Consider the following 72,089-nt stretch of genomic DNA (forward strand, 5'->3'; position numbering starts at 1 on the left):
GATCAATTTGAAATAAGGTCTGGGTTGCAAACAGCACAAGTGGCCTGCAGTCCTTTAGAATAACATGTGGAGAAAAACATTTCCAGCACGATTATTAAACATGACTGACAGCTTGTTCATGAGGTCGATTCAGTCTGTCTGTTTGTAAAACGACTTTGTCAGCGAGATGGCTTCATCCATTGTTTTCTGTGGGATTAATTAAGATGTATTACCTCACTGGATGGTCAGCAGTTATTTTACCACTCAGAGGAACCAGTCAGGCTGAAAAATCATTTGTTTCAGTGAGCTGAATTAACCGGGTTGCACTGTAATATGATTCTACTGCTGAAGTACACACAGGTACAAGGATTAATAAGGACATCAAGGTTTGTGTGTGTTGTGTGTATGTTGTGTGCGCAAATATGCAGCTCCATATTCGTATTCTTGGACTCTGCTAGAATAGCTTTGTATGATTCCCAGTTATCAACTGAAACAAGCTCCTCACCTTTTTAGCAGCGGCATCCTGTCAGGGCAAGTAAGGCAAGCAGTGTTTGCCAAGCAAAATCTAAAATCAGACATCATTAAAATCTACCAAAGTGGAAGCGATCTCTCTCTTTTCATCTTAACTAGCTTTCTGTCATAACATTTTTAAATTCATCCTTAAGTTACTGTAATTTTGGAAGCAAGGTTAAAGAAACAATAATATTGTTAACTTCTTTATGATCCAAACAACCTAAAAGTAGAAATACTTTCTCTTTTCACATACTGTAATTTACCGGCAGTGCTGGGATCCGGACAGCAGGAATTTCAGTGCATTTTAATGATAAAAGTGGATTAATTACATATTCAACAACCTTGCAGCCTTTGACTCACAGGGATTACTTGTACAAATACTGACCTCATAATTGTAAACTTTGGCATGTTAAATGTGAACATCTGTCATTGAAATGAGATCTATCTATCTATCTATCTATATATTTTTTTGCAAGAAACAAGGTTCCTCATTGTTTTGTATTATATTAAACACAACCCACAATTTGTTAGTGGCAACTATGAGTTTGAGCAGCTCAGCTGTGTTAATGTTAGAGCTATCACCTCACAACTCACAAAAAGGTCCCTGGTTTGAGTCTCTTCATCACCTGTGGTCTTCTTGTGTGGCCTTTGCATGTTCTCAGGGACTGGTCGAGTCTAAGCTAAAAAAAAATCAAACCATACATTTAAGGGTAAAAGCAGAAATCTGGCCTCAAAAAGATAGAAACCTTCCCACCGTGACGCCACAAACACACACATATAGTTTTCATCTTTCAACACGTTCGTCACTCACCGATATAATAAATGAGGAGTGAAGAGCAGCCTGAATGCTGATGGTTTAAAATCTGAAATTGGTTCTGGCTCCTGTTTCTGTACTCTCCTCCCTCCTCCTCCTTGTCTTCTACCCACTTTTCCTCCTCTGCAGCCTTTATCAAAACACATTTCTCCTCCTCTTCCTCTTCTCATTCTCTAATTTTCCTTCCCTGGTGTCCCTCCTTTCTTCTTTCCCCTATCTCCTCCGTCTACCCCTCTTGCCTTTGTCTTCCTTATCCTTTAAATTCCCTTTAAATCTCATTCCCTCCTCTCATCATTCTTAATCCCGTTTCTTTGGTCTTCTTTTGTTTCTGCCTCTCTCACCCCTCTGTCTTCATCAGAGAAACACAATTAAATCGAAAATAAAAAATAAGATCATTACAACAAATTATAAAGTAAAATAAAAGAATATGAAAAATAAAGATAAGAAAATGAATTAATGAAGAAGTCTATTAACCTAACCCTTTTAAATGATTAACTAAAATGCGAATAATTTAAAAAAAAATACAGAATTCCATTATTTAGTTTAAATGATTTAAAATTGCTATAAAAAATTGGCAAAATAGAATTTGTAAAGTATTTCTTCTTAAATCTGGCAGCAGTCTGAACCCTTTGTGGTCTGATTGTGGAACTGAAACTGAAATGTTATCTCTCTAGTGGGGAGGGAGCGTGAGCTCGTGTGTGAGGTCAACAGTTATGTGGTGGAGATATCACTCAAAAAAACGCTAATTGTATTACACATTACTCTTACTTTTCTTTATAGTAATGCAGATGAAGTTGATCTACATTCCTACACTCATCTGTCATCACAGTTGTGATGATACAAGTGGCAGACATGTGCTTGCCCTGAAGGGGGCTCAGCCTTTGCAGTTACAGTAAGGAGCTCAGTTATTCTCAGTCATAAGAGCCTCAGAGTGACCACAGCTCCTCATTAGTAAAAGAAGATAAGGCAGTTCAGAATGCCACCTGGATACGTTTTTTGCATATGCCGCAGTGAGAAAACCCTTGAGCCCAGGCCACAGTGGAGCAGCTATGATCTGGGATCACCTTTTTCTGTGCCCACGTTTGAAGAACTGGAAGTGGAGGGTGAGGAAAGGGAGATCTAAGCATCTAAGCCACAGAAATTCAATGGATGGATGAATAAAATGAAAATTAACTCCTCCCTCACATAGCTTCCAGCACCTCCATAGCCCCCCCCCACACACGCCCCGTTGTCTCTTCCCCCCCTCCCCCAGTCTTCACCACCTTGTCTATCCTCCCTCCCCACGTTCTTCTCTCGCCCCCCCTCTTAAAAACGAGAAGCCCTCCTCCTATGACCCTCCACTCCTTTTTACGCGCCGTGCGTAAAGCTTTTCAGTCCGTGTCCAGAGCGCACAGTCCAGCAGAAGAGAGAGCAGGAGAAGAACATATGTGCATGTTTTAAACACCGATGTAGAGTGTGTACGTTTACATTTGGCTCTCCGTGCAGGAGGTGACTCCGTCTTTAAAAGTGTCCTCGGCTCCTTGGAGGCTCGTTTGGGGGCCGAACTTACCGGCGGGTTCCGCTGATCCAAAGTGACAGAGGCGCGGATGTCAGCGCTGCCTCAGACAGCAGCCGAGCGATTGTTTCCTAAAATAGGGCAAAGGACAACCGAGACCTCGCTTCCCGCTCCAGGTTGGGTAAATTCAAAAAGACATTGGAGAGAGAAAGAGGCGGGCAGAGGAGAGAGACTTGTAAGCGGGACTTACACACGAGGATCCAGAGGATGGGGATTTAAACTCTCAACCAACGTCAGACACCCGCCCCTTTCTTCCTTTCTTTTTGTTAATTTTTTCCCCTTTTAAATTAGATTTCAAGTTTTTGTTTTATTTATTTATGTTGATGGCAGCCGGGAGCCGCGTGACTCTTCCCGGGGTTTTCCGCTCGGGCTGCCAGGGAAAGAGAGAGGAGAGATCCGAGATACGAGAGCGGTGCCGGGACCCGAGCTAAGCGCTGAGCGCCTGAGAGGAGAGACTCGGAGCAGGTCAGTGTGTCAGGAACGCACGCACACCACGCGCTCACACATGCACCTGCTGTGTCAGTACAGGAAGCATGCTTGTACTGTAAGCGAGCACACGCGCACGCTGATTTACAATGAATACAAAATGCGCGCGAGAAAAAAGAGCGAGCCTTCAGATGTGGGGCTAATTTACTTTTCGCACTTTTATTTTTTATTAATAGGACGGCCTTATTTTCTTTTCACGGTTCATTTCCGTTAATCCAATTTCACATTGTTATTTAATTTATTTGATTTTCATGTAAAAAAAAAAATTACAAGTAATTTAATACTTATTTTTAATATTTTAGTTCATCCTATTTCATTTCATGAATTAAATTTTTATATTTTCTAATATTTTCCTTTTTTTGATTTTTATAAATTTATTTTATAAATTTACATTTTATGTACTTTTTCACTTCATTACACACACACACACACACACACACACACACACACACACACACACACACACACACACAATCAAAATATATATTAATTTCATTTAAAATTATTTTGGAGTTGTTATGTATGCAGTATTGTGTGTGCCTCACTGGTCTCACTTAGACTCTGGTGATTATAAAGAAGACACCCAAGAGTATGTCTACTTTATATTGTGACTGTGAATGTACACACCAGAAGTAGGTACTGTGTTCAGAAAGTTTTGGCTCTAAAAGTTCTAGTTCAAGCTTTAGTTTTAGTGTTATTTTGGTTTCAATGGTCTCCACGTTGAAAATGTGTCCTTTAAAAGCAAATGTTGGTTTCGCACGCAGCGCTGATATGCTGTTAAATGAGAGAGAAACAACAGCGCCGTGATTGCACATGTTCACTGCTTGTCTTATCCTCCCTGCGATAAGGAGCGCAGCTGTTTAAATATTAAACCATCATTTCCAGCAGAAATCTGTCCTGCACACTTCTCCTCCAACGATTCGCCCACAAACACTCACTTTAATGTGTGCGTCTGAGTGTCAGTGTGGCTTCTGAGACGACAGAAAGGTGCAGGCTTAAGAAAAGTCCTAATGTTGGTTGTTTCTGTCGGAGGTCTTAAAAAGAATCAGAGGCTTAGTGAGGTTTCCTCTCTGAGCTGATAGCTGGTGACTTGGGATGGGTACCGCACCGGTTCTGACATAAATGGTAGTAACCAGATCGAAAAGCAGCGCACATTTCGGTGTTTTATTTCCTGAGATGTCATACACTTTGGATTCTAGCCAATCATTTTACCTTTGCAAGCATAGTAGGCGGGCCCAGGTACGTACATTCTTTTAGAGCAGAGCTACAGATTAAAAATGCCCAAGGCGAAGTGGTCAAAAGTCTGGCTGTACTTCATAGCAAAAGATGTAAACTCAGCAGCCTGCAACAAGTGCTTTAAGCTGATACTGTGCAAAGGAGGTAACTCCTCAAATCTGATGAAACACCTGGCAATGTATAGCATTTTTTAAAAGCTGAGAAATGCACCGTATTTGATAGCTTGCTGCGAGACCTCACATCGAGCACATCTACTGCGGGTGTGGTGCCTGTTATCGGATCCGGAGTTAGCAACATCCCCCAAGAACCCGAAGATGAGAGTCCTGGCCCCTAGCCCTGCCAGTGTAGCAGAAATGATGAGGATGATGATGGCAGCAGCAGCCGTTCTTCTCTGCGTGAGTAGCTTAATGTTGTTCGTTTGTAATTTACGCTGAGCACAAGTGTAATTTACGTTGAGTAGGCTAACCACGTTATTAAATTAATGCATGTAAGGTGAACTAGCAAACACCGTCGTAGTTACATGCGGCTGTCTTCTTGTTTGATGGCAGATACTCCCTTCACCCTGGCCAAAAAGGCTAAAATGACCAAAGAAAAAGTGGAAAACAGTTAAACATGAGAGGTTTAGGACAAAGTTTGTGTTTTTTCCATTGTTTAAGCACTGCTTCCAGCTAAGAGTGATACCATAAATCCCCTATAGCTGCAGAAAAGGCTAATATTGTTATCTTTTTACAAAAAAACAGCTAAACATAAGAGGTTTTTGGAGTTTTGAAGTTTCGTTCTTCATTCTTTAAGCACCGGTTCGAGAACTGTTTAAGCACCGGCACCGTTTCAAAAGTACCGGTTTGGTACTGGTATCGGATAAAACCTAAACGATCCCATCCCTACTGATGACCTGCTTCCAATAATTCATCCGTCTGACCACATTTTAATGTGGCCACCTTTTAAATGGTACACACTGTTCCTGGATGTTGAAGTTCTAACATAGATGTTGTTCATTAGATGAACGGATAGTAAATCCAGCTTGAGGAAAACAAGCTTTTCATTTCTGTGTACCATCTGATTCAGAAGTCAGCAAATTACTTAATGGACCTTTGAAGTCCTATGTGACAACATTTAGTCCCATTGACATAAAACCTGAGACCAGCTCACAATATCAGCTGTGGGAAATTAATTATTAGCTATCGATGACCAAATTGGTGCTCCGCTCGGCATGTGTGTCCAGCGGCCTTAATCAAACACGCCTACGCTGCCGCCTGGTCCAGAGATGCACATTGGATCCTGAATCATGTGCAGCTCCTTCCTGTTTGCCATTTGTGAGTCTGTAGAGCAGCAACAGCTCTCTGAAAGCTCTCAGTGGAATGGAAGCTGAGTGATCAGGGAGAGTTTGTGCTGCACAGGTGAGTTCACGAGCACCTTCCTGCTCCTGGAGGAGCTCCCGTTTAGCTTTACAGTATTCATGCTACAGGTGCTTGTTGACTCCAATATATCTGGTTAATGTTTACTGTGAGAACGCCTGGGTGTCAAGTATATTCAGGTGCGTATTAATGTTTGGAATGACCGCTGAGTCAATTTTACTTTTGTGTTTGGTCAGTTTTGTCCTGTTTTCTGATACTAGGAAGGCAACAGTATGACAGTTTGAATTGAGGCATTAGTGCTTTGAGCACATTGTTTGGAAGCATTGCCAGCAGAGACGCAGCTCTTCTGTTCTGTTCATAGAGTTCTTTAGATAAGTGTACTTTTTCAACCCAGTCTCGTGCCAAACAGGAAGGTATCATTTCCCAAACTTAACCAAGTAGCTTTTTGTGCATAGTGCGACAGTCACGTTAGGGAAAACAGTGGCTGGAACAGCAAAGGTTATGGTGAATATATGTAATGAACTTGCAATCTAGATGCATTTAGAATGGCTTTGATGATGGAGATCTGGTCTATAATTGATCTATATGAGTTGCTGTTTCAGAGCAACTTTGCTGCATCAAGTTGGCAATAAAACAGCAATAGGATAATAATTTTGCAATTGAATGAGGTCAAGTTGCCAATTACATTCAATCTCTATCCATTTTTTTCTCTTGCTTTTCAGGGTTACAGAGCTGGAGTCTATCTCAGCTCATGCAGGGTGAGATGCAGGGTAAACCCCTGGACAAGTAGCCTATTTATTGCAGAAAGAGTTATAACCATTCCTAGTCAATTTAAAATCACCAATTAACCTAGCATACATGCTTTTAGGATGTGGGAGGAGTCCGGTGTACCTGAGAGAACACACATAGACATGGGGGGGAAATTAGCAAAGTCCACCTAGAAGGGTGCTAGCCGAACAGTAGATTCAAACTGAGGACTTTCTTCCTGTGAGGGGATGGCGCTAACCACCACATTACCATGCCACTCCTACATGATTATCTGTTTGTGATAATACAGCAATTAAGTTAGACGTCTAAGTTAGACTGCATAACAGTGATAGCAAACAGTCCAAGTTGGGTTTGGAGACAAACTGCCGCCCACAAGAAGACCTATGCGATGACCTTGTGAAGTTGAATGTGCAACACCTTCAACATCTGGGGGACTATTTGGTCTCCACAAATTTGCAAAAAAAAAAAAAAAAAAAAAAAAACCCCTAACCTAAAATCAAAATTATATTAGTACAGGTTTAGTCTAGTTTTTACTCTCGACTGAGCAATGGACATAAATCAGTAGCTTTCACTACCTTAAGGTTCTTTTCAAGAAGAAAATTCACAAAAAGCTTTGCAATACAGAATAAGATGCATCAATTGAAACAGTATAAAGATATAAAACCGAATACAGGGAAGTCTGTACAAGTGAGTCTTGAGTTAGTTTTTAAAAGTATCAATAGTATTCACAGTCCTTAGGTCCAGTGGAAAGGAGTTTCTATCCAGTCTTAAAGACTAGTTTTCAGTGGCTAAACCTAACCAAGTAGCTTTTGAGAAAATGTCCAGAATCACAAATTAATAGATTAAATGATGCAAGTGTTTTAGTGTTTGATGAACTGACAAGAAAATGTGTTCCTTTTGCAACCAGAGTCGCCCCCTGCTGGTCATTTGAGAGAATGCAGGTTTAAAGCACATCTGTATCAGCTTCAACTTTTAGACCCATGTTCTTCATACATATATGGTCTATAGTTGCAGTTCTACACTTTCATGGATATTTTCATGTGCACTGAACTTTATGTTTGGCAGCTTTACAGTGAACTTTGAGCTTTCTGAGTCCAACACAGAGTCATAACGGGTGCATTCAGAATTTGTTTTTTTTTTTTTTTTTTTTTTTTTTTTTTTTTTTTTTTTTAAACTGTGCAGGTATATTAACAAGGAGAGGAAGACTTACTTCACATACACTCACTCCATCTTGACTGCAGTAGCAGATTGTGACTGACAGAGCTGGTTTACAGTCACTCGATGTTCCAGGCTCTTTAATCTCCTCCTCTGTTGGATATGCCACTTTTGATTGATTACAGTGAATCAGACTTTGATGTGTCAGTCTGACCGGTCAATCGATCAGTCACTGTCACTCACCGAGCTTGTTCTGACAGTGGCATCACTCATACTGCTAGTTTCCTCCAGCTGCTTGCGCTTTCTCAGGCTCATTTAATCTCATTGAGTCTTGTCAAGAAGTAACGGCGTCTGCTTGGATTGACCGTTATAAACTGAGACTGATATGTGTTTTGAAAGAGTGCTAATGGACATATCAGAAAAATCAAAACATGAATACTGAATAGAAATTGATTCACGCATGAATGATATAGCGCTTTAAATCTGTCAAACTGCAGCTCTGAGTTGAAGTTTTGTCTGCTTTTGCTTGTAGGGTCTAAATCGCTTTCTGTGAAATACAGTTGTTGGGCTTTCAGATCTCTTGTTCAGGTTATTTAGCTTCGGTGTTCTTGTTTTCAAGGGAGATGAATGTTGAGATGTCTTTTGAATGGGAGAATATATTGTTCTAAAACCTGCATATATGTTTAACCATTGACGAGCAAGCTGCTGATTCCATATAAGACATTGAAGCACTTCCATACCATCAGTGATGCAGGTCTTTGAACTGAACACTGATAAAAAGCCTGGGTGGTCCCTCGCCTCTTTACTCCAGGGACACAGCATCTGTGGTTTCCATTTTAGTTCATTCCACTTTAAATGAGCTCTGGTTTAGAGGCAACAGCAGTGTTTCTGGATCATGGCCATTCAGGTTGTGTCTTTTTTGCATGATAGAGCTTTGACTTGCATTCGTGAATGGCATATTCCTGAGCCAGCGCTGTAAATTCCATATCAGAGTCATTCCTGTTTTTAATGTAGAGCCACCTGAGTGCCTGAAGACCACCAGATGAGCATCCAGTACTGATTTTTGTCCTTGTCCCATGTGCTGAGATATTTCTCTTTCTTGATTTTATTATGTGCAGGAGATGATATTAAAAGTCTTTAGAATTTGACCCTGAGGAACATTATTTTGAATATGCTTCACTTTTTTTTTGTGAACCACTGCCTGTCTTTACTTCTGAGAAACTGCCTCTGTAAGATCCCCTTTTTGTACCCAGTCCAGCTGTTTCTTTTTAGCACCAGTTATTTTTCTAGCTTTTTGTTTTGTTGTGTTTCCTCACAACATTTCTGAGATGCATTCATTCCATCAAACTCAAACTAATAATAGTTTTCTCATGTATTTAATATCTTATATGTTTTCTATTTGCTGTTGTGAATAAAAAAGGTGTTTATGATATTTTCAGTTACTGCATTCTATTTTTATTTGCATTTTGCACAACATCCCAACTTTTTTTTGTCATTGTTGTTGTACTTAATAATAATAATAAAAAAAAGCAGTAGCTAATTCACCTTCGACACAGTTTCCATGGTGTCAGCACCATCATTTGAGCTGCATATGTGCCACCACAATGCTTAACCTGAATGAAAGGGCATAATATTGTGGTATCTATCTTTTCTGCAGGGGACTGCATCCATACCATTCAACCAAATATTGGTCCTAATTGACTCTCCTTTATCAGTGTTACCATGGCACTGGCATCTAATAGGAACCCACAATGTGCCACCACAGTGCACTCACAAATGTGACCAACAGAAAATGGGAATGATCCCGGCATGTACAACCAGCGCTTCTCTCAGTGTGTCTGTTCACATGGTTACATAATCACAAAAAGCCCCACACTCGCGCACTCAGGCCTCACCGCCAATCACCCCGCTGCTCGTGTGTGTTGTCTGATTTCAGGGCACACACATAACACACACCAGGACTGAGGATGTCGAGGTGTGATTCCCTCAGTGTGTTTTCCCCATTGTTTCACTGTTTCTCCTGTCTAATGAGCACACCATGGCTACAGATGTTGGGCAATTAAAGTTACAGGAAGCCGTGTGAGAGATTATCAACAGCCACACACACACACACACACACACACACGGAGGGTGATCTAATGGCTGCTGGCAGCTGAGCTTCAACACGCAGCTTTGCAGCTTTTCCCCCTGAGGCAGCAAATGTTCTGTTTTAACCCCGCCCTCCATCTCGCTATATCACCTTTCAATCATTCTGATGGTCAGCCTCCTATCCTGAAGGTTGTAACCTGCCATCATCTCCTGAAATATATTTTCTCTCTTGTCTACCAGAGATGGAAGTGACTTCTGTCTTACAAATCAAGGTCAAATATCCAAAAAGTTGATTGATGGAAAACTGTAACAGAGACCAGTAAGTCTCAAGCTGTGGTTCCTAGTGTGAGTGGTATAGTAATTTACTCCACCACCAACCCCTCCAGCCTCTAGCTTTGGACTTTGAAGAGGAAAAGTCATGATGTTGTGATTTAAAAACAAGAAAATAATGGTGGGAAATTCAACAGCCACTTTATTTGGTATGTCTTGCTAGTACCAGGTCAAGACACCCATTGACCTTCACTACTGCTTTAATTCTTCATGGCATCGATTCAACAACGTGCTGGAAACATTTCTTTGAGATTTTTGTCCTTATCTACACAAACAAATCTGCAGCAAATTTGTCAGCTGCATATCCATGATGAGAATCTGCTGTTCCACCACATCCCAGAGGTGCTCTACTGGATTGAGACCTGCTGACTACTGAGGCCATTGGGATACAGTGAACTCTTTTTCATATTCAACAAACAAGTTTGTGATGAAGTTTTGTGAAATGGTGCGTTATTCTGCTGGAAGCAGCCATCAGAAGATGAATACAGATTGGTCACAAAGGGATGCACGTAGTCAGCAACAACACTCAGGTACACCGAGGGCTGTAAATTTGAAAGTGCTCCATCCAAGCAGGATAAATCTGTGCGTTCATGCCACGTTCTGACGCTACCATCCAAATGTAGCAGCAGAGATTGAGACTCATCAGACCGGCCAACCTTTATCTAAGCGTCTGTTGTGCAGTTTTGGTGAGTCAGTGTGAATTGTAGTTTTGGTTTTCTGTTTTTCCTTGCACCTGGTGTGATCTTCTGCTGGTTTTACTTTAGCCCATCTGCTTTAAGGTTTGACGTGTCATGCCTTCAGAGATGCTCTTCTGTATTCCTTGGTTGAGTTGTTATTCGAGTTACTGTTGCCTTTCTATAAGCATGAATCAGTCTGGCCGTTCTCCTGTGTCCTCTAGGATCAACAAGGCATTTTCACTGGATGTTTTCTCTTTATTTGAAACATTCTCAGTAAACCCAAGAGATGGCTGTGTGGGAAGATCCCAGTAAATACTTAGATCACCCTGTCTGGCATCAACAACCATGCTGTGTTCAAAGTCAGTTAAATCACCTTTCTCCCCATTCTGATTCTTAGTTTTAAAATGCAGCATGATGTTGACCACATCTACATGGATGCATGTACAGTGTTAATGCCATGCAATGTGACCATATATACCAGGTGTACCTAATAAAGTGTCTGGTGAGTGTCTATAAGTGATCCATTTGTTTTTAAACGGTTAGCAATTGTTGAATTTGCTGCTGTAACATGAACTTTTGGGTTGAATCAAATCTATCTTTTTAATCTGAAAGATAGCTGTGACATGAATTTAAGCCTCTTTTCTAATTTTGCCTTTTGCAAAGTGTTAACCATGAATCTTATCATATCTGTGCACGTAAATCTGTTGTGGGATGAGTTTTTCATCATTCCGTGTCTTAAATATGATGCTTGATGTGCAGCTCTGATCATTTGCATCTCATTTGCATTATTACAGAACGTTCAATATGATTTGTGCTCTCAGACATTATTTGCTGATGATGTGCTCGTGCCCGTCGGAGCATCTTGTTAGTCTGAATGAGCAGAGAAAACAAAATGAGCTAGGCGGGTTAATTAAGAGGTCTCATTTAAAACTGTACATGTCAGCAATCAGATAATCGAAGAGCATGGTTGCACATGGCTTCATTTGTTCATTTCTCTAATATTCTTTCTTCCTCATCACTTCCTGTCTGTTTTTTTTCTCCATTCTTCTGTATGCAACACATAACTCAAAGTATGTGAACGATATCTAAAAAGAATAAAAAGAGCAGCAAGCCATTTACATTGGAGAATTTCCAACTCGATGTTGGAAGTTGGAGTTGATTAAATTATTGTTTTTATCACACCAGATTGCTTCATTCATTGTTCAGAGTTGTAAAAATGTTTGTGTAGCTGAACAACTTCTCCGAACCACCAGCTTGTTTGCCTGCAGTGGCCACCCTTAACTTGTCCCGTTTCTGATTGATGTTAATCCTCTACCGTGTGCCCGTCTTCATCTTTCTCAGATGAGTTAATTAAACCTGACATTATTACTGAGCTTACAGCTGACTTTGTTTCAGCATTCAACCATAAAACCACGTGTTTATCTCCTTATCAACAGACGATTACCACCCACACTCGCAGGGGCTGTTAGTGTTCCATTAGTCGTGCAACCACCAACTTCACTCTTTTAAGAAGTCCACATATATTGATTCGGTTTATGTGTGTTTGTTTTGTGTGCTTATATCTTTATGGCTTGAAAACATGTTGTAAACATGGCTTTGAACTTTACATCTCATTTTTACTACCTTTAAAATCACTCACTGATGCCATAAGGTTTATGACTTCGGCTGACCCATTTCTTTCAGTCTGTCCTTGCATGTTTTCTTTTTCCTGACTGTCTTTTTATGTAAATTGGATTTTGTGCATTTTTATTGCATCTGTGTAGTTCTTGTTTACTGCTTAGCTCCTACCTTAGCAATACAAGCAAAAGGTCAAATGCAAATTATATTATACGAATCATAATAACAAACTTTTGTAGCTTTTTTTTTTTTTTTTTTTTTTTTTTTTTTTTTTTTTTACACATTCCAAAACTCTTACGAAGTCGTTTTTAAAGAATACACAGAAGGAAAACAAATACAAAATAAAAGTATAATAGAAATGAGAGAAAACACCCCAAATTTGAATGTGTTACTTAACAGGCCATGATTTCGGCATGCAGAAAATACAACGAAAATGCAAAATGACCAGAAAGGGACAAAGTAACTATAAAGACTGCAAACAATGAATAAAAATCTTCAGAATTAGATTTTAAATGACCAAAAAGAATGCACAATGCCCACAAATGGATGCAAAAGGATAAAAGATCTAAAATGACCAGAATGGCACACAGAAATAAGACACATACTAACAAAACAAGACAATGCCCTCCCAGATCCAAAATGACCAAACTGAGACCTAAAAAGAGCAAAATGACCATGAAACAATCACACTGACAAACAAAAGAATCAGCATTAAACACAAAACATGCAAAATAAAATACAACTTCCTTAAATAAGAAAGAAAACCCTCACAAATGGCTGCTATAGTAGGGTCTACCTTACAATATAAAAAGGGCCTTCAGGCAGCTGTTGTTGTGATTTAGTGCTTTACAAATAAAACTGAAATGAATTGAAAGGTTAATGCTAAAATGACCAAAATGGTGAAAAGAAGACTGAAAATACTAACCAATATCAATCATAAAATGTGTGCAATACTGCATGATATTAGTCAAATATAACACAAATTAGAAAAGATACAAACCCCCACATTTTACAAATTACAAAACCGAGGCATACAAAATAGCCAAAATAACATAAAACAATGTTACTGTGAATATTATGCAAAGAAAAAAAATCACAAAATATTGCTGTAAACTTAGCAAAATGCGTAAAGTCATACAATATGGCAAAATTGGAGAATTAAAGAAAATTATAAATGGGCAAAATGACAACAAAATCAGACATAAACTTAACAAATTATGAATAACAGGTACAGAAGGACATAATTTCCATGAAATAAGAAGAAAATGAGACAAAATTAGATGTTAAGGAAGCACAAATCACCAAAATCAGACATGAAACCACCTAAACATAATTTGAAATCCCATATGGCCATAAAGACAAGAAAAAAAAAAAGAGATATCAAACAAGCAGAAAGATGGAAAACAAGACAAAGAAAATTAGATGAGAAATGATATATAAAATGATATTTTAGCTATCTAGAACTTTGGAGGACTTACTTTGACCAAATGCCAGCAAAATGTGCATGTTTTAACTGAGAATCCAGAAGGAATTATCATAGAAGGCAATATATAGAGAAAGACAGGGGACCAAAGGTAGAGCCTTGAGGAACACCATGAATAAATCTAATATGGGTCGGAGATGTCACCATTCTGGTCTATGCATCAACTTTGTTTTGCATTTCCATTTTCACTAAATAGGAGAAGAGTCTATTGAAAGAGGTGGATGTTAACCTAACTAAAACCCTAACATAGGGTGATTGATGGTGACCTGGATCATGTTAATAGATGAACCATTATTTGAGTTTGTGTCCACTTCCTAAGTTGTCATTGTTTCTAAAATTGAAAGATCTGTATTTATATCCACTTTATACCTCAATAAACTTTTTGAATTAAACTGTAAGTTTTTAAAATGCAATTTACCTAATGTAATAATTCCTCATACCTTCAATAGGAAAAATCACCCCCACAGTACTGTTTGAGGGTTGTGAATCACTTTTTATTAGACCAACAGATAAGGTCCCACTGGGTACAGAGGAGGATTAAGAACTCCCCAGCAGAAATGGACTTTTCTGTGTAAACAGCAGCTGCGCAGATGTTATAAAATCATAAATCTTAAACACTTTAATTTAGCAGAAAAATACACAAAGCACCAAAATGGTTTTTAAGTGTAAAAGTAAATAGACGTCTTTTCCTTTTTATCTCCTGTCTCAGCTGAGTTCGAAAGATTTTTCCCGGTGGATAGAGTTGACATTTACATCCTGCAGCTAGACTTTTCCCTCCCCTCCCTCCTTCCGTCGTTTAATTTCACTGCAGTCCATCTCGGCTTTATTGCTTTGATAAATCCTAGACTGTCAGACAGGTGGCCTGCAGGTGAGGAGCATGTGAGCAGCTGCACAAATCCAGCAGTGTAGCTTCAAATCTGCTCATACACGCCATCTCCAGTCACTTTGTATTATTCACACTTCAGTCCTTTTTTTGTTTTGTTTCTCATACTCCTCTCTCGTGTTTTGTCTTTACCTTCTTTGTTTGTCTCTTTGTTCTTTGATTCCCTCCCATCATTCCTCCTCTCTTTCTTGTCATCTTCTGTTAATGTTTGTCTCATTCTTTTCCTTCATTTCTTTCTCCCTGACTTCGTCTGCTTCTCTTCCCACATGTATCTCCTGTTTCAAAACCTCTTACCTGATAAGAGGTTTGTGTGGGTGTATGCAGACCTTCTGACTGCTACATCTGATATGTCGCAGTTCTGAACCCTCTCCAGATAAATAAATTAAAATTAAAACCAGAAGTAGAAGTAGAATAAGTAGAATGCATTTGTCCTATACACCTGTGTAGGTGACATTCACAGCAGAATAACAACACAGAGGCACCTGTTAGAACTAGTATTAATAAAATACATAAAAAATTTTTTTATAAATAAATAAATCAATACAGTTAAATTGAGACTGGTATTGTCTTGAATTCCTCAAAATTCATAAATCAGGAAAAAAATATGGGACTGACACATTAAATTAAAATCCCAACAATCAGATAACCCCATATGTTGCTATGCTGCTTTCTTTGAGCCAGAAGTGACCATATTTGTAGAATAACGTGACCACACCACTAAGTTTAAGCCTCAATATGATCCAAATGGTTGAATTATACCCACATTTTAAACTTGCTTTCCTTTGGTCTTTCATTGGTAAATATGCGTTTTGGGACGTGTAGCTGGAGTCAGGATAATCTTTAACCTCACCAATTAGCCCGTCCTCATCTATTGTTCCCCACCCATGAGCAGCAGGATAGCAAATAAGGAACAGGAGTTGAACAAGAAGCAGAGGCAGCCAGACTGGAAACAGGGCAGTGTCCCGAAGTGCTGGTGTGCCTAACTATTGCCTGTATGGCCTGAAAATAATAGGGACAGCATTTTTTTGTTCCTCAGACCTTCAGTTTGACTCCAATTATTTTTGTCTGCTGTTTATCTGAAGTGTCAAAGAGTCTCCGAGAAAGGCTGTGAAAGTTATACTATACTGTACATAACTACAACTTTGTCCCAGAGGGTTCGGTCTCTCACTCTGTTTGGATAACAATATACAGTAAATACTGAACAGATAACTGATTCAGACTGAGGAGATGGCTGCACTTTAAAAGGTTGAGTATTTGTGCTGCTTACATTTAGCCAACCCCCCCCCAAAAAAAAAAAAAAAAAAAAAAACCTAAGAGTTGTTCTGTCAGTTCTGCTCAGTGTTGACAAAATCCCAAATGTTAAACATGCTTTTGTATTTTCTGGTCTCCACTCGTACATAGATACTCATCTTCTCAGTCTGACGCTCTCTCTGATGCTTTCTCTCTCTCTGTCTCCATTTAGCTGCACATCACCAGTCCGCTGATTTATTCATCTCTCATTTTTTTTAATTCTCTGTCACATGCAGCACCTCTATTTTTGTCCTTGTCCCAGAGAGCATGAGCAGAAAAAGCATCAAGTATAAATGTGCATCACTGTACTGAGTGTTTGGCAGTAACAAGCCTTCACATATGTTCAGATGCTTCACCTAATTCACAATTGATCACTGGAAGTCTTTAGTTTCCTGATGAAATTAAGTGTTTTCCCTCAAATTATACATGATTATCATATTCAGCTACAGTTTGAATTAGACTTAATCAATTTCAGAGAAAATCAATGCTGAACTTTAACAGTCCATCTGTCTCCAACACTGCACTGGCGTGGCCTGGAGTCAACTTGGTGACCACCCGTCACTAGGTACATACATGCATATTCCCAGACTGGTTGGTGAGTGGTTGTTGAATGTTGCCAACTGTGGGTAGATGTATTTGCAGGAGTCCACTCTGCAGGTGGGGGAGAGTCATAGGAGAGGTAGAGAATAAACTTCTGTCTTGTGAAGTCTGGGAGATGATTGAATGTTAGGGTGGGTACAGTTTCCTCTGGGGTGGGGTCGGGTGGGCTGCCCCGGGTCCTGTATGGCTGGGTGGTCCTGCTGCCGTAGGCCCTGATCTGGATGGGCCTGGGCTCCCTTGCCTTGGTGGATGCCGAAGGACGGAGGTGCCTACTGGGGTCAGTGGGGGAGCTGGCCCCAGGGAGGGGCATCTTGCTCCTCCCTTCTTTTCCTCCCCATCCCCGGCTGCCTCCCTCTTCCCGCTCCAACACACCCACCCACACAAGTAGGGTCTTGGGGTGCGGGTGTGTCACCAGGGTGCAGGGGAGTTTGTTTGGGGAGTGTGTTTGTGTGTACAGTGTCCATGTATGTCTATCCCTACGTTGGGTGAGTGCTGAGTATTTGTATATGTGTGCATGAGGGTGGGAATGCATGTTTGTGTCTGTGTGTACCTGTTTGTGACTATATGTCAGGTCGGGTCTTACACTCCACCTCTCTGGGAACTCCCAGGCCCATCTCCCCTCACCACACTCCCTGCCAGTAACTGATGCCCTCTGGGGTCGGTGCGTTGGTGGTTCTTGGTGTCCGGGGCTGGGCGCTCAGGTATGTACCAGCTCACTCACGATGACTACTTGGCGGGGCCTGGTGCCCGGTGAGGCCTCTTCTGGGGCAAAAGGGGCCCTCGGGCCTGCGGCTCAGTTCACTCTGGCACAGCTGGCTGCCGGCAGAGCCGGCGGGCACGTGACTGCAGCCCCCTCTGGCTTCTGCTCCGTGGCTACTGGGTGACCCCTCATCTGGGGCTCTCCTCAGCTCTTCCCAGGAGGGTGGCACGGATGCGCCTCTGGTGGTCCTCCTTGGGCTCTCACACTCTGGGGCCTCTGGATGTCTGGAGCCTGGATCTCCTCCATACCTGCTTCATGCCCTGGGAGACAAGGCTATGGCTCTCTACATCCTCTAGCAGACCATTACATGGGGAAACCTTTTGAATACAAGTGCGCTGATCCACACAGGTGTGCACACAGGTGTTCACTGTTCATTGGCATAAACTACACCTTTATTGGTGCTATTTCCAAGCACATTGTGCGCTGTCGGTCCTGTTTGCTACACAACAACATATGCAACAACACACAGATGGTGTGTTGGTGTTGTGTTTAGTATGTTGCTGTTTTTTTTCTTTTGCTTGTTTTCTCTTTTTCTCTCAACAGGTGATCCAGGAGATTTCTTTTTTCCTTCTTTCTCTTCCCTTCTGTTTTTCCTTTTCCTTCATCTTTCTTTCTCCCTTTCCTATCGCTCAGTCATGTCTGTCCCGTCTGTAACAACTGAAAATAAAATAAAATAAATAATAACGAAAGGTCGATCAAAAAAAAAAAAAAAAAAAGTATTTGGTTTCAAACAGCTATGCAGTGCTGCACTTAAAACCTCCCTGTTACTGCTTTGATCCCAGTAACCCACATTTTTCATGGAAGATGTCACTAGTCAGCAAATGCTCAGCAAAACTTAAAGTGTGATACAAACTACAAATGTTAGTGTTTTGCACCATTTGAAATGTGTTGGAATAGCAGGGCATAACTTTTAGTCTGAAGGCAAAAGTTATTTTCTTCTGGAGCAATTACAAAGAGGGTTTTGGTGCATTACCCTCTCCAAATCCTCCAGAATCCTGGACAAAATCAAATCAAACCAAGACCCCATTTGTGCAATATGCAGTCTTTGTATTTTCATTGTAAATTCTTTCAGAGGAAACATTTGAAACACTTGATGTGTTATATGTGATGGGTATAATTTTGTAGTTTTTGGGTTGTTCTTGGACATATATTTTGGAAAAACACTGTGGGAGTCTGATACCATTTTCCTACTAGCATTAATCAGGAGAAATAGGCTTGAAAAGGTTTTGGCTTCAACTTCACATAACAACAGAAGCAGGAGGTGCTAATGATAAACAGCTGCTTGAATCTCACTAACCACACAGGGAAGGTATATTTTTAACAGTCAGGCTCATTTTCAACAGTTGATTTTTGCTGAAATGGGTTTTCGTGCTTGGGTGAGAAAGATAGAAGAGGCTTGTGTGTGCCAGAGAGCAGCTTGTCTCTCCATCTGTAATCAACAGTGTGACACTAATCCTCAGACTGTGTGTCGAGTAGGGAATCTCAGTCCCAAAAACTGAAGAGTACGAGCCACAGGCTCTCATTCGGCCCATCCAATCAGGCAGTGATTTATACCTGAATAGGATGGGACAACGGCTGAACTGAAGATGTTGTTCAGGCAGTGACTTCTCAGGGTATTAAGCAACATATTGCTTATTTCATTTCCATTTTGTGTTTTTGTAGCTCAGCTCTCATTTTTGGATTGTCAGTCACATATCTTATTTATACATTATTCATTGTTTTGTTTCTGTCATATAAGCTGTCACCAATAACAAACAAATTATGGTACAAAACAGGAAGAAAAATACACAACTAAAAGTTTCACTATTGATTTTCATGACTTGATAAATTGTTGGTTTGTTTCCCTCGCAGCTTGTGATTTACCATCCTTGCTACTCTAGAATTACTAGTGGATTTGTTTGGGTGTTTGTATGTTTGACACTTGTGCAAACTACCTTTGTGTAAATGTGTAGCTGTCTGTAAAGGAACAGCAACAGAACACTGATGCTTTGACTGTCACAATCAGCAGGGCTGACTGTGTGTAGACTGAAGGGTGGACCCAAATGCAGACGGAAACAAAATGTGAAACATGACTTAAATAACAAAAAACGAGCCGTTTGAGGCTGGCAAAATAACTGTAAACAAAAGGCAAAATGCAAGGCTAACAATGAACTAAACTGGGTGAGCTAAATTAACTAAAAACCTACAACAGGAACATGGACCTGACATGAGGAAACTTGACACAACTTCTTGGCTTGCAAACAAAGCAGACAATCTGACAATGACACACTAAAAACAGAGGACTTAAATGCACAGGAGGTGATTAGGGGAAGTGCGAACACATGGAGGAACAGCTGACTGACATGAACCTAATGACAGGACAGGGGAAGTGAAACTAAATACAATGAACAAAGAACACACGACTCCTTCAAAATAAAACAGGAAACACTGAAACTAGACATGACAACACGAGCTTAACAGACCTAACACGTGATGAACGATACAAGAACTCAAACATAGAAACCAAGGAAACAATAAATAATAACTGCCTTTCCTTAGCTAAAGCTAAATAGGAATGACACAAACTAATCACAAATCTAAAATGAGACAAATACAAAATGAACTCAGAGCGCTGGGTCAGAGACCCAGCCTGTGACACTGACTTCATCTAATGCCATCAGCAGGTTGTATTTTTTTTTAGTTCAGTCTTTTGTGGGAAAATACTAAAAAAAATATAACAAGAAGATTAAAATTGGATTTCACATCTGCAAATATCTCTTCTCTCTGTAGACACCAAAACCATTCACAAATGCTCAGATGTCATCATCTTGCTAAGCCAAGACAATTTTTATGTTTTTTTGCCTTTAAAAAAAGTAAATCAATAAAGGCCATGGGCTGGGTTAAAATGACTTGGTTTTGTCAGATTTAAGTTGCAGTTATAGTTTGGGTGAAGAAAGATAGTAGATGAAGCGTGAATGGTGGAGACTAAATCAGATCTTCAAAAATTAGGAAAAAAGAAAAAGAAAAATGTATGCAATGATACACTGAATACCCTCACTTGAATTAAAACCTTTACAATTAAAAAATAAATTAAAATAAATATATAAGGTCTTATTAAAATTAATCATGACCTCTTCAAATACAAATGTATAATTTTTCACTTCCTAATTCCTTTTGTTCTGGAAGACTGCATGCCAAAAACTCTATAATTAAAAACAGGATAAGTTTTACAACATTTGCTAAAATATATCATGCTTATAGTTTTTCTTCTGTGATCTAACATGTAATACATGTTCATAAATGCAAAACGTTGGACACAAGGAAGCTATTTTTAACCATAACCATTCAGGTTTACTAAGATTCTGTTTTCTGTTAACCCACCAAACAACTGGTCTAATAGTTTAAACAGCATATCATAATCTCTAATAATACAAACAGAAAAGTAAATTATGAATAACTTAATAAAAAATCAATAAAATTCCAACTATAACTACGGCGACTCCTTTAGTCCTTGATATATAATTCATACCTCCCATGTTTTATTGCAGTTTCCTTTCCTTAATTCATTCCAAACAAATGACTGTTAAAAAAAATAAAATAAAAATAAAAGCTGACATTCAGTGAACATTACAAATACCAAAAGGGAAAACTGTAAGATCTGTGAAAGAAGGCTATTTATTCATTGACATGTAAATGTCACGGATAATTTCTTTAATTTTACCTGCAGCTTTATTCTGGCATTTAGACAATGGTGGCATTTGGAATCACTGATACTGAGTGGGTGACTGAAATGTTAATTATATTCAAGCTAAGCTGCTTTTCAGTTTGTGAGGAAAACATTTCAGTTACAAATCAAAATTAGAAGAAACAGTAATTGGTTATTAGCTGCGTAGTCTTTTCCACATCCAAACATTATGTTACTGAGAGACTTTTACCGCTTCAGCCGCTACTACTCCACTTCTTAATGTTAGACATCAAAGTTTAATGAAGTGTTGGGATTTTGTGCAAAAGCTGCCAGCTGCTGTTTCACTTCTCACCAGTTTGGGAATATATTTCTTTGTCTTGTTGGTTTAATTCCCCTACTTGGCTTTTTATTTTTGTGTTGCCCATTTCCCCCTATTTTAAATCATTTTTTCAGGTTTCAGGGTCTTTTTAACATAGAAATGACTCAGCAGTTTTAGTAATTATACTCACTTCAGGAATTTTTGATTAGCACACACACATCACATTACAGTCATGACTTTCTTTGCCCAACTTCAGTTTCTATCAACCATTGAAAGCCTTTCTCTAAAATTCTACTCCATGTTACATGATCAGTCACAACATTGCTGCAGTTAGCAGCACATTCATCCTGCCCGTCTCCAAATCTGCCACACCACAGAGATGCTCTGATGAATTCAGGTGCTAACTGGGTGAAGGCCCCTGAAGTACACTAAATGAACGGCCATATTCAGTTTGGCTTTGTGCCATAGTCTATTTTCTTGCTGGAAAAAGCCAAGAAATCTGAGGCCATATATGGATGTACATCTGAGCAGCAGGAGCAAGACCCAGCTAGATTGTGGCATTCAAAGTGATTACTGATTGCAATTACAAAGTGGCCCACAAAACCATCCCCCACACCATTACAGCAGAGGCGGCAAGTCTGCATTATTGATACCAATCAGGTTGGGACCAGATATTGGTTGCTGATTCTGGCTAATAATCTACACCCTCCAAAGATGTGCAGGATTATCAGACCTGGCATATTTTTCTTTTAATCTTTAACTTTTTTGGGTGTTTCTCTTTTATGGACTTTGCAACCTACATCTCTGTTCTCAGCTGACATCAGAGGAACTAAAGTATTTGTGTTGTTGTTAGCCAATCAACTCAACGCACTTGTGGTGTGTTGTGAAGAGTGAAAAATGAGGTGCCACATTGCATTGCTGATTGATTGGATGATGCTTATCAGGTGAATGTCTGTGTCAGGACTCTCCTTCCTCACATTTGACCTCCTGGAATCATATTTAATTGAGACCACCATATTTTCCTTAACCTAACAAACGAAAATAAATTTCTGAGTACATTTTCTGAGCAAAACCCAAGTAAATCAAAGTGCAAAACACAGAGATTTCAACTGGATTCCAACCACAGTTTCCTAACAAATATCTAACACTGCCATTCCTGGAGCCTTCTGATGAACACTTAGCAGCTCTTTGAAATGGGAGCATTACCTCACAGCTCAGTAAGTGTAAAGATGAACGCTTGAAAAAGCTGCCAATTGCTAAATTCCCAAGGATTTCCAAGCCATATTCCAAAGGAAAAATATGCATTTGCATTTGATTTCAAAAGACTTAACAGTCAAATCTAATGAAGAAAGTGGACAATTGTTAAATCTGATGTGGGTAAACAGTCGATTATCACATTCTGTTTTTTGCTCTTGTTTTTTAAGGTCTATTCTTTATGTGTTAAGGCAAAGAACATTTGTGATTGTTTCTGTTATTTCTGTGCACCTATGTCACTTTTTAAGCAGTGCCAGTTGGAATATTATATCATAAGGACATATAATTCCTAGCATTTTGACTGACAGCTGGTTGATTTGATTAGGTGGCTTCATCGTGGCTCATCAGCTCATCAGAGAATGAAGTCTGAGCGGTGTTTTAAATATTTTATCTCGTGCATTGTCTTTATTCTCTGATTTGTTTTAATAATTTAAATGCTGAAGGTGTGGGAGCAGCTTTGGAAAGGCTCCCCAGTGGAATGTTTTTAGGTTATGTTCTCCAGTTTTGTTGTTGTGTACCAGTAACATAAAAAAAATCACATTAATTTCTCACAGTTTAGTTCATAAGTTTGTTCACAGTTTGGGTTTTTTCTTTTGTTTTTGGTTTGATTCCCCGTCATCAGCACTTCCTGCTCCTGTTATTACAGCTTAAATGTAATTCATGGTTCTCCTGGCATGCTGTCTTCTGGGTCTCCTTTCTGATTAAATTTACAGGACCTTGTGCTGCTCAGCTCTTTCCCTGATGCACTTCTTATGTAGGTCAGGAAAGATCAATGCGAATTAGAATTTACTAACTTTTAGTACAGAGCGTACGTCATGTTTAATATTCTACTTTTTGATTTTTGCCATTCTTGAGGGTCAAAGAGATCACCTTCTTCCTCAGGATGACAGTGATGTGATCACATTTTCCTACATGTCACTGCTGATTTGCACAGGATTTACCATTTGTCAGTGCACACTGTAAAACATTTTTATCATCTATAGGGAGTGCAGAATTATTAGGCAAGTTGTATTTTTGAGGAATAATTTTATTATTGAACAACAACCATGTTCTCAGTGAACCCAAAAAACTCATTAATATCAAAGCTGAATGTTTTTGGAAGTAGTTTTTAGTTTGTTTTTAGTTTTAGCTATTTTAGGGGGATATCTGTGTGTGCAGGTGACTATTACTGTGCAGAATTATTAGGCAACTTAACAAAAAACAAATATATACCCATTTCAATTGTTTATTTTTACCAGTGAAACCAATATAACATATCCACATTCACAAATATACATTTCTGACATTCAAAAACAAAACAAAAATAAATCAGCGACCAATATAGCCACCTTTCTTTGCAAGGACACTCAAAAGCCTGCCATCCATGGATTCTGTCAGTGTTTTGATCTGTTCACCATCAACATTGCGTGCAGCAGCAACCACAGCCTCCCAGACACTGTTCAGAGAGGTGTACTGTTTTCCCTCCTTGTAAATCTCACATTTGATGATGGACCACAGGTTCTCAATGGGGTTCAGATCAGGTGAACAAGGAGGCCATGTCATTAGTTTTTCTTCTTTTATAGCCTTTCTTGCCAGCCACGCTGTGGAGTACTTGGACGCATGTGATGGAGCATTGTCCTGCATGAAAATCATGTTTTTCTTGAAGGATGCAGACTTCTTCCTGTACCACTGCTTGAAGAAGGCGTCTTCCAGAAACTGGCAGTAGGACTGGGAGTTCAGCTTGACTCCATCCTCAACCCGAAAAGGCCCCACAAGCTCATCTTTGATGATACCAGCCCAAACCAGTACTCCACCTCCACCTTGCTGGCGTCTGAGTCGGACTGGAGCTCTCTGCCCTTTACCAATCCAGCCACGGGCCCATCCATCTGGCCCATCAAGACTCACTCTCATTTCATCAGTCCATAAAACCTTAGAAAAACCAGTCTTGAGATATTTCTTGGCCCAGTCTTGACGTTTCAGCTTGTGTGTCTTGTTCAGTGGTGGTCGTCTTTCAGCCTTTCTTACCTTGGCCATGTCTCTGAGTATTGCACACCTTGTGCTTTTGGGCACTCCAGTGATGTTGCAGCTCTGAAATATGGCCAAACTGGTGGCAAGTGGCATCTTGGCAGCTGCACGCTTGACTTTTCTCAGTTCATGGGCAGTTATTTTGCGCCTTGGTTTTTCCACACGCTTCTTGCGACCCTGTTGACTATTTTGAATGAAACGCTTGATTGTTCGATGATCACGCTTCAGAAGCTTTGCAATTTTGAGACTGCTGCATCCCTCTGCAAGATATCTCACTATTTTTGACTTTTCTGAGCCTGTCAAGTCCTTCTTTTGACCCATTTTGCCAAAGGAAAGTACGTTGCCTAATAATTATGCACACCTGATATAGGGTGTTGATGTCATTAGACCACACCCCTTCTCATTACAGAGATGCACATCACCTAATATGCTTAATTGGTAGTAGGCTTTCGAGCCTATACAGCTGGGAGTAAGACAACATGCATGAAGAGGATGATGTGGACAAAATACTAATTTGCCTAATAATTCTGCACTCCCTGTATAGAAATCTACAGATTTTAGCCAGATATTTGTCTTTAAAACATTTAAATTTACAGATTCGTCAAAAGGTACGACAATGATGATTTTTGCTTTTTGCTCAGGCATAACTACTAAAAGATTGGGGTTTCTGAAAGTTTTTCTGGTAATAGGAATATTTCATTTACATTAATATGTTGATAAAACAGCATTTAGCTGAAATGTGTTCCTGATAACTGATTGTTCTCTGAGGATTGATCGTGTTTTTTAGAGGGGTTCACGGTTTCTTAAAGATTCCTGCTTTGATCAAATAGTAGGACCACATTTTTGAACTGTTGACTTGGTCGACTGACACATACATACACACATAATAATGGATTGTATTTATACAGCGCTTTTAAAGGCACCCAAAGCGCTTTACAATTGCACTATTCATTCACTCTCACATTCACACACTGGTGGAGGCAAACTACAGTTGTAGCCACAGCTGCCCTGGGGCAGACTGACAGAAGCGAGGCTGCTATATCTCGCCATTGGCCCCTCTGGCCAACACCAGTAGGCGGTAGGTGAAGTGTCTTGCCCAAAGACACAACGACCGTGACTGGCCAAGCTGGGGCTCGAACCGGCAACCTTCCGGTTACAAGACGAACTGCCAACTCTTGAGCCACGATCGCCCCAGCATTCATGGTTTTGCAGAAGAAGCACACTAATGACTGTGGTGCTCCAATATGTTTGCATGTATGAAGTAACGGTAAAACAACTGTTGGACTTCCTGTGATGAAATTTGGTTTTGATATTGTTTCCAGAGGATTAAAACCTTAGTGCTGGTAATGATAGTTGTCATGATAAATTTTACTGAATTTCGTGCTTTGGTTCCATTCCTCAATGGTTTGGCTCACAGGTGAGTCCAGATATATAATTTCAGGAAGATTGACCATTCTCCATTAGGTTTCCTGTTGTGGCCATCATTTTTGTTTTTTATTGAAAGAAAACTTCTACTGAATGGGATCAGACAGTCATTGTACCCAGAGGTATCACAAGTTTTGTAATTCTTTGACTGCTACAGCTAGATCAAAATTCTGACTGGTCACTCAAAACCACTGGAACAAGTTCATGGTGTCCAGAGAACGCATCCTAATGATATGGGTACTCTGTATGTTTCACCACTCTGAGGCTGGCATGTTGTGCTTAGCCTTACAGTTAAATTTTGTTTCAGTACTCTTTGTCTCCCGTGGTTCTTTTTAACCGACTTTTCAACTGAAACAATACAAATGTAAAGTACAGATTCTTGTTTTTTTTTTTTTCTGAAACATCTACTAGATGGGTGGTAAAATAATGTTTAGATCAGAAATTCATTGCTACCATGAATTCTGATAACCTCTATAACTCTTAGAGTCTCTCTATAGTGCTGCCGTGTGGTCAAAGTTTTGACTCATGTACTTGGGCTCAAAATGTAATCCTCATTCCCCAATGCAGTAAGCAGTGTTTATTTTGGGGTCCTACTTTGGGTTTGCTTTTGGTGAGACTCAAACACTGATGTTAGTGGACGCATTTATGGAAGGCATTCCTCAAATCATTACAAAAGAGATACAAAAGGTGTACTGGTAACCTGTCCACATATCTTTGGTGATTTTTGTATCCGAGTGGTTAACATTTTGTTTAAATAGGATTTCTTACTTAAAAGTACTTCACACTTTTTTATGTTTTAGTCCAACATTAAAGAAAAGAGTCTGTGTTTCTAGGCTTAGATCTTTAATCTCTTTCATCTCTGTCGTCAGACTGCTTTGCTGGACTGATGTGGATTGAAGTGGACATCTGGCCTTATGTCCAGCGGCACGATTGTGATTTCACAGTGATGCGATCCCATCAAATCCTCCCTAATGAGCAGCACTCTAAAGGCTCAGTGATTGATTCTCATTTGAAACTGGGGTCGGGGGAAAAAGGGAATTAGAAACACTCCCTTGTGCTCTGTTTCTGCTTTCTGACCACATAACCAGGACGCTCCTTGCTGTCTTTTTCTCTGACCTTAGCTGTGACTCAGACCGTGTCATTTCCTGCTCGGCAGCAAAAAGAAATGGTGTGACTTCCTGTGTTAAAGTGTCACAGCCCGCCGGGTGACTGTTGTTTCCTTTGTCTAAATCTTTTCTCTTTGCATTTGATGGGAGTTGTGAGCTTGTTGTGACTCTTGTAACTTTAGTTTTTATTGCATTTTGAAAGCTATGTCACGTTAGAAAGGGATCCTTTTGAAGAAAAAAATGAAAAGCAGAAACACCCACAAGCAACATTCTTGACTTTTAACGAGTGTTTCAACTTAGTATGTTAGTCCCAAAAAACCTGGCACTTATTGGAGTTCTTGAAAGGTGGTGACGACTTCTGCCTCTGTATGGACTATTTTGCATTTAAAACCTTTTTTGGTGGAGGAGTATCTATGCTGGCCCCTGAGGACAAATCACACAAGCATTTTTCAACTTCAACAAATTGTTTTCAAATATGTACAAGTTTGCTAAGTAATGCTCCCCATGAATTTTCAAATTTTGGAAGATGCACATATTTTACATCAGAAAGGTCAGAGGGCCCGGTGGCGCCAGTGTCTGGCAGCCTCATCTCTGTCAGTGCGCCCCAGGGCAGCTGTGGCTACAATGTAGCTTGCCATCACCAGTGTGAGTAATGCGTGTGTGGATGACTGAATGTAGTGTAAAGCACTTTGGGGTCCTTAGGGACTAAGTAAAATGCTATACAAATACAGGCCATTTACCGTCATATAAGCACTTAACCCTTTAACTTATTTACAGTCCTTTTTTTGCAGGTAGACTTGATTAGACAGTGGTCTAGGCTATGAACTGGATTCAGGAGAGTCCAACATTTAGCCATATTTTCAACATGTTTTGCCCTGTCTGCTGTTGAGGCTACTTGCAATACCCTCAAGGTGTTTTTTACGGTAAGGAAAGGAGGATATAATATCAAGTTAGACGAAAGTAGGGGTGCTGAGAGTACCGCAGCACCCCATCACAACAAATAGATAACACAGCACTTCCTGCCAAATGGAAAACATAGATAAAGGTGTTAAAACATTTTATATGCTATTCACGTTATCAGTTATCACAGAAGTGTGTAAAGTTTAAATTTTTCTTCAAATCAAGCCTAGCGTCATGGTCAAATGACACAGGCTATCATAATAGTAAGGAAATTAAATATAGTTCAAACATCTGGTTAAATCTCTTTCCTCTGCAATGAGAAATTAATGAAGCCACTGAATCAGAAGCGCTTCATATGAACAGGATTTTAATATTTTTGTTGCTCTGCTGGTGTGCAGTGGTGCATGTTTTATTTCTTAATAACTAGTCCTTATGAGGTATCTGGCAAGTCTCCTGCCCACTGTTATAAATTGGCTTATTATTAACTCCCCTGGTTGAACAGTGCTTAAACGACTGAGTCATAACCAGCTCAAATGCAGTAAATTAAAACGATCTTGCTCTAGATATCAATAGAAACTTTTTTTTTCTTTTGCTTTAACACATTTAGTCATCAGCATTTAAATCACTGATGTGATCTGTGCTTGTTTGATCTGAATATGTTGAGGCCTAAAGCTTAGTCATTTGGCTTTATACCTCATTTTTTACCACTGACACGAGGGCTGTGTGTAGGCTTAATGAGCCAGTCATTTAGGGGATTGATTAATGACTGAATGTGAAGTTCAGTCACCCAACTAATTTGTCATTACACCAAAGAGTTGTCAAGTTTATCTGGAACTGTCCTGCTATTTAGGCCCAGCGGTTTACTAATGGTGAAATATATTTCCCTGGAGGGAACTGTAGGCTAGTTAAACAGAGAGGCATCAGGTAAAAGTGACAGAAAGTTAGTTACTAAAGTTTGGCTTATTGATTTGTCCCCATTACCAAAAGGCCAGAAGTTCAGACAACAGCAGCAAAGACAAGGTTAAAAAAAGTATTTTGCATTAAAAAAGAAAAAGAAAACAAAATAAAACGTCAGTTCTCAAATTTACAGCTTATTCACAGGTAACAATACAGATAAATGTTATTTTATATTCACTGTTACCTCTGGGAGATATCACATCGCAGAAAACCCTCCCCAAATTTGGAGCGATATTCCACCCTTTTCTGACTGACAACCATGGCCTCATATGTGGCAGTGGTAGTTCCCATACTAGTTATAACCATGTATAACTGTCGGACAATCTGAAGCCTGCAAATAATAACAGAGCACACAGTCTGATGCCAAAAACAGAGCTAACGCCACACACCTTTGAGATTGTGAGACCAAATCTTGGTCTTACTTGTCCAGATATAAATCCAGGAACACATTTTTTCAAAAGCTCAATTTTCTGTGACCTAAAATGCCATTTGCATGTAGACGATAGAGATGGACTGATCCGATATTATGTATCGGTATCGGTCCGATACTGACCCAAATTACTGGATCGGATATCGGCGAGAAATAAAAAATGTAATCCGATCCATTAAATATCAAAAAAGCACTTTACAAAACTTGCTACATGGCGTAACTCGGCTCATAACCGTAGCACGTTGCAGCAGTGTGCATCACGTGATAGAGCGGCTGTGTGTATTTGTAGCCTTGCTAGCAATCCGGCATTTCATCTCCGAGGAAGTTTTCCCAGAGAGAAGTAAAGCAAGTGTGTAAGTTCATTTCTGAATGTTTGTAAAGCATTCCCACGTTAAGCTTAACAACCGATATATGGAGCGACTGCCCCTCTCTCTCTCCTCTCCTGCTGCTACTTCAATCGCGAAACTGCTTAATGATCTTCTTTGTTTTTGGCCCACTTTGTGCCAGAAAGAGGAAACCAGCGGCTGAACAACAGCAGCACTATTAAGCTTGATAAGCTGTTGTTAGAATTTATTTAATATTACTTTCTACACCAGGATCTTTTTCTACGTAGCTGACAGCTGGTAACTGTGCAGGGGCGGATCTAGCAAAGTTTAGCCAGGGGGGCTGATAGGGCATGAACAGGGAAAAGGGGGCACAAAGACATACTTTTCTTTCTTATTCTCATTTAAAACGTCTAGCTTCTAATAAATAATTATCCGAATCTTACACCCAAAGTTCTTATCTGATGTAAAGTGTATAGAAGTCCATTACTGTATATAGTAACAGTTAAGACTAATATATCCTAATAAGATATAGTACTTTTTCCTTTGGGAAAGTACCATCTGTGAATTCTGCAATTCTGTTGAAGAAAGATGTTGAATCTATTTAATTATTCTTGAAAAATAATTTATTTCTGTGCATTTCCCCACACTGCATCAAATTAAATTTCATTACATCGATTAAGCATCATGAGGTGGAGGGTGGTTCCCTATTTTTTTTTTTTTTTTGCTGGGAGTTTGCAACCCTATTAGTTAGCTTGCTTTTTTTTTTTTTTTTTTTTTTTTTTTTTTGCCTGTCCCGTTTGGCTCTTTTGCCATCAGAATTATTGTCTAAAGGCAAAGAAAGATGCCCAACGGATTTACTTTACCAAATTGACCATCCCAGCCTTGCCGTAATGGTCCATTTGATTCACCTTTTATTGTTTATTTTATTTTCACTTACTGAATACGGGACAGACTTGACTGGGGAAAAGAAGGGGAGAAAGAAAGAGGGAAAGAGAAACAGCTGAGAAGAGGGACGGGGGAGAAGGGCAAAAGACAAAAACCAACAGAACGGGCAGAAAAAAAAAAGAAAAGGAAAAAAAAGCATATATCAATCACCTGGATCACCTGCTGAGAAAGAAAAAAGAAAACAAGCAGAAGAGAACAAGAGTAATAGAATAAACAACATCACATTAGTTAGGTTGCTTAATATTTCCACTAAGTACTCTTTAAAATACCAGAATAGGGAGGATGGAGTAGGTTTAAGTTTATTAGATTGATCAGTGTTGCTGAACTATGAAATATTTTGGGCGCAGTGTATTTTTTACATACAGGTATAACAGAATAGCTTTAGTGTTGTTGTTTATTTAAACTTGAGTATGAACTTATACAAAATGCAGCAAGATATTTAAAAAAACGTTTTATTGATTAAAAAACACTATATCGGATTCATATCGGTATCGGCAGATATCCAAATTTATGATATTGGTATCGGACATAAAAATATGGTATCGTGCCATCTCTAATAGACGAGAGGGCAAAATGCACAAAAACCCCCGGAGAATAGAGGCATCCTAATCCCATGACATGATAAAGACTTACAACACCAAGCCTCAAGCTCCAAAATATAGTTATATCCTTCATCTATCCAGAGGTCTGTATTAGGCCAGGTTGCATCCTTTGGCCAGCTGGGTCTGGCTCCTGAACTTTAAATTTGACATCTCTGATATGTAAGAACTTTAGAAGGTACTTGCAGGGATGAATGGATAATCATGCAGTTTTTAAATAATGCCAACGTTACTCAGAGTACAAAAGGATTTACTCTTATCACCTTCTCGCTCAGGTCCACTCGGCTGTTTTGCCCTGTAAAACCTTCAACCAACAGTACTGCCTGATCTTAGGAAGCCAGTTTGTGTGTAGGTGCTCAGACAGACAGAAAAGTCAGCAGAGCTTTATTAACCCTCGTTTCTCTTTGGGTCACTGAGTTTTATGTAGACTCCCCCAAGAACCCCTGTATGATTAAACTGGTTGGTTTACAGCACTGTGTTGGCTTCTGGAACAGATGCATCCTCTTGATGTTTTCCTTCTCTTTGATTTGACCCAGCTTGTACAAATAAATGAGGGGCAGTCATCCGCAGAGAGATGCACCAAGATCTGAGGCATCTGTTGAATGTCAATGAAGCAGTTTGACAAAAATGAAATAAAATCAAAGTGTTTGACTCCGTGCAGCCAATATGTAATGATAGAGACAGACAGCGTGTTAAATTGAGAGTTTAGTCAGGAGTGATAGATTTACAATGTAAACAGTTGTTTAAGGTGTAATGAGAAGATTAGCAGGAGAAACACATGAAGGGGATTTGCTCTGTTTCTGTCAGAGCTGGCAAGAAAACAAAGGACAAATAACAGCGAGAAGAGGCGTGCAGCCGTCACACTATTTAGATTATATTAAAGGCACCTGCTTAGTGAAAACATGGACACTGGCAATCAAGTGTTTGAAGGAGTGCATTTTCAGCCCATCATTTAAAATAAAAGGAGCCTGTTCTTAAGCCATAAACACTCTTTGAGACATTTCTTTCCAAGATGCTGTGTTTTCAACTCAAATGGCAACAGAAGCTCAGACACCATTGTTTTGTTCGGGATTTGAAATACAGTTCATTTCGTTTTACAAACCAGTTTTTCCTGTTGGCCTACATTCTAACAGAGTTAAGCTTAATTGCAATTTGTAGCCAGAGTGGGTGTTAATAGTTCTAAAGTTAGACATTTTGTTTTTATTGGAAATGTATTTGCTAAATATATTTAGAACAAAAACTTTAGTTTTTGAAAATGTGGCAGTGTCAAGAGGTTGGATACTTTTTATGAAAGTTAATACATTATGAAATGCAATTATTTTAATCAAGCTTATGAGAAAATCGTAATGGCAGCATTATCGTAGGGCTATTTCACACAGGCCTTAGAGATCAGTCAGCTTCAGGTCATAAGGGAAATGTGTATATACGGATGTGGCTGGCTCACTTAGTGAAATCAGTTGCAAAGAGGCTGCTACACCAAAAAAAAAACAAAACCCTGCTTTTAATTGCTTTAGTTGTGAGCACATTGCCTCCACTGCCCATAGTTTGCCCTGACTTAAATAGTGGATGAACGTCAGTGAAACTCATTAACTATGAGTCAGACCAACAATGGAGAAAGTTGGCCTGGTAAAAGTTGTGCCTTACTGCTGCACCCATTACTCTTCAAAAGGTGTGGAATTCTCATGATTTAAAACCATATTAGCATTAAAACATCCCGCTTTTACAGGAGTAGAGGATGAGGAGTAAATGTATCCACACCACCTCCTCTTGTACTGATTCACTGAGGCCCTTCACATTCTTATAGCCTTACAGGAAAGTTGAGGTCTGGTTGTATGAAGCAGTGCCTCTGGAGCATGGAGCTCTTTTGAAATAGCTTGTGGTGAACTTTGAATGACCAAAAAGATTTTTTTTTTATATATCAGTCGAGAATAGGGGCAACTTCTTCTGCATATTATGCCAGCTGCTTATCTGTCTGTGGTCTTGTTTGAAATTCTTTGCACATTATTGGTTCTGCAATGTTTTAGCTGTCTAATGTAACATCAGCATTGTTGTTGCAGCATGCTGGAACTGTTCTGGAAATCCCAGGCCGCTAATTTGAGCTTGTTCTTCACTTTAATATGTGCAGCAGGGGTGGTTTAAAAGAGTTTGAGTCCAGCCTACTCCACATTAATTTCTGTAACACCATTCTGATAAAAGAGAAATGGATAAGTAAAACATCGGCCAAAATTGTTCGCCTTTGCTGTCATGCATTCATCCATGCACGGTCTCTGTTAGTTACTAGCCTATTTAATGACCAGCCTTAGAGCACTGATCATTGATCTTAGATGATTGAAAATGATTATTCATAACTAATTAATGTGATTTTTAGGTGTGTGATATACAAAAATAGTACAAGGAAAGTTAGTATTTGTAACATCACTATCAAGTCTGTGATGTCCCCAAAGCATACAAACAATGTCATTAGAAAATGAAAAATAAAGATACTTCCCAAATCTGGGAAATTATTTTGTTATAGCAGCTGAAATGATTATAAAATAATAACAATGATGGTAATAATATCTGCCAGATGCTTCTCTGCCAGACAGATGTATTACAGAGCATGTGGGTAGCTTAGCTGATTCAGACTGTTAGAGACAGTGCATCAGAAATGGATGACCCCATTTGTAGCCAACCACAAAGCACCTACCTGATCAGTTCACTCAGTGTCACCTACTCCGATGCTGCTCCCACAGCAGACGGCAGCAGAGTGATAAAAATCTCTATCATGTTGTTGCTTAGATTGCAGTTTTAAAAAATAATTTATTATTATTATTATTATTATTATTATTATTATTATTATTATTCAGTTCAGTTTTATTTGTAGACTGCCAAATAACAATAACAGAAGCCTCAAGAAGTAGTCTTGCCCATCACTAGTTCTCCAACCATAACCACTGCAGAACTGTTAGAAGTATTTCTGTAGGTCCTATGAACTGTATGATCTGTCTGAGAAACAGCCTTTGTGAAATCGTGTCCTATGATGATTGTACTGAAAGTCTGCACTGTGCGACATCAGCTGGTATATTCATAACATTTCTCTTACTCTTAAGCTTTCAGTGCAGCTTTTATATATAAAAGCTAATTGTAAATCAACATTAGTGGGTCCCTCAAGAATTGAAAATTATGTGGCAAAAAAGGTGATTATTAGAACCCGGATATCCGAAAACACACAAAGACATTTATTGTTTCTTTATTTTTGATGTGATATACTTAAAGTGCACAATGAAAGCCATTATTTCTTAATTTCTGCTCTTCAGGTTTCAAGTCAGCCTCAGTTCCCTGTGACTCAAGATCAGGCTCCTCGATCATGATCCTGTAGAACTAGCTAACATTATTACTTTGCTTTGGCATCCCCAAAGAATGCAAAGAGTAATTTCTAAGAAAAAAACGTCCCTCTGCTTCTTAGAAATACTATTTAAAATCACCAATATTCAAAAATATGCCACACTTTACTATTCCACTCTTGGAAAGCCTTCAAACAACCTTAAAAGACGTTTAAGGATTCTGTGAATTGGGAAAACATGGCTGGTTTATCACAACAGTAAAGAACTTTAAAGTTGACACTGAGATCCAAACGTATCATTTGTGAAATCATCCCCTGGTGCAGATGCAAGATTTATGTCTGCAGTCACAGAGAAAAGACAGAAACAGATACTGTAACGTGGCTCCAGAGGTTAAGAGTCTTAACTGAAACAATTTAGTTTCTTGCTTCTGGAGGCAAATCTCAGCAAGCATGCGATGCATAGAGAAGGCATCTCTTCTGTCTGTGTTCAGTAACAAACAAAGTATTTTAGGACTATATGTGGCTTTGAGAGAGGGATTAATTGAAGAAGTCATTTAAACTTTGGTCACCAGGCATGAGACTTTAAATATATTTTTGGAAGTGAATGCATCACATTTACAGAGAGAAGCCAGAGGTCTGGCATCAGTTTGAAGCTACACTTCACTTATTAGTTCTTCTAAGCCTGTGCTTTGATCCATTTTTTTCTACATCAGCTCTTTTTAATTTTGAACCTTACACAGGAGGTTTGGCACCAGAAAGCTTTAATTTACATTTTAAAGGCTGACCTTTATGTTGTACTGTTGAAGTTCTGTGTTACAACCGAAATTAGCTGTGATGTGACAAAATTAGAACAAAGCTATTAAATGACTAACTAACGGGTTTAGCCTCTGCTCTTCTTCTTTTACTTAGTGGACGTGATATTATTTAATCGGTGGTTGACGTCAGATATGAGTTTATTAAATTCAGTTTCATTTTAGGATATCTTTCCAACAGTTGTTCAGGGTTCATGGATAGTTTCCTTAAAGGCTTTCAGTGCTTCTTCTTGAAATTTTGACACAACACAAAAGCTGGCCAAAGAATCCCAGCTATTCCAAAATTACAAGCCAAGCAATGGTTCAGTCAAGAACAACAATTTGTATAACAGTCTAATATTATTATCTAGTGGTGGACCTCGATTTTTTTTCTACTATTCTATTATTACTCTTCTACTATATCTAGATGATATCCTGGTGGCTCTTTTGACTGGCTCCCGGAAAGCATCCGGGCATTTTCCGATGCTATGCTCTGCATTAGCTTGTGCTGCCGTACTGGCCCACCTATCGCCGTCTGCTGGAGTGCACGCCAGCAGTGCCATTTGGTGGCTATTTCTGAGTTTACGATGGACATTCAGCACGTGGTTGGTAAGTCCAACCATGTGGCTGACTGTTTGTCCCACGCACTAGTTTCTCCTATTTATGTTGGCATAGACTATTACGCCATGACTGCTGACCAGAGTGGTAACTTGGACATCCTTGCCCTTAAGCCTGCTCAGACAGGCCTCATCCTGGAGGACAGACCAGTGCAGGATGGTGGTCCTCCCCTGGTCTGTGATATTTCCACCAGTCGCCCACGCCCGGTGCTTCCCGTTTCATGGTGTCGTCGCATTTTTGACTCATGCATGCTCTGTCACATCCAGGGGTCCGGGCCTCTGTTAAACTGGTCAGCTCCAAGTTTTTTGGCCAGGCCTTCACAAAACTGTGAAGGAATGGGCCCTAGCCCTGATACCTTTGTCCCAAAGACTTTAGAAACTTATAAGTTTGTTTTGTCAGGCAATGCTCATAGTACACCACTGCGTCTGCTGTATGACAGCCCGTTTAGAGTCCTCGAATCGGGCCGGACTTTGGAGGTTGTAGGGAGACTGTGTGTGTTGATAGACTTAAACCTGCAGATGTTCTTGGGGACAATCAAGTAGGGTCGGCCCAGCCCCCCCCCCCCCCCCCCCCCCCCCACCACGGCCGCCTGTCTTCCAAGGGGTTAACTAACTCTGGTTTTCCCCCTAGGAGCCCTCAACCGATGGAGTTTCAGTTTTCTTCAGTCTTTACTTTTTCTGCCCACACCCCCTAATTCTCAGGATAGAGCTTTCTCTACCAGTTTTCTCCCTCCCAAGTTCAGCCTTTCCGCCCGTTTGCTTAAGCCCAGGGTCCTGGACTAAAAGGAGACACTACTACGCGTTCGAGGAAGGCGGGACCACCAGGAGGCTCCAGTCACACTGGATGCAAATGGGTTAGCTTTTGGTGCTTTGAATGCTCAGTTCTGTGAAGCGGAGATTAAAGTTGGAGTAAAATATTATATTATTATAATATTAGGATCTCTTGTGTTGTCTTTACATCCACAATCTGTTAGTTATCTTATCCTCGCCGCTTGCGAAAGCTGTAAATACTAGAGTCCTTATATACCATCCAATGTAAGGTTAATACCACAGCAGCCCAAAGTAACAATATTGGCAATTACCAGAATCATTTTTGATGTTTCTGTAATGGTTAATCCACCAGTAGTCAATTTAGTTCAGTTCAATTCTTTTCAGTTTTATTTATATAGCACCAATCCCAACAGTCACCTCAATGCATTTCATATTGTAAGGTAAAGAGAAAGCCATGATTGTTGGCTAGCTGTTGTTAGCATAATAACTTTGAACTCCTCCCTCTCATCCAAGAATGGTCCCTTCTGGCTAAAAAAAACCGCAAACCACTAACCTTGAGGCTTTGAAATGCCAAAGTTCATGGCTGACATCTACATCTACTTTTTAAAACTAGATTTGGTTATATCTACTCATTAATTATTTCCTTTATTTCAAAAAAAGTAACCATTCAGTATTTTTTTAAGCTATGAATCAAACAGGCATACCCTCAGATTCAGTGCATGACAATGACTTGGACTGCAGTCTGGATGTTTTGCTCCTAGTACAAGGAGCAGGGGGCCTTTCACATGTCTGTGCCCAGAGGCCAGTTAATACATAACAGATGAATATTAACCTTTTCAGCTAACTCTGGCAGTTCTTTGCAATTCTTTCAGTCCTCTGATGACCAATGAATGTGACTGACTAAACTAACACAAACACACAGCCCTCACTTGTCTCTTTTTTGTATACATATAAACATGAAAAAGATGCTTTGTTGAGTCCTTTTGTGAGTTTAGTTTGCTGAGCACTGTCTCGCAGTGTTGTGTTTCTTGTGGTGAGTATGATTCGGCACAGTCACTGATCTTGTCAGCCAAGAGAAAGAGCAGGAGGGAGCTGAATTCCCTCTAGCAACTTGCTCAGTGAATTAGCTCGCTGGGGTGCGTGTGTTTGTGTGTGAATGTGTTTCTTTGTATGTGCTTATTCCCACATGGATTTGTGTGAGTACATGTGCAAGTGCATTTAGATTCACATTGGTGTGTGTTTGTGTTACCATTCTTGTGTTGTTGTTGTTGGTGTGTGTGTGTGTCTGTCTGTCTGTTTGATGAAATGTCCTTTGAGGCTTATTTAACTGACCTACATATCAGAGCTGTGAAATGGAGAGGTCACAGTTGCATGTGCATGGTAGTGTTCAGACACTATGACACAGCTGGTGTGACATCTTCCCACCTGTGAACCACACAGTCTGACTTTGTGCACCATTATACAGAAACTAGAAACTTTCTTCCAAGATGGCACCTATCCATTTCAATTTAGGTTCTTGCAGTAGGTGGACATCTGGAACTAAAAATACAACAAAATAACAATAAAAAAAAAGGACTATATTGTATAGTGCAGAATTGTGAAGCGCTATACAAATACAGGCACAAATACAATATTTACCATTCTGGTTTTTACACATTGTCAAGATTGTAACTGAACTAAGAGAAGCTGTTGCTGATTTTGCTTTCACTGTCTAACACACTAGGTCCCATCAAAACTAGACAGTATAATCAGATTAAGATGTACCAATTTTTCCACTATTACGTACTTCGTTCGACTTGACTTAAGTCAGATTTTAGGATTTTCCATTACGTGATAGTATCTGCTCGGTTGGGGTTGAAAATGTGACATCAAGGAGACTACATCCCACAAAACGGCTAATGAGAGCGACTCCTTCACAAAAATCCATCCAAGCACATTGAGGTGGTATTCAATTATAATACCACCTCAATGTGCTTGGGGTGATTAGAGCATGGAAAATGAATAAAACTGAGTAGAGTAGAATAGAGTCGAGTCGAGCCAATCCAAGTAGGTACTATAGGAAAAGAGGCTATAGTGTCTACTCAGCTTGTTCAGCTCCAGCCTTTGTTAATGGGACATAAGCATGCATGCTGATATAAACTACTGATGCTATCAATAGCATCTAGGGGCGATCGTGGTTCAAGAGTTGGGAGGTCGCCTTGTAATCGGAAGGTTGCCGGTTCGAGCCCCGGCTTGGACAGTCTTGGTCGTTGTGTGATTTTTATGTTTAGGTTTCATTGGGCAAGCACTGCTTGGCTTGCATGCCCAGTTTTTGAATATCTACATAATAAAGATATAAAAAGTGAGACATCTGACATTGTGGAATTTCAGATGTAACTGTTTTTGATAACTTAAAATATAAGTTATCAAAAACAGCATCCTCACAGTCAATAAAATCATTACTTTGCATTTGTATGTTTAAAGTAACTGCTAAAGTTTTTGCAGTTACCTTCCTAGAGATTATGGATATTGCATTTTATACAGCATCTGAAACTTAACTACTACTTAACCTAAGTTCCTTTTTTCCTGGTCTTATCAAATCCTGGTGATAAGAAATACAAAATCCAGTACTAGTTTTTAAATGCCCAAACTTTGTAGGCTCTCAGACTTTTACTTTGTCCACATGGGCTAAATGAGCAGCGATATTAACAGCCTGAAGGTGTAACTTCACTGAGAGCTGCCCAGTATTGCGCCCATCTGCTGCTCTACCAACCAGGCCAGACGTTTCTGCCTGCTGCAGGGCACCTCGACACTTAGGATTCAGTCTTTTGATTAAATTTTTGAGGCAAAAATTTTGATACTCAAAATGAGACAAAGTAACAATATTTTTTTTTTTAAATCAAAACCAGATATTTAAAAGTGCACACTTTTTAAACTGCTGCTGTTTTAACTGGATATTATTGTTGGTAATGCAAGCAGCATGAGGTCAGTTACTGTTTCACTAGTTTGATTCAGTATTGTTAGTTTTATTTATCTCAAATTAAAAATAAATATTTTATCAGAGTATCACAGGAATGTTTAACACTTTTCAACTTTGTTTATTTATCGTTATTATTAACATTGTTGTTGTTGTTGGTGGAATTATTCATGAATTGTCATATATGTATGTATATGTGTGTTTGACTGTTCTGCAGATTATCTGAGGCTCTACTTTTGGGAGTAATCTGATCTCATTTATATTCTATGCTGCTTTCCAGGAACAGGGATTAAGGATAACATTGTGACACAGGTTGATTTGACAGTGACCTGATTACTTTTAGGTGTGTGTGAAAATGGGTAACGTGATTTTCATAGAAATGAAGGCATTGTAGTTGTTGAGTAAAAAAGTATTTTTCACAAACTTCAGCTTCACATTTTCAGAACAACAATGTTTAGGGTTCAGTTAAATGTAATTTTACTTATATGGCACCAAATAAAATAAAGAAACATTCCCCTCAAGGTGCTTTATGATATAAGGTAAAGACCCTACAATAACATTTCATATTGTTGCAGGATGAAGTGTTTCTGATTTAATCCTGTGTTTAGTGGGGCATTCTAGTAATCTGTCTGTGTTTACAGCAGATTGGATAGTTATTATGGGCAAACACCAATGGTTGACTTAAACTGGGGTTTTAGAGTAATCAGCGTCAAATAACATGGTTTTCCTACTTTAACCTGATTGCTTGCTGTAATCTGTTGAGTATGACGTGAATTAAAACAAAGTTTATTGATATGGCTTGAAGATTTAATTATCTCATTACTTGCCATTGTAGTGTCAAATACAGTATATACTAAATTTTCTCTATCAAACGTTCTTTCACTTGTCAGAAGAGCTCCCCCTTCAAAAATCCTTTCATCATGTGTGAAAAATGTTGAACTTATTTTAGTCTTTTGATTCGTTTTTAAACTATTGTAACATCACTTATATTGTTAAAAAAGTTACAGTTGGAGGTGGTTGGATTCAGGACACAGAGGTTTCAGTTATGTAACTGCAGCTATACCATAGCCTTTTTTTTAAACATTCATTCTTGAATAATCAGGCCCCATCTTATCTTACAGACATTAAATTCAAATATAAATTTTTGCTAAATTTTCATTTCTGTTTGTTAGCTACTTGTACTGTTACTTGGGTTAACTTTTAAATCATAACTTTTAGTTAAATATTCACTATGTTTTTAGCTGACCTTGTTTTTAATTAGCCAATGTTAAGGTTCACATAATTGAGGTAGGAGAGTACAAACAACCAGGTCCAGAAGATCTTGGTCAAACAATTGATTTTAATGAATACACGCGTGGGAAGACCACTGTACGCAGACAGCACTTGATCTTCGACTTAATCAAAGCATACACAGATTTTTATAGCATCAGGGTTTGAATTAACGACGCCCCTTCATACGTCACAGACAGAATATATACATACGTCAAATCAAAACCATAATGACTTTTAACACAGTTTAAAGGAACGTTGTCTTCTATCTTCATGGCCGGTACTTCCTGTCACTGCCGGATGCTCTCTTGTCATCTTGACACCTCAGCAGCAGTTCTGCGACAAACTGCTCTTTTGCAACCCCAAGCAAAACATGATTAAACTTCCACCTATAAATGATTCTCTCTAACTGAGTGTGTGTGTGTGTCGTCCTCAAATGCTCTCTCAATTCACCCGTTGCACTTCTGACCTTTTACCAGACCAGAGGCTCATCCTTATGTGTAATAACCTAACTGAAACTACATGTACTATGTTGAATAAATGTTTTAATCAAGAACCTCTACTAAAAGTTTAGTAAAAGAATATAAAAGTATAACAGACAATTTGGATAACCTAGTAATTCAAATAGCCTCGTCTAACCTGCTCAGAATGACTTTCGGTTTCAGTTCTGCAAAGCCTTCTGCAACTTCCTGTCAACTGCAACTTAGTCTTTCTGAAAGACACACACACTGTTTAAACCTCTGAATACAATATCAATGCTGCAGATTATATTATTAATGCAATGGTAATGATGATGATTATTTAACAATAGCAGTAAAATAATTTCCCTGCTCCACACCACATATTTAGCCTTCTATGCTTTGTTCCTCCATGAAATCTGTTTGCGAATCATTAAAGGTCACAGTTACTGACTAGCTAGTTAAAGGAATAAAAGAGTCAGATCTTTATCTGAGCATTTGAGTGAAGATATAAAATAAGATTAAATATTCGATTCAGGTAGTAGAATGGTCATGCTGCTCCATAATATGACATAGCTTTATCAATCAGTCGGTGTATCTTATGTAAGATGTACTTCAGTCCAAAAAAACCCTCCATATACTCTACTCTTTCTTTAAGCATGTTAATTTAACATTTGTCCATTGGTATATTTCTTTGTTTTCCCACAGGTCCTGTGAGTATAACTGTGTGACTGTAAAATGGCGCTGCCAGCTAAGCACATATGATCTGACATGGAGGCCATCATTGCAGTCAACTCCACACAGGACGAGCTCCCACCCGACGATGACCCCCTTAACAATGCTTTCCTCGAATACGACCCTAACACTGGTGTCGCTCCCTCAGCTCTTCCTACACTGGCATTTGAAGGAGTGAATTTCTTAGAGGACCCCATCAGCCTACCAAGTGTACAGGTATTGGTCTCACTTCCATTAATTTTTCCATTATGAGGAAAAACATGAATAATTTATCCACTTCTAGTGCCTCAAATCTGCCTGGCAGGCCAACAGTGTAATAACTCACTGGAAATGATGGGCTATCACAATAAAAAAATATAGCATGTATTCTCATATACTTTATGAATTTGCCTAAATGATTTTTCCACCTTGCTATACATAAAGCTATAGAATAGAATAGAATTCAACTTTATTGTCAGTGCACATGTCACAAGTACAGGCAATGAAATGCAGTTTGCATCCATCCATGGCTTTAGCCATGATATTACAAAATATATATTAGCAATTATATAGATATATTACAGAAATGGGTCTGTGTGTGTATATATATATAAAACACCCAGCACGCCCCTGCGGGCGGTTTATCCTTCAAGCTCGGGTCCTCTACCAGAGGCCTGGGAGCTTGAGGGTCCTGCGCAGTATCTTAGCTGTTCCCAGGACTGCGCTCTTCTGGACAGAGATCTCCGATGTTGTTCCTGGGATCTGCTGGAGCCACTCGCCTAGCTTGGGAGTCACCGCACCTAGTGCTCCGATTACCACGGGGACCACCGTTACCTTCACCCTCCACATCCTCTCGAGCTCTTCTCTGAGCCCTTGGTATTTCTCCAGCTTCTCGTGTTCCTTCTTCCTGATATTGCTGTCATTCGGAACCGCTACATCGATCACTACGGCCATCTTCTTCTGTTTGTCTACCACCACTATGTCCGGTTGGTTAGCCACCACCATTTTGTCCGTCTGTATCTGGAAGTCCCACAGGATCTTAGCTCGGTCATTCTCCACCACCCTTGGGGGCATCTCCCATTTTGACCTCGGGACTTCCAGGTTATACTCGGCACAGATGTTCCTGTACACTATGCCGGCCACTTGGTTATGGCGTTCCATGTATGCCTTGCCTGCTAGCATCTTGCACCCTGCTGTTATGTGCTGGATTGTCTCTGGGGCATCTTTACACAGCCTGCACCTGGGGTCTTGCCTGGTGTGATAGACCCCAGCCTCTATGGATCTTGTGCTCAGAGCTTGTTCTTGTGCTGCCATGATTAGTGCCTCTGTGCTGTCTTTCAGTCCAGCTTTGTCCAGCCACTGGTAGGATTTCTGGATATCAGCCACCTCCTCTATCTGCCGGTGTTACATACCGTGCAGGGGCCTGTCCTTCCATGATGGTTCCTCGTCTCCCTCCTCTTTCTTGGGTTTCTGCTGCCTGAGGTATTCACTGAGCACTCGGTCAGTTGGGGCCATCTTCCTAATGTATTCTTGGATGTTCGTTGTCTCATCCTGGACTGTGGTGCTGACACTCACCAGTCCCCGGCCCCCTTCCTTCCGCTTAGCGTACAGCCTCAGGGTGCTGGATTTGGGGTGAAACCCTCCATGCATGGTAAGGAGCTTTCTTGTCTTTATGTCAGTGGCTTCTATCTCCTCCTTTGGCCAGCCTATTACCCCAGCAGGGTACCTGATCACGGGCAGGGCGTACGTGTTGATGGCCCGGATCTTGTTCTTACCATTCAGCTGACTCCTCAGGACTTGCCTGACCCTCTGCAGGTACTTGGTGGTTGCAGCTTTTCTAGCGGCCTCTTCATGGTTCCCATTCGCCTGTGGGATCCCCAAGTACTTGTAACTGTCCTCTATGTCTGCAATGTTGCCTTCTGGTAGTTCAATCCCCTCAGTTCTGACTACCTTCCCTCTCTTTGTTACCATCCGACTACACTTCTCCAGTCCGAACGACATTCCAATGTCATTGCTGTATAGCCTGGTAGTGTGGATCAGTGAATCGATGTCTCGTTCACTCTTGGCATACAGCTTGATGTCATCCATGTACAGGAGGTGGCTGACAACTGCTCCGTTCCGTAGTCGGTATCCGTAGCCAGTCTTGTTAATGATCTCACTGAGGGGGTTCAGGCCTATGCAGAACAGCAGTGGGGACAGAGCATCTCCTTGGTAGATCCCGCACTTGATGGTGACTTGTGCTATGGGCTTGGAGTTGGCCTCTAGTGTTGTACGCCACATCCCCATTGAGTTCCTGATGAAGGCTCTTAGGGTCCCATTGATCTTGTACAATTCTAGGCATTCCAGTATCCAGCTGTGGGGCATTGAGTCATAGGCCTTCTTGTAATCAATCCAGGCAGTGCACAGGTTGGTCAGTCTGGTCTTGCAGTCTCGGCTGATTGTTCTGTCTACCAGTAGCTGGTGTTTTGCACCTCTGGTATTCTTGCCAATTCCTTTCTGTGTCCCGCTCATGTATTGACCCATGTGCCTGTTCATCTTAGCCAATATGATGCCTGACAGGAGCTTCCATGTAGTACTGAGGCAGGTTATTGGTCGGTAGTTGGAGGGGACCGGTCCCTTCTTGGGGTCCTTGGGGATCAGGACCGTCCGGCCTTCAGTTAGCCATTCCGGGTGTCTCTCGTTAACTAGCAGCTGGTTCATTTGTGCTGCCAGACGCTCGTGGAGTGCAGTCAGCTTCTTCAGCCAGTAGGCGTGAACCATGTCGGGCTCTGGTGCTGTCCAACTCTTCATACTGGAGACCCTTTCTTGGATATCTGCCACTGTGATGGTTACTGGACCCTGTTCAGGGAGGTCGCTATGGTCTGCCCTCAGATCCACTAGCCACTGAGCATTGCCGTTATGGGTTGCGTCCTTCTCCCATATGCTCCTTCAGTATTGCTCCGTCTCCAGCCTTGGTGGTGCTGTTCTCTTATTATTATTGTTCCCTTGCCACTGAGAGTACACCTTTAGCTATATATATATATATATATATATATATATATATATATATATATATGAAAACTATACAGAAATATGAACTATGCAAGTCATAAACAGTTGTAGAATTAAAATTATCGTATTGTACAGAATGTTAGTTTTTACAGAATTATACAGTAGCGCAGTTAAGTGAAATATGTGGATAATTTCTATAGAGGCTATATAAAGTGCTAGTGGTTGTGAGTGGTGGTTCAGCCATGTTTTTATTGTGTGTATGAGGGTCTTGTCCATTATGTGTGTGTAGGTGGTTGTGGATGTGTGTATGTTCAGTCCATGAGTTTAATGTTGGACAGCTGTAGGGAAGAAGCTGTTCCGGTACCTGGTGGTCTTAGTCCGGAGGCTCCTGTAGCGCCTCCCAGAGGGCAGGAGGGTGAAGAGTCCATGTGATGGGTGACTGGGGTCTTTGATGATTTTCCCAGCCCTTTTCAGACACCGCTTCCTGTAGATGTCATTTATGGCAGGAAGTGGTGCTCCGGCGATGCATTGGGCAGTTTTCACGACCCTCTACAACGCCTTCCGGTCCGAGGCAGAGCAGTTCCTGTACCAGACTGTTATACAGTATTGTGGCGAGCTCAGAGATGGAGGAGACGGAGGTATCGTTCGGTCTTGCTTCCCATGAGCTAGCCAGGGAGCACAGCCGTTTATTAACATTTGGAGAAACACACACTGCCGCTAGCTAGCTGCTCAGCGCGGCAACAACAACAACAACAACACACAGGGCGCCCTCTGACCCCGGAAGGACACACCGTTGCAACGAGAGGGCGTCACCCGTCACCATGGCAACATACACAAAACATAACTGTACAAACAGAACCCCGAACAGCCCTGACCCGCTACAGTATGTTTGTCAGTATGCTCTTAATGGTGCAGCGATAGAAGTTCACCAGGATGTCTGAGGACAGGTGGTTCTTCCTCAGAGTCCTCAAGAAGAAGAGGCGCTGGTGAGCCTTCTTGACCAGCTTGGAGCAGTTGGTCGTCCAGATGACTATAGTACTTCATCAACCAGTAGCGATTTTTGATACGGGTGACACGGGCGGTTGCCCAAGGCGGCATCTTGGTGGGGGCATCACGGGCATCGGCAAAAAAAAAAAAAAAAAAAAAAAATTGCTCGTACTCATGCTGCCCTGACATCAGCCAGCGCATATTGGGAATGGCATAGGCACCGATCGGTTTTCTGTCGCCCATTTGTTGGGAGTAAGGGTGCCTTCCGTTTGCGAGGTGCGCCTGCTGCTTGTGGTACAGGGAGGAGAGGGCGGGGCGGCGGGGGATTCACTGGCTGGCTGGAGCGGCATCTAATACCCAACTCGCAAAATAAAACCAACTAAAAACAAAACAACAAACACGAAAACACCATGATTATAATTTGCACCGATGTTTTTTTGAAATTCTATACGCGAAAAGTGAGCGTGAGAGCCCTCGGTGCGCCTGCTCGCTGCTGAAGTCAAAGTAAACTTTATTGTTATCTCTGATACATACAGTCCAGTACATAGAGAGACGAGACGACAAGCCTCCAGTTACAGCAGTGCAAGTAACCCGCTGAAAGGGGAGGGGGACATGCTGCTTCCAAATAGAGCAGATTTCATTCATAATGATGTAAATCCAACACCATTATGTATTCATGATTTGAACCCTGGGTTGTGTGAAATCCCAGAAATAAACCTTAGCCAAAGTGAATCTGTGAACTAAAGTGTAGGTCTATTAGGTCAAGTTGTGGTGATCCTCGAGTTGGGGGATTTGTGTTCACACTATAGTGCAAAATTAAAGATTTTTCTTTTTTTCTGACAGTACTTTTCTGTGTTCATAATTCCATCTACCTCAGGCCTCCAACATGTTTTACCGATGGCTGCAGACACTCACTGTTGTACCTCTTTGCTGACCACCGCCATACAACCTAACCATTCTTTTTTCTTAGTTTATTCATTAATATAAAATGATCAATTGTATCAAACGCCTTCTTTAAGTCTATAAAAACACCAACAGTATATTCCTTATTATCTATTGCATTAGATATCCCTTCTACAAGTTCCATCACTGCCATCGAAGTGGACCTTTTCGCTCTAAAGCCATATTGGTTATCACTTAGATTATGCTTCTCAATATATTTATCAAGTCTATTAACAAATAACTTTCCTAAAATTTTTGAGAACTGTGGGAGTAGTGATATTGGCCTGTAATTGGTAAACTGACATCTCTCTCCATTTTTATGGATTGGAATAACTTTTGCTATTTTCACTTGTGAGGGAAACACACCAGTTCGAAAGGACAGATTACAAATGTATGCGAAAGGTTGCACTATATATTCTATAATACTTTTAACTAACATCATGTCAATACCAAAACAGTCAGTGGACTTTTTATTTTTAAATGTCTTCACAATGTTAATTATTTCTCTATGAGTTACAGCACCAATAAACATGGAGGACACATGGACTGAACCACCACTCACAACCACTAGCACTTTATATAGCCTCTGTAGAAACTATCTACACCCTCACTTATCTTAACTGCACTACTGTATAGCTCTGTGTAAATAATCATTCTGTACATTCGATAATCTTTAATCCTACAACTGTTTACAACTTGCATAGTTCCCATTTCTGTATAGCTGTATATCCCAGATTCTGTAAAGTTATTTATTTCATATTCTGTATAGTTTTTCATATTTATATCCTGTTCATATCCTGTACATAGCTTGTACTCACTACAGCCTGTACATACTTATAGTTATAGAATATTCACAACATACTTCATACCGTGTACATTATAACATACCATAATAGACCCATTTCTGTAATATACTCACATATCTATATTATTGCTAATATATATTGTAATATATCTATATCACTAAAGCACTTCTGGATGGATGCAAACTGCATTTCGTTGCCCTGTACCTGTGCATGTGCAATGACAATAAAGTTGAATTCTATTCTATTCTATTCTATTCTATTCTATTCTATTCTATTCTGAGTAATATGTTTATTTAGGTCGTTATTATTTCTTGACTCTGAAATTTCTTTTGCTAAATTAAAGCCAACATTTACAAAGAAATCATTAAATTCATTTGCAATGTCTTTAGTTTTATCAAGCACAATATCTTTATCTTTTTTGAAATAGTCTGGATAATTCTTATTTTTTGAGCCCTTTTTGATTATACTATTTAATATCCTTCATGTTTCTTGTGTGTTACTTCTACTTTGTGTGTTACTTCTACCACCTGAGCTACAGCCACCTGGCTGTAGCTCAGGTGGCAGAGCAGGTCAGCCACTAATCAGAAGGTCAGTGGTTCGATCCCAGGCTGCATCCTGGCTGCATGCCAAATGTCCTTGGGCAAGATACTAACCCCGTGTTTGCCTACTGGTGGTGGTGGTCAGAGGGCCCGGTGGCGCCTGTGTTCGGCAGCCTCGCCTCTGTCAGTGCGCCCCAGGGCAGCTGTGGCTACAATGTAGCTTGCTATCGCCAATGGGTGAATGACTGAATGTAGTGTAAAGCGCTTTGGGGTCCTATGGACTAGAAAAGCGCTATACAAATGCAGGCCATTTACCATTTTACTTTGCTCCAATAATTTTTGGTAATATTCTTTCTTACTTGTTCTTATAATATTTACTAATCTATTTTTATATAACTTGCACTTCATTTCAGCATCTTTTGTCCTCTGTTTTATGAATCTCCTATATAGATTATTATTTTTTTTTTTTACATGCATCTTCTATCCCCTTTGTGATCCATGGCTTATTTGATCTGTGATGCTTTCTAGTGATTTTCATTAAAGGACAATGTTTTTCATATAGTGAAACTACAGTTGATAGGAATGCATCATATGCACTATTTAATCTTCATTTGCAAAAACCTCATTCCAATTGCGTTCTTTTAAGTCCACCTGGAGGGCAGCAATGGCTCTTGTTGTTCTATGTCATATCATATCAAATGTTTGATTGTTTTGTTTGTAGTTTTAATCCCAAAATAATTTTGAAAAATTGCAAAAACAGGAAGATGATCGCTTATATCAGTTATAAGAAGTCCACCTACTATTTCATAGTCAATTTTACTTGTGAATATATTATCTATCAATGTAGCTGTATCAATTGCTATTCTACTTGGTTTTATAATTACAGGGAAAGGGGAATTACTCTACATTGTATTAATGAAATCTGTTGTTTTCTGATGTCCATTTGGGTTTAGCAAATCTATATTAAAATCACCACAAATTATTTGCACTTTATCATTTAGGTTGCTAAACATGGCAGCAAGTTTTTCATTGAATGTCTCGAGGCATGATCCTGGTGTCCTATAGATGCAACTTATAATTATATTGTTAGCTTTTTCAACATGGATTTCAATAGTAACACATTCCAATACGTCATCTATGGTGCTTGACATACATTCAATCAGACTACATTTCAAAACTTTATCTACATATAAAGCAACACCGCCTCCTTTTTTATTCACTCTGTTCATTGTAAATAATTCATATCCTCCCAGTCCCATTTCACTAACTTTCTCATTATCGAGCCATGTTTCTGATATTGCAATTATATTAAAATTTTTTAACTTACTTAAACATTCTGTAATTTTAGAAAATATTTTATACAGGCTTCTACTATTGAAATGTATGACCAACAATGCATTTGCCATTTTAATATTCCTATTGAATTGGTCGTCTGTATAGTACTCACAAGTATTATTGGTGTTATTGTAGAAGTGGTTATCTGGGTCAATGTTACTTTCAGGGTCATGCATGTTGTGCTCTGCATAGTTGAAACGTTTTGAAGTTTTTTTCTCAGCGTGTGTCACAAAATAACCTCCTTGACAGTCCTTTTTATAATCAAAGTCTTCCTCTTCAATATCTCTGAATGGAAACCTATAATCTGTGTCCAAACTTGACATTTATGTGTTTTTTGTTTTTGTTGTTGTTTTTTCTATTGTTTTTTGAGCCGTAAGGCCAGAAACACTTTCCATTCCTGATTATGTATATTGCTCTAAGTCTTTGAGTTCTCTTATCATCACAACTTTCGCTTCTTTGGGATTGCCATTTAGTCTTATCATTACTTTGCAGTTCCTCGTCCATGTCGCTTATATCTTATTTTGTTTTTTCAGGCTGCATGCCTGTCTTGAAATTTCAGCAGTCTTTTTCGTTAAATGTGCATTTAAATACACACCGGTCCGTTTCAGCTTCTTTCCCTGTTTCAGTAACTCAATCTTTGTTTTGCGACTCACAAACCGAAAAATAATTGCTGGCTTTGTTTTACTGTCTTTTCTGGGGAGTGTGTGGCATGCTGCGATATGATGGCTCTGAATACTTACATTCTTCGTTTGAAGGAATTTTATCACTTGCTTTTCAAGTATTTGCAGCTCCTCTACCGGGGCATCTTCACCGTCTTTACCTCCGCCAGCTGTTACTCTGCTGTTCGGTGTTGCGTCTCCAGTCCACTTATGACTAAATCATCCATTCTTGTGTATTGTTCAAGGTCCTCGATTCGCCGTTCCAAGTCGTCTATTTTCTTGTCCTTCTCCTTTATCATGTTTTTTAGTTGTTTTATTTCATCCATTAGGTCATGTAGCATACCTTGTTGTTTAGCCACTTTGCTCAGTTCATCAGACATGAAATTAAGTGATTTCTTAATCTCCTCCAACTCCTCTTCAACTCCTGGGTTTGCTTTTTTAGGCGGCATTCTGAAAATGGTGAGATTGGTATTACCTTGTGATGGCCCGTTGAAGTCACTGTCGATTTACTTGTTGGTGCCTTGCTAGAGGAGCCTGGGCCCAGTGGCTTCTGGAGGATCCTGGGCCTGGTGGCTGCTGGAAGAGCCTGGGCCTAGTGGCTGCTGCAGGATCCTGGGACTACTGGCTGCTGGAAGAGCCTGGGCCTAGTGGTTGTTGGAGGATCCTGGGCCTAGTGGCTGTTGGAGGATCTTGGGCCTGGTGGCAGCAGGAGGGTCCTGGGCCTGGTGGCTGCTGGAGGATCCTGGGCCTAGTGGCTGCTGGAGGATCTTGGGCCTGGTGGCAGCAGGAGGGTCCTGGGCCTGGTGGCTGCTGGAGGATCCTGGGCCTAGTGGCTGCTGGAGGATCTCTGTCAATCTCACCTGGGCCCACAACACCAACGTGCTGGTAAAGAAGGCCTAGCAGCAACTGCATTTCCTCCTTGTCCTTTTAGGAGACATTTTAGAGCTTCTAGTGGTCCTCAAGTATCGCGTGTCTTTCCAGGAATCATTGACAGCACAGTTTTTGAGTGGAGGCAGGTTGTCGCGGTACAAACGATGGTCCTATTTGCTGCTATGCTCCTTCCTGGTTGAACTGAATGTTCTTAGCAGCGTTTTCCTTCGTTTTTGGCTTTTACGTGTGGACGGGATTTTTAAAAAAAATGAAAACAGAAAATCTCAGTTTTCAAAAATACCCGTGTACGTGTGGACGTAGCCTAAAGTGATTGCAATTTTTCCCATTATTCCCATTTACCCTTACATCAGTCTGCAATACAGCCAGTTGACAAGTGACTGTAGGTTCAGACGCTCCAAATGTGTCTTATGTTTCAGTTTGTTTTTTATATTATAACACACTGTTTTGCTCTCTGTGTAAACAAAACATATTATAATTAAATAAATTTGGTAAAAGTAGGAAATAAAACATAAAACTATCTAAAAGAAGAGTATCATATAATCTCGATTCATTCTTCAGTTGAGGGATACAGAAGTTCCACTTCACATCACCTCTGTTTTTTCTAAATTAGTTTATTCTGCTGCAACAATTTACCTCTGAGACATGTTTACAGCTGTTTGTTTGTTTTGTTTTACAGGTGGTGTTGATCCTGGCCTACAGCACCATTATTGTGCTGGGAGTTCTGGGTAATTCTCTTGTCATCTATGTCATCTATCGCTTCAAGACGCTCCGCACTGTCACCAACTTCTTCATTGCTAATTTGGCTGTTGGTAAGTTTATACATACAGACGCACGCCAGCAGCTTTTTGTTGCTTCTAATATAATACTGTCACTGTGCTCAGAGCAATAAAACACTTTCTGACATGTGTAGGTGGTGGTGTTTGTGTGTTTTTGTCTCCAAGTGCATGTCTTCTTAAGATTGCTGGGAACTTAATCTGTTTGGGAACATGAGCCCATGACAGAAATCATTCAAATTTAAGATTTAAAGATAAGAGTAAGGTTAAAAGTTTGGATTTGGTTGAGTTTATGGTAAAGTTAGGTTTGTGCTATTGTTAAAACAAGGACAGTGTGCCGTTATGGGTGCATGTCTGATGCAGGGGCATTAACACCTTTCTTATATCACCACTCTGAAGACCAATGAGCGTTGTCAACAGGTTTACTGACATTCAAAAGGGTAAAGGCAAGGCAAGGCAAGGCAAATTTATTTGTATAGCACAATTCAACAACAAGGTGATTCAAAGTGCTTTACAGAGACATTAGAAACAAAGACAAATAAAAAGCATGATTTAAAATTGATTAGAACAAGCAAACAAACTAACTAACAACAAACAAAACAGTATATAGAATCAAAACAGATAAAATCAGAACAGTAGATAAAATCAGTAGTTAAATGTAAGTTTTGAAATTTAAGCTTAAAAGTGTGGATTTGGTACTTTATTCAAATGCAGCTGAGAATAGGTGAGTCTTCATCCTGGATTTAAATAAACTGAGTGTTTCAGCTGATCTGAGGCTTTCTGGGAGTTTGTTCCAGATATAAGGAGCATAAAAGCTGAATGCAGCTTCTCTGTGTCTGGTTCTGACTCTGGGAACTGATAAAAGATGACCTGAGGGATCTGGAAGGTTCATACTGGGTCAGGAGGTCATTGATGTATTTTGGTCCTAAACCATTCAGAGCTTTATAGACCAGCATCAGAACTTTAAAGTCTATCCTCTGACGGACAGGCAGCCAGTGTAAAGACCTCAGAGCTGGACTGATGTGGTCCACTTTTTTGGTCTTAGTGAGGACTCGAGCAGCAGAGTTCTGAATGAGCTGTAGTTGTCTGACTGATTTTTTAGGTAGACCTGTAAAGATGCTGTTACAGTAATCAAGCCTACTAAAGATGAATGCATGGACTAGTGTTTCCAGGTCCTGTTGAGACATCAGATCTTTGATCCTTGAAATATTCTTGAGGTGACAGTAAGCTGATTTTGTTATTGTCTTAATGTGTTTTTCTAAGTTTAGGTCTGCATCCATCACTACACCCAAATTTCTCGCCTGGTTTGTGGTTTTTAGGTGTATAGATTGAAGTTCTCTGGTGACCTGTAATTGTTTTTCTTTGGCGCCAAAGACTATTACCTCAGTTTTGTTTTTGTTTAGCTGGAGAAAATTGTGGCACAACCAGTCATTAATTTCCTCAATGCATTTACCAAGAGCCTGTACAGGGCCTCGGTCTCCTGGTGACATTGTGATATAAAACTAAAAGCAAGACAAAAAATACAGTCATGACATACATATGTGCAGCATAATATGCATTTATATACCACCCTGCTACTACATAGCATATGTCTAATTATGTAAACTTTTTAAACTACTACTGATGCTATCCCAGACGAACTCCAAAATCACAGGTAACTAGCTTAACAAAAGGACTAGCTTTACAGCCAAATACTGCATTAGCGGGCAACATATTGTACAAAAAACAAAGTTGCAACTTATACTTTAAGTACATACCGGCGATACAACCATAAACAGAAGATGTGGACAGTATTTCTTCCAACAGGACACCATAAACTGTGTGCCGATATGTTTCCCTTCTTCTTTCTCACTTGCTTTGCTTGACTGAGCGGATTACTTGGAGCAGCCACAGAGGGCGCTGTAAACACATAATAAATAACAACTGACTGAGAATGATATTTTAGTGATACAACATTTTACAACTTTTAGTGATACAGAACAGACAGCTTCATGTTAAGGATTCCTCAGGATGACAAGTCTTCAAGAATTGTGCATTTATACAATTTATGCAATTGCAATTTATATAAGCACAGAGATAAGTCCATTTTTAGAGCCCTAAGAAGATGATTACCCTTTCCTAACCTTCATTAGTGCTGTTTTGGTGCTTATTTACAATATTATTAGGAAGCACTGAAATCATTTGCATTGCTATGCAGATAATACCCAGTTTGATTTATTAATGAATGTAGATGATACAAATTATGTTCTTAAAATATAGGCATGTCTTCAAGACATCAAGACCTGGATGACCTCAAAGTTCCTACTTCTAAATTTAGACAAAACTGAGGTTATGGCACTCAGTTCTAAAAGTGTGAGAAACATGGTGTCTAAGCAGATAGTTACTTACTGGGTAATATCAACTTGGAGTCATTTTTAACAGGATTTGTCCTTCAGTGTTCACATTAAGCAAATATGTAGGACTGCGTTCATTCATTTGCTTAATATTGCTAAAGTCTCAGAACAGCCTTCAGCTGATCCAGAATATTTCAGCAAGAGAGCAAAATGAGATTGCAAAAGGAGACTTTTCTCTAAAATTGGCTTCTCTTCATTGGTTATTATTCAATAAGGTATTGAATAATCAGGCTCTGCCATATCTTAAAGACCTTATATCAGCCCATTATACTAACAGAGCACTTTACTCTCAGACTGCATGTTGTGGTTTTGAATAGTGGAGAACTGGAGATCAAGCATTCAGCCATCTCTAATAAATAACCTCCCAGTTTGAATTTGAGAGACTGTCACTCTCTCTACTCTTGACACTAGGTTTAAAACTTTCTTTTTCTTGAAGGTTGCAGTTGGCAAACTTTATCCTTGCTAAATCATTAGCAGTTATTATACTCTGGTTCTTGCTCCCATAGTGACTCTTTTGTCCTGTGTCTCTCTGCTTTCTTCTCTTTCCAGTCAGTACCAAGGAGTTGAGGCAGATGGCTGCCCCTCCCTGAGCCTGGTCCTGCTGGAGGTTTGAAAGTAAATTTAGAGAGTATAATTGAACCAGGTTTGGCCCCTTGTAGAAAAAATAGAAAGCCAATACATATCCTGAAGTGGAGATGTGTGGTATCAAGGCTTTCCAATCTTAATGCTTCCCACAGGAGGGATTTATTTGATTTGGATTTTTGAAACTATTTCCGAATGTTTTCTGCCATTTTCATTGCTTGTTCTGTTCTTTCTCCATTGTAAGTTTTACACATCCAGATGCTCGTTCCAGTGTTAAAAGGTTGTGCCACAGACATTATGAGCCATTTTGCCTGAAAACCCCTCTTTGGATTGTTTCATCACGTTAATAATGTTAGCGTTACCCATCTGGTGATCTGAATGATAAAAGTTAACTTAATGGAGACTGCCCTTGGTAATATTCCTTTTAATCCCTGGTGGTTTTGTGGATTTTCATCTTTAGATAGTGATCAATGTTTACATGCCACAAGCTCACATATTTGAAGCCTGCTAGCAAGAGAAATGGCAGATTGAGAGTGTGGTAGAAAGAGGAAAAGTTCCCAAGATGTTTCCCTGGAGAGGTTTATTCACTTCTGTTGCACTATCTAGTCATTCTACACTAGTGCCAACACTGAGTTCATCATTATTAGATCAATGAAATTGCATTATGAGGGCTAGATTCATGGGAATTGGTTAAATGAGTCCCAAAATGAAATTCAACCACTGAGAATGGTATGTCAACTTGATGTCAAGCGTAACAGGTAAACAGAGGTGGTCTTCTAATGTCAAAGTTGTAATCTTGCAATGAGTTTGATAGACTTCTTTGCATGTAAATGGAAAATGCAACTTAACCTTTTAAAGCCAAGTGTATCATATTTGATATGTGAGTTATGGTGAGTTTTTGAGACTTCTACATGATCAGTAAAGACTACCGCCCTCTTGTTTTTTGTTTTTTTAATTTCATTGTGAGGTTCACTATACACTCCAACTTTTCCAAATGTTTGAATTTTCTGGTAATTATTTCAGGCTTCATGCTTTAAAGGCATAAAGAGCCAAAGCATCTGTTGCAAATCAGTACAAATAAGATAATTTTCCCCCAGAAAGCTCCAGAGAGACTAGACTTTTTAAATCTCCAAATAATAAGAATCACCAATTACAGGGGTTAACCAAAAAAAAAAAAAATCCAAAACATCACGACAGTCAACACAACTTGTACAACAAATACCAGAAAGGTACCGAAAATCTAATTCCTGGCTTGTTCTATGCACATATCTTTTTATAAAAAGTACCCCAGCCTAGATGTGATTCATATCATCATAGTCACTCATGCCCTGTTGATGGTGGTAGCGTCATCCTGGTAGAGACCACTCCCATTACCATAGAAATCTTTCATCATAAGATTAAGGTGTTCTCCCTGAACAGATTTCTGGGGCGAGTGAACCCAAACAACAGCAGCAAAATGCTGCCTGCAGCATAACACAGTCACCGTTTCTTCAACGTAGGGGTCAAAAGTTCAGCTTATTCCTTTAATTTCTAACCCGTCTGTATATGTGTATGTGTAAGCTGTCAGTAAGGATGACTCAAACATCTGCCGCTGTGTGCTAGATCTTAGTGATGTCTCAAATTTGTTGGGTGGTTCGAGTGGGAGAGGCCAGCGGATGCAGAGATGAACTCAGACATTTGTTGTTTTTGTGACACGCAGACATTTTAAATGGAGGAATCAGAGTTTTCTTAACCAATATGTGAAGAGTGTCTGTGTGAGCACATAAATAAGGATTTTATACAGAGGACAGAAAAGTGACATCTAAAGAGTTCAAAAGAATTTCAAGAGATGCACAAATCCTATTTTGCCATTTTCCTTTTTATTTCATGTATGATGACCCAATTCATAATAATAATTCTTTATTTAAAAGGGACAGTACAGATTAACATCGTCCAAGTATAAAACATAAAATTGATGTACTGCACATAAGTTTATAGGTATTGCTAGTTTCCAACCATTGTCCCTTGTTGGGCTTACAGTCACAATACACGGAGTTAAAACATACATTTTCATGAACCCAAAATAAACCACGAATACAGCTACAATTTTAGACAATGTAAAAAGAAAAAAAAGATTACTTAAAATGACTACAGCTCTGATTTCCCTTTAACCAACCTTTAACCTTCAATGTAAATGATCTAATACCTGTAAGGCGAAAGCGCATCAAATCCGATTTTTTTGACCCTATGCGACCCATATCCGATCCTGGTATGACAGTGTGAACGGCACAAATCCGATATTTTCAAATCCGATCTGGGTCACTTTCGTATGTGGTACTGAATCCGATACATATCCGATGTTTCAGAAAGCGACTGCTGTGTGTACGGTCAAGTCGCATTAAATCCGTCTTTTATGTCACTGACACAAAACAGACGCCAATTATCAGCACCGGAGAAGCGCCCGATAAGACATCGCGAACACCTCCTGGCCATCCGGTGAAACTGTTGGGAAGACAACGTTGGAGAAACGTTAACATTTTATTTGTACTGCATAACCTGCAGATTCTGACAGAAATCTGCAACTATCCTTTGAAGCACCGCTCCTCTAAAACAGCAATAAGGATCATTATTAGGTTATCTACATTATTATGCAAATAACAAAATAACTTAAAGCAAAAATTGGGAAACGTGAAGTCCGAAGTCTTTATATTAAGGGCCATCAGTCAAACAATATTGTTTGCTCTGGGTCTAAACAGAGCGCGTTGTGTGACATCTTCTTTTGCGCATGCGGGACACTTTGAGCGTTCACACTAGAGTGCGTTTGTTGTCGCATTTTATTTGTAGTGTGAACGAGCAGACAAAAAAATCGGATTTGATCAAAAAATCGGAATTGAGCATTAAGACCTGCAGTGTGAACGTAGCCTAAACAGCAATGGGCCAAGGACAGTTCCTTGGGGGATACCCATTCTATTTTCCAACATGGATGACTTTTTTTGGTCAACCCTCACACACTGCTCTCTTGTGTAAAGATAAGACTAAACTGATTGTTTTGAAAAATCTAAATTAAAATGATCTATGATCTATTTTTTATGAGCACAATATATTTTTAATGTTAGAGAAGGAGACTTTGGGTATACAAAAGGCAAAGCTCAAAAGGAAGTTAAACGTGATGTGCTTTAGAATGACAATAATCCGACGTTTCTAAAAAATAAAGTCGAAACTTTAATGTTTCATTACAAGATCCCTTTTTTTATTGGTCATAATGACTGTATTATCATGCATTATCATTTTGGTTTTCTTAATTGTTAATTGTATTTAGATGTATTATGTGATTCAGAGGTGAATGTAGGCAGTTTGGCTAGGATCACTCAAATCTGATTATAAAGATTATAAAGAATAATTAGTTGACCCCACTAAGCACAGTGGGAATAAACATTTACCACTGAGATATTTCTTATTAAAAAGATATTCAAATATTTGCATTACAGTGGTCCCTCGCTATAACACGGTTCACCTTTCGTATTTTTTTTGTGCAATTTGCCTCTTCTTCTTTCTTCTTTTTTTTTGTACAGCGCATCGTGTTCTGCTTCCTGATCAGCTGTAGACCATTATCAATCAATCTCGTGCCGCATCTCCTGTACAGTACAGAATGCGTTCAGCTTGTCAAATTTATATAAATCTTCACTAGCAGTGTGAATCAGAAGTGCTGTACTGTAAGTTTTCTCCCCTACAATACCGGAAAAAAGTTTGGTACCATCAAAGGCACCTGCGTTTTTTTAAAACTATAAAAAATGGACAGGTGACCAACTTTGGGGAAATTTCTCGGCCCACCTAATTTTTAAAAAAGACAGGAAAGGAGTACATTGATATTTATTTCAAAAATAAGCATCTTAGATTACACTGTGCACAAAACAGGAGATGCATTTTTTAATGGAAATAATAATGAATCCATCACACAGTGGGGCATTCAGTGTCACCGGTTATTAGTTCCATTTCAAATGTGCAGATGTTTCCATATTAAAATTACCTGCAAAAGCTCAAGAATGTATTCCCCAATATCTAACTTGCACAGACCCAAATGCTCCATAGTCCTTCAGCACCAAACTACTGTTAACAAAATCACTAACATGGGCTTAGTTATTACGACAGTAACTTATGTATGTTTTTCTTTCCCAAATTGTATGACTTAACTGTAAAACTATGTCAGTAGAATTCAGCTGAGAAAGCGCACTTCGAGGGTCTGTCCATAATTACGATGCTACATTACATGTATAAATATTCCTAAGTAAGTCTTTAACGCCATCTCTGTACCTGAATATTTGAAAAAGAGCCAAAGCAGAAGTAAAATTATTGCACAGTTTCAGCACTAATAATAGGTCAAAAATGACTAATTCAGGAATGATTCTGCAGATAAAGCATGAGGAATTCTGGCTTTTGATCTATTAAATTAATGAAATTAAAATATTTTAATTGACCACCCTCCAGGTAGTGATTTCTCGCGCAGTTCTTCTTAAGTGAGAATTCAAGATTTTTCCCATTGTTGTCAGTAAAATAATTTGATGTGCACAAAATAAATATTTTAAATTACTTCCCCAGAAAAATGTATACAATAATTTAGACATTAGGGAAGAATATTTCATCTATGAACGTCTAAAGGAAATGTTGTCAGTCATCTGCATTTGTTAATGAGATGTAAATCTAGAATATTTATTTAAATTTTAGAAATATGAAGATGCATTTTCTTAGAACATTTGATGGTGCTGATTGCACACGATGAATCAAATGCAGTCTTTCAGTATTCATAGAGTGAGAGTCAAAAGAAAGACTGAGCAGTAATGAGTGTAGCAACAGAAGACTGGTATCACGTGACTGAAGTTTTGTTTTCTGGCTGTAAAGGACTAAACTGCCTTTGTGCCAGTTTTACCTTTTTAATGAGTTGGAGACTATGTTGGTGTCAACATGAAGCATGAAACAGGACTGAACAGCAAGAGAAGCCAAGACCAATTCTTAATCACCTGCTTTGATACGTGGTAGGCAGTTTCACCTCAGTTTTATTTCTGTCTAATGAGACAAGTGTAAACAGTTTCACATGTCCCCCGGCTGTGATGCTTAGTTGTGAAACTTCACTCGGCTGCATGATTCACCGTACTTTGTTTTAGCGCAACTATTCATGTTCAAACTGAAAGATGGGTTGAAAATCTGTGTTTTTAGGTTATTCTCAGAAATGCCAACACAACTGAGAGAGTTTTGCCATAAATTAGTGTGAACAAGACATAAATGATAGCAATTAATTAAAACATACAAAACATCCTGATAAATCTTAGAGAATTTAGTCTTCTAAATGCATGACTTAACATGAAACGACTAACTAAACAGGTGAATTTATAAGCACCACATCAGCACACATGCTAATGAATTTTAACAAACTGTGAGAGGTAATGGAGTGTGACGTGGGAGGGAAATTGCCTTAGCTGTCAGAGCTCGTCAGGCCTGAAGAAACACAATAATATATTTTATTCAGAGCATACACTTCAGGGAGCATTGATGTAGCAGTAAACAAGACAACAAACATTGATGGACAGGTAAAATGTTTCTGCATAGAGAGAGAAGTATCAGTACTACAAGGCGTGTTAAGATGAGAGTGCACAGACAAAGAATCTCTGCAAAGAGACTGTTTGTTATTGTCAATAAATCTAATAAAGACACACAAATGCCTCCTCCTATTTTTGCTGTTGCTTAAAAAGCTGAACTATCATAGATCTCTGTTTTACAGACTTCTACTATTGTCTAAAAAATTCCACGCTGTGTGAGTCGATCCTCCTTTAGTAGTACATTGTGTTTGGGAAAGGTTAAGATTTAACTTCGAGGGTATAATAATGTGTACTTCATTAATACCCATGGAGAAGTTCTCTGCAAAAACAACCAAAATCAATAATCATCACACAAAGAGTAACCCCTCGAAACTCACCACAATAATCAACAGTAAACACAAAGACTGCAATCCAAAAACTAAAAAAAGAGCAAAATCCACAACAGAAACTTTTACCAACCAAAAACACAACAGAGAGCCCAGCAACCAACAACGTAGAAAAAAACACATTATCTCCTAACAAAAACCAATAATTGAATAATATTTAAATTAACAACCAAAACTAACACCAGAATCTACCAAAACAAAAATGATCACAACACATAATAAACAACCAGCAGAATTCAAAAACGAAAAACCCAACCACAACAGCAGCTATTCACAATCAACAACAGCAAAAGGTCCCAAGGACTGACAATCCACAAAAATAGCAATTATCATCCAACATAAACCAAAAACAAAACCAAACAAAACAGAAAAACCTTACCACCGCTACTGGACGTATTTAAAAAAATTACCAATCAAGAATAGAAACCCAACCATCACTATAACAGCCAATAAAAAAGCCCCACAAGCCAACAAAATAAGTCAAAAAAAGTACTAGAAATGACAAACATCGCAATACCAACAATCACACATAGAAAGGCTGAACTCCATCCTGACTTGATTTTAATGTTTGAAGTAAACACAAATTATATAGCAGAAAGAAAAGTAGCTTACTTCTAAAAGATAATGTGATGTGATTAATTTTACGGTTAATATTGCGATGCATCTTTAAAATATCCATTCATATCAGGATGATTCACAACAATTTTATGCCCATAACTCTCTCACATGTTGTCTTTGGAGCAATCATTTGCAAATCTGTTCAGTTGTGTCGAGGCATGTAATAGAAAGGGATGCGATTGTGACAAGTGATGCTAAGTCAAAAGCAGTTTAATCTATTTTAGGACTATACCGGATTTTCCTTGGTCCCAAAAACCTGAGAACCCCTTGGCCTAGTTCAGTAACATCTCGCTATCGTGCAGTTATGAGTGTGGAACTTCCTTACACCCGTCTAATGCTGACAAAATAAGGTGGTAAATAGTTAATTGCAGTTTTATTATTTATAATAAATGATAAACAACTTTACATGCAGTCACAGCTCATTGTAGAACTGCTGTACATTTAAGCTAAAATCCTTTAAATTCACAACCACTTCACTGTTTTTAAATGAAGCATATGACTATTTTATAAAGCAGCAAGATGAAGACAGAAACAACCGCGTGTTGTATTGTTAAAATCTCTTTAACCGTGACTCGATGACCTACATGCCTTCTGGTTTAAGCTTTTTGAGGCGCTGCAATCAGCTTTGTGAGGTCCCTGGCATCCCCTCTCCATCTGTCACAAAGTACAAAATGAGCTAATGAAGAAAAAGAAAAAAATAATTAGATCAAACGCCATTTGCTTACTCGTGTGTGTGTGTGCCTAACTCTACGTGTGTTCGTGTGCAGAAGCATCTTTATATAGCCCCGAGACTCGCTTGTTCTGAGAGGAGTAGAGAAAATTGGATGCAAAAATAAAATCCACCATTGGCCATCATTAATAAATGCTCACACATACTTACTGTTCATGTCCTGGAAAAACACTATTAACTTATTTTTGCCTTTTGCAAGTTTTGCAAATTAAATCCTCAGTTAAATCTCAGTGTAATGTTTTTCATTACTACTTCCTTGCACTCCTTCTCCTTTACTCCTTCACAATGCACTGTGGTCACTGCACATCTAGCAAGGCTTACATATAATATCAGTGGCATATATATGTTGGCTCAGTTTTATTAATTTAGATCCAGTTCACAATAAGGTGTTTTATATTGTAGGATAAATGCCATACAGTACTAGACTGAACATCACAGTAGTCAGATAATCCCTTATGATTAGCACTGGGTAAAAGCTGAAAGGCTACCTCAAAGCTTACCTGGTTCGACATAACATGGATATATGTGTAGGATATTGGCAGTGATTTGATAAACGCGGGTTGTAGCGGATATTCTATCAATATTATATATTTGCATGCTGAGGCTGTCCCAAGCCAGCTAAGAGACATTTTCCCAGACCCTGGGGTCTGGCCAGGCTCTCCTTCTGGTAAGAGATGCATAAAACACCTCTCCAAGGAAGGGTCCCGAGGTTGTATCCTGATCTAATGCCCAAACTACCTCCGCTTGCTCCTTTCAGTGTAGAGGAGTAGCAGCTCTACTCTGAGCTAGTCACTGTAGTCACTAGGGATGGGTATCATTTAGGTTTTATCCGATACCAGTACCAAACCAGTACTTTTGAAACGGTGCCGGTGCTTAAACGGTGCTCGAACCGGTGCTCGAACCGGTGCTCGAACCGGTGCTTAAAGAATCAAGAACACAAACTTTGTCCAAAAACCTCTCATGTTTAGCTGGGGTTTTTTTGTAAAAAGATAACAATGTTAGCCTTTTCTGAAGCTATGGGGCATATATGGTATCACTCTTGGCTGGAAGCAGTGCTTAAACAATGGAAAAAAAAACCCCACCAACTTTGTCCAAAAACCTCTCATGTTTAGTTGTTTTCCACTTTTTCTTTGGTCATTTTAGCCTTTTTGGCCAGGGTGAAGGGAGCATCTGCCATCAAACAAGAAGACAGCTGCATGTAACTACGATGGTGTTTGCTAGTTCACCTTACATTTGTTAATGTAATAACGTGGTTAGCCTACTCAACGGAAATTACACACGAACAACATTAAGCTACTCACGCAGAGAAGAACGGTGGCTGCTGCCATCATCATCCATCATCATTTCTGCTACACTGGCAGGGCTAGGGGCCAGGACTCTCCTCTTCGGGTTTTTGGGGGATGTTGCTAACTCCGGGTCCGATAACAGGCACCACACCTGCAGTAGATGTGCACGGTGTGAGGTCTCGCAGCAAGCTATCAAATACGGTGCATTTCTTGGCTTTTAAAAAAAACGCCATGCGTTGCCAGGTGTTTCATCGGATTTGAGGTGTTACCTCCTTTGACAGTATCACCTTAAAGCACTTGTTGCAGGCTGCTGAGTTTGCATCTTTTGCTGTGAAGTACAGCCAGACTTTGACCGCTTTGCTTTGGGCATTTTTAATCTGTAGCTCTGCTCTAAAAGAACGTACGTACCTGGGCCCGCCTACTACGCTTGCAAAGGTAAAATGATTGGCTGGAATCCAAAGTGTATGACATCTCAGGAAAAAAAAGCACTGAAATAAAGCACCGAAATGTGCGCTGCTTTTCAGTCTGGTTACTACTGTTTATGTCAGAACCAGTGCCATAATGGCACCGGATACCGGTACCCATCCCTAGTAGTTACTACAGAGGCAGCTCATTTCTACTACATGTATCTGAGCTCTTAGCCATAGGTGAGGGGGTACTGCAGATAGACTAGTAACATGACAGCATTTCCTGTACTCTTAGCTCTCTCTCACCACAATAGACCCGTATTGCATGCTACAGATGGTTCACCAGTCTCCCTTGAGCTGATGTAATAACTTTAGAGATAAATTGCTCATATAGTGTAAAATGCATATGGTGAGCTTTTGTTTTCTTTTGTGGCATGCTGAGACTGAGAGCAGTATATTCTGCTCTGATCCAGGCAAATAGTCCAGAGTTTCAGGGATGCGTGTACTACAGTGAACGCATAAAGACGTTACATAAAACTGAGACATGACACAAGCAGATATGACAGTCTGCATAAACAGTCATGCTCAGTTTATCTCTCAGTACCCCATCCGTCTGGCAGGACACAAGCACAGCTTTCATGCCTTTGAAATCTTTTCTGGCATCTTCACCGTTTGCTTATAACATCTGAAGAAGTTAGATGCTTGTGTTTTCCAGCTGAACACACCTTCACTGATGGAGAGGAGAAGTGATAGATGTCAGTTTCTTTCTTTTTCAGCACATTATATCATAATGAATGAAATTGAGTATGAGAAATGATAATCCGAATGAAAGTGCTGCTGAGAGTCTTTCATGGTGCCAGAGGCTGCTTTTTGTAAAAACGCTCTAAAACTGTGCACCCAAACTGAGCAACCTTGGACTCAGTAGATAAAATTTTGAAAATATAGTATAGCATGTTAAAATATAGCATGTTGCTGTCTCCGGCAGGTCAGGGTGAGATTTGAAAGCAAAAAAGTAATGAAACAGTCACAGTAGTCCTAAACAGCCTTTCCATTTTAGCCTTTTCACTGGGTAACATTTTAAAAACTGAGCTGTTAATTAGAATTGGGCCTGCTCATGAGGAGAGGTTTAAAGGTTACAAACACTGCTGCAGTGTCTTAGAAAAGACCTGCGGCTGAAAATGAAAAGCATTTGAGACCAAGCATTTACTTGGATGATCTGATATCGTCGTGTTGGTGTTGTTCCCACATCATCATGAAAATGTTGTTCCAGGTTCAACATTGCAAGTGACCAATCACATTCTTGTGACGTTATTCTTTTGCGCGCCAAGCCATTCGTGCATTTATGAAATTCCAATGTTGCAAGGACAATATCAGTTCTGCTTAGCGTTTATTAAAGGGTTAGGGTTAGGGTCAGGGTCCGTTGATCGGCGGACAGAGTACAGGTTTTTGTTTTACGGCGGTTTTTCCCAAAGTCGCAAAAGTATGACGTCACACATTCTGATTGGTCACTTGCAATGTTGAACCTGGAAGAACATTTTCATGATGATGTGGGAACAACACCAACATGACGATATCAGATCGTTCCATTTACTTTCATTTAGTCATGAGAGAAGTATTTTACCGAGAGAGAAAATGGAAGAGGAAAAAATTATGAGGCTGCCAGAGGGCCAACATTTAAAAGAAAGTTGAAACAAAGCACAGAAAAGAGAAGCTGAACTAAAAGTGGCTGATGGTAAAATGTACTGACTTTAAATAAAACATAAACTGTTGCACTGCTTTATTATAAAATAGAATTTTAATAAGTAAGGTTACTATTATACAGGACATCAAAATACATTAAAAAATGTTTTTCCATAGTGTATAACAATGGAGAGTAAATATATTATGGGATAGGAACTACTTTTTCCACCTATCATAGTGATAGACGTAATAAATGCGTTACAGCTCACTCAGTTGATGACAGTAAGCGGAGTCTCATGTGGTTTTAGTTCAGCTCCAGAAACAGACGGTTTGTGACACATGGGGCAAGGCCACAAACCTTGTCAAACATAAACAAAAGCAAATGATATAAATTATTAAATCATAGTAATTTAAATGATAAATTATGTATCTCTGCTGTGGCATAACCAACCATTACTTAAATCTATGGTACTTCCCCAGTAAAATCTACAAATTCACTGGTTGGCTATAGTTGGTTATTATCTCTGGGAGCTACTTTGACCATGAGCCAATGGAATCTAAATTCCTGTCATTTTCATGGTCATCTCTTGTTGACGGGGGCTAGAACTGGAACAAAGAACCAATCTTGGATGTAAAACTACAACTGTTAGAGACACCACTATATAAACCATCCATCCATTCACTTCCGCTTATCCTTTTCAGGGTCGCGGGGGGCGCTGGAGCCAGCTGTCATAGGGCGATAGGCGGGGTACACCCTGGACAGGTTGCCAGTCTGTCGCAGGGCCAACACACAGGGACAGACAACCATTCGCACTCACATTCATTCACACATTGTGGCAATTTGGATTATCCAATTAACCTATCCCCACAAGCTGCATGTCTTTGGGCAGTGGGAGGAAGCCGGAGTACCCGGAGGGAACCCACGCAAACACGGGGAGAACATGCAAACTCCACACAGAAAGACCCCGGCCTGATGGTGGAATTGAACTCAGGACCTTCTTGCTGTGCGGCAACAGTGCTAACCACCGTGCCACCGTGCTGCCTCACTATATAAACCATTAAACTTTTTTTTTTTTTTTTTAGCATTTTACTTATTTTGAAACTGCAGTTCTTATCAAAACATGGACAACCATAATGGCCAGTGCTCTTATAGAATATGGCTTTAGATTAAGAGCAACTTTAGATTAATGCACCGACTTGAATTCTTGAATCCATGAACCTTTACTGAAAGGATCTGAGGCTTTAAGAGGATTGTAGGGTAAAAACCATGGTATTAGAGTAATGGCAGAAAGGGTTCCTAAATTCTGACCTATGATGCTTGCTGGTTTCCTATAATAATGGTTGAATTTGTGGCATCATTTTAAACCTTCTTTGGTATTGGTCAATGTTTTAGTCAGATAACTTATAATCTACTTTTTATCAGTTCTTTTTTTGTTAGATTGTTTTCTAATCTTCACTAATGCTTATTGAACCCCCTGACATTTGGTTCTGTTGAGGATTAATGTTATTCCTCCTCCAAGCTGAAGATCAGGTGGTGTTATGTAATAAACAAATATATGCATATGAATCTGCAGGCAGGGGACAAGTTTGTTGGTACTGAACGCTTGCTGTTTTCTGTTTGTTTCTTGAGGTTAAATGATCAATCACATTTGACCAGTTTGGTTCCATGGAAATAGATGGTCCATGTAGAGGCAAAAGGGGGAAGATATCCTTAAATTCACTGGTTATTAAAATCTTGGTCCAGATATTGGCTGCATCACAAGACACTAAGTCAACAGACAGTCCAGTGGTTTCGCAAAGTGGGAGATTTGTCTTTCAAGAAATTTACACAAAAATTAGCCCACCAAATTTTATTAGCTTGCCAGAGAGGTGGAACCTCTGCAAAGAACAGACCGACTAAAATGTGGATGAGGGTTCAGTCCACTCTTTAAACTGCAAAACAGAACATTACCACTGATGGAAGATGTGGTCTTTAAGTGCTTCTCTGTTACAGTGCACTCAGAAGCATGTTTTCACATCAGGATTTGTCATGATTTATAGTCGCTTAGAGATCTATTCTATGATGTTCAGCTTCATATTTTTCTACTTGGACTCTACATTTCCTTTGCCCAATTCACAGTTCAAAATAGTCCTTATTCACTTATACACTGCAGTGGTGCAGCCCCTAAATTTGTCCTTTGACTGTAACAAGATGCTGTCTGTCTGTCAAGGAATGTATGGAGAAATTAATAGTTATGTCGTCCTGTTGCAATTTAATTAGATTTAAAGGTTTTGCTTATACAGAGAAGTTTGCTTATACAAATGTAGGGTGCGCTGGAACATTTAATGGGCACATTCCTTTCATATTTGAGCCTCTTTCAGTTTGTCGACATCTGAAAAAGCCCCCTTTGAATTAAAAGACAGGGCTGCTGTGAAAGAAAAATCAAACGCAGAAGGAAACAGAGAGCGAGCGATGTGACCGATGTACTGTGAAATGTGCAGGAAGGTAGAAAGATAGCAGCTAGAAAGTTGTCGGTTCAATTCCCCTGCATGAAAACAGGAGCAGTCAGGCAGTGTGTGATAAACAAAGCAAACACTGCACTTCCTCGCCCACAGGCTCATCTGCTGCCTCTCGTTCATTAATTCTCTCAGGCTCTCTGCTGAGAGTTTTGTCTGGTTGTCTTGATGGGAGCAGTGGCTGTTGTCTCATTATTGGACATTGGATGACTTTGAGCGGACTAACTAGCTTCTGAAGTGCGATTGTTACCCCGACACATCAGAACAGAAAAGTACAAACTGTGTCTGATTTTGGTGCAGCTACGCCTCCAGCATTAACACAATGAGGAAAACATTTACTGACCCTTCCAGCTAATATGAATGACATTTGAATTTTCATCTACTATTACTTTAGTTCTTTAGCTGTGATGGAGCAGACAAGTTTTGTGGCTGGCACAAAGAGATGATCTAGTGTGGCTGCCTCATTCATATACTTTAATATGCTTAATCACCAGGCCGCTCTCATTCCAGGGCATTGAAAAAGTAGTTTTGACATCCCAACTCGATCAGTTTGTCCATTTTCTACTCCACTTATGCAATTCAGGGTCACAAGGGTTTGGCACATATCGAAAGATGTCACTGGGTGGCAAGCATTTGACACCCTAAAAGGATGCTAGTCTAAATATATGCTGGTTGTACTTAATTGGCCATACGTGTAAAACCTACCTGAGTATTCCTTCATACTGAAAACTAACCAAGTAATTCTTAGTACCTAAAACTGGGCTGTCTTTAGTACCTGAACCCAACCAAGTAGCTCTTATTGCCTAAAAATAACTATTTATTGAGTAGTTCTTACTGCCTAAACCAAATGAACAAGTTAAAGTAAAAGCAAATGCAAATTAAACAAATCAGTTACTGCAATAAAAAATAAAACAAAGCACAAAACAGGACATAAACTAAGGTCTTATCACCCTTTCATCTTTGTAACGTGCCGATTGTAGGTACACAAATAAACAATTTCATTCTATTTTCCAAGGTTATTATGAATATTGATGGTATTCTGTCTTCCTTGTATGACTGCTCCTTTTCATTCAAAATTCTCTTAAAATTATTTGAAGTCTTACTTATTTCATGTAGCTGATTCATGTTTCACTGTGTGTCTGGCTGTCTTTTTTCTTTCTGTCTCCCTTCATTCCTTTCTGTCTTTGCCCTGAAGCATCACAGGAAGCAGCAGGCCAAAATTTACAAAACCGAAGGAAAGCATTGGGCAAACATCAGAATCAGCTCAACCCCAAATGGCTTTTTTGTCCTAACATAATCTGGCACAATGCCCTTATCACAAATTTAATCATCAAAAACTGACATGGTTCAGAGATTTGCAGAATAGCCTTGGCCTCCTTCCGGGGACAGTCCCTGTGGGGGCTTCATGTACCAGAAAAAACAGTCACATCTAATTAGATGTCGAATACAGGGTTCGATTGAAACAGCTGCAGCTGTTGTTTATGCTATCTCTAACACCGGTAGAGAATCAGTCAGGAGAGCAGGTGGTCCAGTCGGAACAAGAATAACAGTGCAGAGTCGATTATCTGTTAGTCCTTCAGGTGAGGAATTAAAAAACATACAGACTTTTGCAGAATTTAGCCTTTAGTCAGATGGAAGCATTCAGTCAGGATTTGATTGTTTGGATTGCAGCAGGATTTATTGAATTCAAAGAAACCTTATTTCTGGAGGGGATCACAAACCTTTTGGAGTCTGATTTACTCTAGTGTAATGCACATTGGCAGCAGTACTGCAGTATCAAACACAAGCACCAACCCATGGCTGTAACATAAAAGCCAATGTGGATGTGCTGAAAGCTGCACTTTCTCAAATGTTAACTTGAGACAGGCTGAAAAAATGAGTTAATCCCCATAGGCTCCCATTTTTAAATGTCCAGCTTTATTGCAGAAATAAGCAAATTTACAGCTAGTAAAAGTAATTACTGTAGCTAATTTCCTCCTTCATAAAAACTCTCTATATTTTTTCTGGATACTGGAGTTATGGGGAAATCTGATTTGATTGAGCAATATCCTGATGCAGGTGTCTGTATCTGCTAGCTGTCTATTAGGCTTCACCTTTGGGTGGCTGTAGCTCAGGTTGTAGAGCAGGTCAACTACAAATCGGAAGGTTGGTGGTTCTGCTGGAGTCTGCATGCCAAATATCCTTGGGCAAGATACTATCTCCAAGTTGCTCTCTAGTGTATCCATTGGAGTATGAATGTGTGTGGATGTTAGATGGAGTACTTACATAGGAGTGTAGACAATAGTGCTTGTGTTAATGGGTGCATGAGGCAAGTTGTGAAAAGTGCCTTGAGTGCTCAGAGTAGAAAAGCGCTATATAAGAACCAATCCATTTACAATTTACCTAAACTGGACCCGTGGACCATATTTGTGTTGTTTTCTCTATGTGTCTTTCCATTGCACACATATAGTTTTTGGATGTAATTTGCCAGCATCACCATCTGGTCAAAGTGTGGTAAGTAATATGTAGACGTGTAGTCAAGACCGCCTAAACCAATACCAAGACCAGAGGGTATCGAGACCAAGACAAAGTCGAGACAAGACAAAAGCGTCTTTAAACTGCTGCCAAATGCCGCTTCGTTTACGGGTGTCAGGCATATTTATGTGTTTTGGTTTTGCACAGCCCTCCTCACCGCTGTCTACTGTCTACCTCACTTACTGAGAGGACAGAAGCACGCTCCACTCTAGCTGAGCCACTGTGTGAGAGCTGAGCAGCGAAAGGAAATTAAGTGAGAAGGGGTTATTTTACACATGGATTAGTAAAGTAATCTTTCAGTTTTTTGCTTTTTTTAAATTCTTTGCATGGTTTCATTTGTATTGCCATTAAAATTGAGGCATGTGCAGAACATCAGTGTCTGATAGACATGAATCTACAGATGTTGACTGCCCCTCGGCACCAGCTGCTGCCCCCGCTGATGCTCACACATAGAGAACTGAATCTGATTGTACTGATCATGTGTACAATCTGTCCGTCTGCAGCTCTCCGGGCAGATGGCATCTCTCCATGTCTGATGTTTCAGGGACAGCGGCTCAGATGCTCACAAGTCGCTTTGTCTCTGCGTGTATCCTCACATGACTCAATGAATCCTGAGAAGCTCAGTGCTCCCACGGCCTTATCTGCTCTCATTGATGACATGTAAAAATTCAATTATAAAGGAACATTGAGGATAAAGGAGGAAAAAGACGATTATATGGTTATATAACAACAGTAGGCAAGAAAAACACAAGATCGGACAGGAATTAGCAGCAGAGTTTTTACTGCGGTTGCCATTTTTCCTTTAATTAGTCTGAAAAAACTTGAACGTTGTTTAATAGATATGACCTGCTTTTGGTGTCATCAGTGCAGAAAAAATGTGGTAGATTCGAACCGTAAAGAGAGACCCAGAGGGAGAAATAAGAGGCAAAGATACATCAGGTAAAACACATGAAAATGTTTTTAAAAATAACCTTTAGCATCAAATTAAAACACACAGGCATCATACATATATCATACTTCTACAGTTTAATTAGCTGCAGAATAAATATTCACAAACCTGTTTAGAAACCAAAGGAAATAATCAAACC

General features: G+C 39.6%; 1 protein-coding gene across 1 annotated transcript; it reads left to right on the forward strand.

Moving 5' to 3' along the window:
* Nucleotides 1–2,718: 2,718 nt before the first annotated feature.
* LOC146673645 (neuropeptide Y receptor type 2-like) lies at nucleotides 2,719–55,322 on the forward strand. Its single transcript, XM_085384489.1, has 4 exons — nucleotides 2,719–3,326; nucleotides 42,411–42,653; nucleotides 52,243–52,375; nucleotides 55,282–55,322. The coding sequence occupies exons 2-4, from the start codon at nucleotides 42,474–42,476 to the stop codon at nucleotides 55,320–55,322; spliced, it is 354 nt and encodes a 117-aa protein (XP_085240615.1). The 5' UTR covers nucleotides 2,719–3,326; nucleotides 42,411–42,473.
* Nucleotides 55,323–72,089: the final 16,767 nt, after the last annotated feature.

The sequence above is a fragment of the Rhamphochromis longiceps genome, linkage group LG3, assembly GCF_057381845.1.
Source record: "Rhamphochromis longiceps isolate RC_006_pf linkage group LG3, R_longiceps_female_GT1.1, whole genome shotgun sequence".
NCBI lineage: Eukaryota > Metazoa > Chordata > Actinopteri > Cichliformes > Cichlidae > Rhamphochromis > Rhamphochromis longiceps.

Coding starts and splice junctions, on each gene's coding strand:
- LOC146673645 (XM_085384489.1), top strand. CDS start 42,474: ATGGAGGCCATCATTGCAGTCAACTCCACACAGGACGAGCTCCCACCC. Junction 42,654..52,242: donor TCAGCCTACCAAGTGTACAG/GTATTGGTCTCA, acceptor TTTGTTTTACAG/GTGGTGTTGATCCTGGCCTA. Junction 52,376..55,281: donor CATTGCTAATTTGGCTGTTG/GTAAGTTTATAC, acceptor TTCTCTTTCCAG/TCAGTACCAAGGAGTTGAGG.